Below are 72,089 nucleotides of genomic sequence, written 5' to 3' on the forward strand. Positions count from 1 at the left end.
ATAGGATCACTTTGCAAAACACTAGCTTAGGACACTTGATTAGGTACTTTCAGAAGTAGTCATACACATGTCCTCACCCACCACAAGTTTAGGACATAGTGCCAAACAAACAATGATACAGCCATTAGGACTTTGGGATTTTTGGAAATATGATGACATCCTTCTGCAGCTACACTTGCCTGAAGGACAAAATTGTAAAGTCTGCCAAGATCAGACTGAGTACTACATTGAGTAGTCAGTATTGTCATCAGATCCAATGAGTGAAACAACAAACACTCTTGGACACTCCAGAAATGGCTTTATCATTTTAGGTGCCACTCTCTCTGCATCTCACCTTAACAAAGTTACACCACTAACATTCCTGTTCTCACTAACCCAAAGAGTAATGAGAAACCCAGGTTATGTTATTTAGGACTATGCCTTTGTTGTTGTCTATCATGCTTTTGTTCTGTAATTCTGACTGTTCTTGCTTAGCCAAGATAGATAGTGTTAACCACTGCCCAGATGTTACAAACTTGAATGAACTGACAAATGAACTCTTGAACTCAACTGTGGACCATACAGTACATGTATGTTTGTGCTCCCAGGATCACACATCAGGTGCAATCCTAGGACCAAAGGGGGGATGTTGGGACTACATGTGGACCACAGTTTACCACATGTTTCAAGACTCCAAGAAACCTGAGCCCTGGGGGTTCGCACCCAAAGTGTGAAGCTCCACCCATGGATCCAGGTTATCAAAACTAGAGATTCCCCTCTTATCTCTCTTTTTTCTCCACGAGCTGCAGCAGGAGCAGCTCCTTGCTCTCTTTCACACCTCCAGAGCTGCTGGAGCAGCTCTCTGCTCTCTGGTGTGGCCTGCTCACAGCAGACACACACAGTCTTCTTTACGGCAGAAGACGCGAGAGCCTGCCTAAGACTCAGAAACTAAGTTTCCTTGTGCCAGCAGCTAACACACAAGTCTGCTGGCCAGTTTAACAAGTACAGGAGCCGCGAAATTGAGTTAGCTTGCTGCTAACTCTACACCAAGGAGTGACCTGGGCCCTCTGCACGACTGGAGTGCTGTCTGCCCAGCAACGCCTGCATCTTCAGCTTCAGAGCCAAAGCCTTCTCAGCCTGACTCACCCACGGATTCACCGGCTACAAAGCAGGACACCACAACGCATCTCTTCCTTCATGAACTGGTAACAACTGGGCATAGCCTAGCAACACAGTGAAGCATAGTACGGCTAAGCAAGAATGTTTAACTCAAACAATGTACTGTACGTGTATTGATTTGGTTAAGGTTATACATTGAACTGTTGTTGTGATGTCCTTGTTACCTATAGTCAGGTTACTGCATAGCCACACCGCTAGGTTAATGTTAGCATGCTTAACACATGTTACATCCAGTAACTAGGCCTTGCATGCAACTAACCCCATCTTAACCTGGCACCTTTAGCATACATCATTTGGCCTTGAATAGAGAACCACACAGTTAAGAGGTTAAAACCTAGTTTGGCAAACTTTGGTTCAGGCAGCACATGTGGTTCAAGACACCACATGGTCTGGCCTTTTATCTCTGTAGTTCCCTTTATCAGCTAAAGTGTCGGCATGCCATGTGCTCAGTCACCAGGTGACTGCAGCCATCTTGCTATTGTCTTCCCTACACACACACACACACACACACACACACACACACACACACACTCACACTTGTATATAGGTACACTTAGCTAGATTAGTATTGTGTGTTGCTTTTACCCTTTTGTTAAATAAATGCTTTTGGATATACCTGTTGTCTGTTTTAATGTTGCACAAGAATGAGTTTTGCCAACCTCTGCTCTGTAAAGAACTCCAAATCCTTCAACCTTTACTAGCTATTGATATGGTGATTTTGTTTATAGTTATTAAATTAATTATTAATCAAAGTCCCAAATTCATAGATTAGTACACTTTGAGACTGAATTGGCTATCTTTTTCCCTGAGTCCAGGGTGGTGCCCCGTTATTATTAATTCTTATTAATAATTTTATTGATTTTAATAATTAACAATTATCTTTGATAATCATTAATTATTGCTGATAGCCAAACTTGTAGCCAAGGCCCAACACTACAAACACTAGACCACATGGACAACATAGCATGTATTCAATATGTGTGAAAGCACAAATAATGTCACTTTTTATTGGAAATACTTTGTTTGTGTGAGGACGACAAAAACTGTTACTTTTGTAAGTATTATTGCAGCGTGCACAGCTACCACAACGGTAGTAACCATCTGGTAGGGAGCATAAAAGCTTCTGTTGTGTAGGTTGCGTAGACTTGTGATGTGCAAAATCAGCATGATCAAAACTTCCTATTTATAAAAGTTCTGTGAATGTTCTCACCTTTAGTTCTGGTCCATATGTTGACTGACACAACAGTTATTGAGAGAGCTGCTAAACCCACAGACACGATGATGAACCTCAACAAAACTGCAAAGTCTAAAATATTAAAAACATTTGTCACTGTTTAAACTCCTGCAGTTAAAAGATGAGAGAAATACAGTATATACAGCACTTGTGCCTTTTACAACATGAAAAATGTTGCATTTATCACTGCTTCATTACAATATTAGTACAATATAGTTCAATATTTGAACTGAACTGAGAACTCTGGTGCTAAGTGTATGTTGCTACAGGAAGCACCAAAAACACAAATCTACTTATGACATTTAGAAATATTTCTCTTCTATCTTTTTTGTACTTTAAACGTCAAAGACTGAGAGACAGAAAGAGAGAGAACAATGAGCAACAACAAGGTTTGAGACTCAGACATGTGTGTGAACACACTGACTGAGATGAACTGAATAAGAGAATATCTCCACCCACAGCCAAGACTCAGTCTGACATTCATACTTTACACTCAGAGATACAAGTTGTTAAATCACTACCTTGTTGTTTTGTTGATTTCATTGTTGGTGTTGATTTTGTTGTTGCGGCTCTGTTAGTGTCCTCACCTGAACATATGAAAAAAGAACAACAGTCAGAGAGATGAACTAGAACAAAAGAATGTTGTTTGTGTGTTGTATTTTCATGCAGATGCTGTTGAGTTTGGCTCTAATTATTTGCTTTTCTCCTTTATTCCTATTGGTGTTGATGTTTTGGGTTTTGTTTCTTTTCTTGCATCCTTAGCTGGACAAATTAAGTCTCAAAAACAAACAAACTGTGGCGAAAAAATACCACATAATAACCATCTACACACAAAAAAGAGAAACTAAATGAAGCAGATTTCTCACCTGAAGACTGAGGGCTGAAGGCAAACAGCTGCACTTTTCCAGTGTTTTTATCTGTCACGTTACACTTGAATAACTCAGAATACTTTGACATCTCAGCAAGATGGGAAGTTGTAAACGTCACAGTGACAAAGCAAGAAGACTGTGACTCCTTCATGTGCTGAGTGTTCACATCCCAATCATTACCCTCATACACCCACTTCACTGTCTGTCTACACTTTCCACGTGTCGACACAGAGCAGTTTAACGTCACCTTATCAATGTCCTTATGTTCAGTCACTGGTGAAGATGGAGATATTGTGAGAGAAAGACAACAAGAGTAAAATTAACTTCATCACTGTGATCATAATTATTGTAATGTTTCAGTATATTGTTCTAACAAGACAGTTTGAGCTGAAAACATTATGACGTAAATACTCACTGGTAACAACAGACAGATAAACCCGAGAGTCTTGACTTTGTTGTTGTCCTGATTTGAACTGTCTGCAGGTGTAACGACCAACATCCTCAACTGTGACCTTCTTTATAACCAGAGAACAGTTCGCTGTAACACTCAGTCTGTCTGATTTAGCTTTGGCATTTTCACCAATCTGCCCAAGTTTAATCAGTGCTACTGCTGCTGTGTTTCTTAAACCAGCAAAGAGCCAGATAGTACTGTTACATTTATCCTGATCAGTCATCACATTTTCACAAGACAAAGTGACTTCATCTCCATCTCTGACAGTGATGTAGAGGGAAGTTTGTCCAGTTACTGCTGTTGAGAATTTGAGAGAGAAATGTGATAAATGAACTGAAATAAGAATATGACTGTAGTGTGAATGTTAAGAACAAACAGCATATTTGACTGTCTCAGTAAAATGAAAGTAATTCGATAAAGTATCATTGGTAATAATGCAGTTTTTGTATCTTACCTGTAAACTGAAGCCCCAGTATCAGAAAAAAAGACATTTTAATCCATCTGAGTTCAACCATCGTGCTTCTCTGTCTTTCTCTCTGTCTTCTTCTCTCGCTCTTAGCTCTCAAAATGTCCTTATCACTGCTTCATACAGAGAAATACACTGTCTACTTCCTGTCATGAGTAAAGTGTTTCTTCCTCCTCATTGTGGTTTCAGTCTATTATTCTCACTTGTAAATGATCAACTTTTTGTAGGCGGAGCATATTATTATCATTATATAGGGGTTAGATATTGTAGACGTTAAGTGTGAATGTCTCCACCCACTCACCGCTAAGACCACTTCCTTTCCACTGCTGTATTTCAAACTACATCATGTTTATGATCATGATCTTATCATGTAAAGCTTTTAAAATGTGAAAACATGGCTGTAAGATGGTACAAATTTCACACTAACCTGCTGGGGAGCAGAGACATCTGCCTGGTTAAAAAGAAGAAGAGGAAGAAGTACTTTATTGATCCCCATGGGAATATTGATCCTCTGCATTTGACCCATCCTGTACACACACACTAGTAGCAGTGGGCAGCCGCAGTGTAGCGCCTGGGGACCAACTCCAGTTCTTTTACCAGTGGTTTGGTCAGGGAAACTGACAGGAGTATTAACACTAACATACATGTTGATGGTGGGAGGAAACTGGAGCACCCAGCAGAAACCCAAACAAACACAAGGACAACATGCAAACTCCACACATAAATAACAGTTTTATGCAACCGATAAAGCAAAGTAACTGATCATGAAGCATTCATTTTGATGATTGACAGCACACATGAAGAGACAGGTAAAGAGTCAAACTTTGACTCTTGATTCTCAACATGGTGCAACATGGTGCTACTGCAGCAGCTGAGAAAGAACAGATAAGATGATGTTTTAGTGGTCTGAGACCTGTTAGTTCCTCTTTGTATTTTTGAGGTCAGTTTTTCTTAGAGCTGAACAGGAAGTGACTTGGTGCGAATGTGAGTACAACAGCAGCAGAGGTCTGGAGGTTTTACCCTCAACACACCACAACCACACGAGTTTCACAGTAACAGACAGGTCAAACTTTATCAAGTCACCAGACAAAGAGACTATTTTCATCTCTGAAAATCATCACTAAGACCCCAGCAGTATGTTTCTGATGATAACTGGTGTGCTTGCTGGTTTGTGCTTGTCCCAGAAGTGTGTATGTGAATCAGTCGTCACTAATAACCTACTTAGTGGTTACTTATTTTGTTTCCAGTAGAAGAGCTCTGTGTAAGGCAGATGTCACTGAGCATGTGCAGGAACATGGTTCTGTTTACAGAGCTTCACTAGCTTGTTATGCTATATATATTTGACTTTATACTAAAGTTATTTACATGTCAAGAGGTTGTGATATTCTAGCAAAGCACTGCAAACAGAATCACATTCCCACACATGCTCAGTGACCTTACACACATAACAAACAGCAACAAGAAGAGTATGTGATGTATGTGTATGTGCTTAAATCTTTAACTCTAAAATAATGCACCAAACTAAAAATGTTAATTTTTACTAGATCTACAACCTCTTTGGATTTACAAACAGTTTTCACTCATTCAGCTCTTTAAAATATGAATCTCAAGGGTGACATCATTTATTCAATCCAAGTAAGGGATGTCACATGATCACATCCCACCTCTACTCAGTTTGCCTTCTGACAGTTATGTTGAGGGTCTCAGGCTGTGACAAATGAAGGGAAATACACAAGGTTGTACTGAAAAAATCAATCAGTTATATTTATTTTTAAGAAATTACAACAAAATATATTAATCAAATATATGAAATGTTCAGTCAGTAGATCAGTGATGTTGGTGAGTGGATGTGTGAATGTGTAGTCTTGTATGGTGTGAACTAAAGAGAAGTGCAACAAAACCAAACAAGCAAAAGAAAACATGAAGTGACAGAAGGAAGGAGTGAGGATGGCTGATCCTAAATACATCCTGGATGGACTGGTCAGGTGCACCTAGTTGCACTAATACAGTCTCACACAGCAGCCGCAGGGCAAAACCCAAACCTCAGGGCCATAGCAAAGCCAGAGGGCCGTCACAACACTGTTTTACTACAACAAGATAAACTGAACAGAGACATAAATTATAACACTCTAAACAATATCAGATAAATGCTTAAAGAGAAAAAAGCAAGAAGAAATAAAATAGCAGTGAGAATTAAGATTATAACTTTCACTCAACACGAGTACAACCATCAATAAGCTCAATAAAGAGCCTGATAGTGAGTTCATTAAGGATATCTGAACTTATTACATCCCTTTCTGGACAAAAAACCATTTACAGAAAAACAACATAGAAGAGAAAAAATGTTTAAGTCATATCCAACAGTGAATCATTAATATGCTGAAAAAAAATAACTGATTATTAGGATAAAATCTCTATAAAGTTTGGACAGTATAGACAAAATCCCCACAGAGATACAGTCTCTATTATGAAGTAAAGGGTAATTGGCTGAGATTCTGGGAATAAAAACTGATTTTCTCATCAGAAAGCTTTAACTAATCAGTTATAAATTAAATGTAATGACATGAACACTGTGGTCTGTTATTTTTTGGGTTAGTTGATGGTAGCGTAGAGGTTACTGGGATCAGTGGAGGCTCCAGCAGAAGAGGAGGAAGCTTTCACAGTGCTGTAGGTCACTGCATCACCTTCATCATCACCATCACCATGAACCTGGGAAACAAAAGGGAAACAGCATCACACATAAATTATACATAATGACATGAAAAAGCATAACAACATAACTCAACAGGAGCTGAGAGATCTGAAAGTCATCATTTTGCTTCTATTTAATAACTGAAATAAAATAAATATTCTTTTCTTTTCTCCTTCCCGACAAAACTTTTTCCTTCATTCAGCAACAACACCAGTGTAACCAAACATTCAGCTTACCCGGGCTTTACTGTTGGTCTTCTTGGTGAAGCTGATGGAGACGTAGGAAACACCATCTTCAGGATCAGCCTACACAGTGAAGACAACATGATGGCTGCTCAGTAACATGTGGATTTATACTGACTCTCTCTTCTAATCGTATTTTATTCTCTCTCAAAGAAGGAAATCAGGCTAAAAGTCATCATGTCATATTTTGGAGAACAAATACGTCCAAAATCAAGTATATACTGTTATAATGTCAGATGGCTATGTTTAATATAATTAAAGTTCCAGAACATGAGGTGAACATATGCAGAAATATTCCCTGAAAGTCAAAAGTCAGCCTGTAATGAATGCTCCATTTGCAGAGTCACTTCTACTTCCCCATCAAACTGACGTCACATCATTCACACATTTACACAAACAGCCGTCCGTTCCATAGTCTTTCTGATACTTTGGATCAGATTTCAGCTCAAACATGTACAGATGTATTTGAAAAGTTGACATTTCAACTAAAGAACAAGAAAAGACATGAAATCTGACCACTACTGTTTGTTTACATAGTCTGTGGAGCCGGACAAAGCTTCCTGAAGCTGACCAATCAGAACAGAGTGGGCTCATCAGGAGGGGGGTCTTAAAGAGACAGGAGCTAAAACAGCCTGTTTCAGACAGAGGCTGAACTGAGGGGCTGCATAAAGGACCAGAAGAAGATAAATAAGGAGTTTTTAACTGTAAATCATGCAAAGATATTCCAGTAGAGCCCCAGAATATATAAATATAGACCTGGAAATGTGCTGAATATGTCTCCTTTAAAACAACATACCATAAACACTGTTTTTCTCGGAAAAGTCATAACTATATAAACATTTAATAATTCAGTTTGTGAACTCACAATGTTTTCATCCATCTGTGTTTTCTTCCCTGAAAAGACAAAAGAATCGACTCTAGCTTCCACAGTGAAAATCCAGGTTAATCAAAATATCTTGTTTATGAAAGTTTCATCTGTCAGTGTTCTCACCTTTAGTTTTCTTCCATCTGATGATCACCAAAACAATTATTAAGAGTGATGCTAAACCCACAGCCACAATGATGAACTTTGCCAATCTGGAAAATATTAGAAACATTTTGACTGCATAGTTCAGTTCTGATCAAAATCCTAATCAAAAGAGAGAAAGAAAGATACAAGTTATTAAGTCTCTACCTTGTTGTTTTGTTGGAGTATCAGTGGTTTTAGGTGCTGTTTGGTTCATCTTTGCCTTTGTGCTCTGTCCCATTGTTGTTGTTGTTGATTTTGTTGTTGCAGCACTTTTAGTGTCCTCACCTGGATATATGAAAAAAGAACACGAGACAGACAGAGAGATGAACTGGAACAAAAGAACGTTGTTTGTGTGTTGTATTTTCATGCAGATGCTGTTACGTTTGCTTCAAATTATTTGCTTTTTTCCTTTATTCCTATTGGTGTTGATGTTTTGGGTTTTGTTTCTTTTCTTGCATCCTCAGCTGGACAAATTAAGTCTCAAAAACCAACAAACTGTGGTGAGAAAATACCACATAATTATCATCTACACACAAAAAGAGAAACTAAATGAGGCAGCTTTCTCACCTGAAGACTGAGGGCTGAAGGCAAACAGCTGCACTTTTCCAGTGTTTTTATCTGTCACGTTACACTTGAATAAAGTCTCAGCAAAACGGGGAGTTATGAAGTTCATAGTGGCAAAGCAAGAAGACTGTGACTCCTTCATGTGCTGAGTGTTCTCATCCCAATCATTACCCTCATACACCCACTTCACTGTCTGTCTACACCCTCTATATGTTGACACAGAGCAATTTAACATCACCTTATCAGTGTCCTTATGTTCAGTCACTGGTGAAGATGGAGATATTGTGAGAGAAAGACAACAAGAGTAGAATTAACTTCATCACTGTGATCATCATTATTGTAATGTTTCAGTATATTGTTCTAACAAGACAGTTTGAGCTGAAAACATTATGATGTAAATACTTACTGGTAACAACAGACAGATAAACATCAGAGTCTTGACCTTGTTGTTGTCCTGATTTGAACTGTCTGCAGGTGTAAAGACCAACATCCTCAACTGTGACCTTCTTTATAACCAGAGAACAGTTTGCTGTAACACTCAGTCTGTCTGATTTAGCTTTGGCTTTTTCACCAATCTGCCCAAGTTTAATCAGCTCTACTGCTGAAACACTGCTTCTTGAACCACTGAAGATCCAGGAAGTACTGTCACATTTATCCTGATCAGTCATCACATTTTCACAAGACAAAGTGACTTCAGCTCCATCTCTGACAGTGATGTAGAGGGAAGTTTGTCCAGTTACTGCTGTTGAGAATTTGAGAGAGAAATGTGATAAATGAACTGAAATAAGAATATGACTGTAGTGTGAATGTTAAAAACAAACAGCATATTTGACTGTCTCAGCAAAATGAAAGTAATTCAATAAAGTACAATAAGGTAATAATGCAGATTTTTATATCGCTCTATATTTTTATATCGCTTGTATCGCCCAGCGCTCACATCTGCAATATCTTATATGATCTTATAAATCTTTATAAATTCTTACATTATTATCAGCCAAGAGTAAATACATAAAGGATTATATATTGTAGGAGACTGAACTTCTCCACCCACCACCAAGACCACAACGCACTTCCTGTAATTCAGTTTATAATCATGACCTCATCATATAATGCTTTTAAAATGTAAAAACATTGTTTTCTCACATCCTGTGCACAGGACCAGTATTTGCATTCAAAGACAAATGATTTCCCTTTAATAATTAGCCAACAGCACCCCAATAGTGGTTAAGAACATACCACATAACTGCAATGTCCAATAAGTAAAAAGTAGTATAAAGGATGTTTTCAAACAGAATTAGGATTCTGTCATGACAGGATTCATGTTGATGTTTGACAGCACACATGAACAGACAGGTGAAGAGTCAAACTTTGACTCTTGATGCTCAACATGCTGATACTGCAGCAGCTGAGAAAGAACACTGATAAGATGATGTTTTAGTGGTCTGAGACCTGTTAGTTCCTCTTTGTATCTTTGAAGTAAATGTTCCTGAGAACTGAGGGGGAAGTGTTTTGTTGAGAATGTGAGTACAGCAGCAGCAGAGCTCTGGAGGTTTTAGCCTCTAATGATGGCGTGATAAACACCTCAACCACATGAGGCTCACAGTAACAGACAGGCCAAACTTTATCAAGACACCAGACAAAGAGACTACTTTCATCTCTGAAAATCACCACTGAGACCCCAGCAGTATGTTTCTGATGATAACTGGTGTGCTTGCTGGTCTGTGCTTGTCCCAGAAGTGTGTTTGTGAATCAGTCATCACTAATAACCTACTTAGTGGTTACTTATTTTGTCTCCAGTCTCCAGAGAGTAGTTCTCAAGGCAGACGCCACTGAGCATGTGCAGGAACGCAGTTTTGTTGACTGAGCTTCACTAGCTTGTCATGCTACATATCACAACCACATTCTCACACATGCTCAGTGGCCTTACACACAAAACAACAGCAACAAGAGGAGTGTGTGATGTATGTGTGTGTATTTGCTTTATCAAAACATCTTGTTTATGAAAGTTTCATCTGTCAGTGTTCTCACGTTTAGTTTTCTTCCATCTGATGATCATTAAAACAATTATTAAGAGTGATGCTAAACCCACAGCCACAATGATGAACTTTGCCCAATCTGTAAAATCTGAAAATATTAAAAACATTTTGACTGCATAGTTCAGTTCTGATCAAAATCCTGATGAAAAGAGAAAGAGATGAAAGTTAAGTCTCTACCTTGTTTTGTTGGAGTATCAGTGGTTGTTGGTGCTGTTTGGTTCATCTTTGCCTTTGTGCTTTTTCCCATTGTTGTTGTTGATTTTGTTGTTGCAGCTCTTTTAGTGTCCTCACCTGAACATATGAAAAAAGAACAAGAGACAGACAGAGAGATGAACTGGAACAAAAGAACATTGTTTGTGTGTTGTATTTTCATGCAGATGCTGTTGCGTTTGGTTCAAATTATTTGCTGTTTTCCTTTATTCCTATTAGTGTTGATGTTTTGGGTTTTGTTTCTTTTCTTGCATCCATTGATTAAATATCAAATACTAACAAACTGTAGTGAAAAAATACCACATAATTATCATCTACACACAAAAAAGAGAAACTAAATGAGGCAGATTTCTCACCTGAAGACTGAGGGCTGAAGGCAAACAGCTGCACTTTTCCAGTGTAAATATCTGTCATGCTACACTTGAATAACTCAGAATACTTTGACGTCTCAGCAAGATGGGAAGTTGTAAACATCACAGTGTCAAAGCAAGAAGACTGTGACTCCTTCATGCGCTGAGTGTTCACATCCCAATAATTACCCTCATACACCCACTTCACTGTCTGTCTACACTGTTCATATGTCGACACAGAGCAGTTTAACGTCACCTTATCAGTGTTCTTATGTTCAGTCACTGGTGAAGATGGAGATATTGTGAGAGAAAGACAACAAGAGTAAAATTAACTTCATCACTGTGATCATAATTATTGTAATGTTTCAGTATATTGTTCTAACAAGACAGTTTGAGCTGAAAACATTATGATGTAAATACTCACTGGTAACAACAGACAGATAAACCCGAGAGTCTTGACCTTGTTGTATTATTGATTTGTACTGTCTGCAGGTGTAAAAACCAACATCCTCAACTGTGACCTTCTTTATAACCAGAGAACAGTTCACTGTAACACTCAGTCTGTCTGATTTAGCTTTTGCATTTTTACCAATCTGCCCAAGTTCAATGGGCTTTACTTTGGCTCTCCTTGTATGACTAAAGATCCAGGTAGTACTGTCACATTTATCCTGATCAGTCATCACATTTTCACAAGACAAAGTGACTTCATCTCCATCTCTGACAGTGATGTAGAGGGAAGTTTGTCCAGTTACTGCTGTTGAGAATTTGAGAGAGAAATGTGATAAATGAACTGAAATAAGAATATGACTGTAGTGTGAATGTTAAAAACAAACAGCATATTTGACTGTCTCAGTAAAATGGTTATTCAATAAAGTACGATCGGTATTAATGCAGTTTTTGTATCTTACCTGTAAACTGAAGCCCCAGTATCAGAAATAAAGACATTTTAATCCATCTGAGATCAACCATCGTGCTTCTCTGTCTTTCTCTCTGTCTTCTTCTCTCACTCTTAGCTCTCAAAATGTCCTTACTAGTGCTTCATACAGAGAAATACACTGTCTACTTCCTGTCATGAGTAAAGTGTTTCTTCCTCCTCATTGTGGTTTCAGTCTATTATTCTCACTTGTAAATGACCAACCTATTGTAGGCGGAGCATATTAGCTTCTCTTCTGTTTCAATTTTAACATTTTTGTATTTTACGAGCAAGTTGGTGCTCACATCTGCAATATCTTATATAATCTTATAAATCTTTATAAGATCATATATTATACTCAGTCAAGAGTAAATACATAAAGGATTAGATATTGTAAGAGTTAAGGCTGAACTTTTCCACCCACCACCAAGACCACAACACACTTCCTGTATTTCAAAGTTTATAATCATGACCTCATCATATAATGCTTTTAAAATGTAAAGACATTGTTTTCTCACATCCTGTGCACAGGACCAGTATTTGCATTCAAAGACAAATGATTTCCCTTTAATAATTAGCCAACAGCACCCCAATAGTGGTTAAGAACATACCACATAACTGCAATGTCGATAAGTAAAAAGTAGTATAAAGGATGTTTTCAAACTGAATTAGGATTCTGTTGTGACAGGATTCATGTTGATGTTTGACAGCACACATGAACAGACAGGTGAAGAGTCAAACTTTGAGTCTTGATGCTCAACATTGTGCAACATGGTGATACTGCAGCAGCTGGGAAAGAACAGAAAAGATGATGTTTCAGTGGTCTGAAACCTGTTAGTCCCTCATTGTACCTTTGAGGTCAGTTTTTTCTGAGAACTGAACAGGAAGTGTTTTGGTGAGAATGTGAGTACAACAGCAGTAGAGCTCTGGAGGTTTTAGCCTCTAATGATGACGTGATAAACACCTCAACCACATGAGGCTCACAGTAACAGACAGGCCAAACTTTATCAAGGCACCAGACAAAGAGACTACTTTCATCTCTGAAAATCACCACTGAGACCCCAGCAGTACGTTTCTGATGATAACTGGTGTGCTTACTGGTCTGTGCTTGTCCCAGAAGTGTGTTTGTGAATCAGTCATCACTAATAACCTACTTAGTGGTTACTTATTTTGTCTCCAGTCTCCAGAGAGTAGTTCTCAAGGCAGAAGCCACTGAGCATGTGAAGGAACGCGGTTTTGTTGACTGAGCTTCACTAGCTTGTCATGCTACATATCATAACCACATTCTCACACATGCTCAGTGGCCTTACACACAAAACAACAGCAACAAGAAGAGTGTGTGATGTATGTGTGTGTATTTGCCTTTATCTTTCACTCTATAATAATACATCAAACACAAATGTTAATTTATAAAATAGTCTGAAAGAAGCATGAAACATAAATGGAATTTCAACTGTAAAACTGTACAATAGATCTACAACCCTTTTAGATTTACTACATTTTCTACTCATTTAGATGTTTAATATTTGACTCTCAAGGGTGACACCATTTATTCAGTCCAAGTAAGGGATGTCACATGATCACATCTCTGCTCAGTTTGCCTTTTGACACTTTTGTACCACATCATGGTAAACTGAACAGAGACATACATTATAACACTCATTAAACAACATTAGATACATGCTTAAAGAGAAAAAAAACAACCAGAAGAAATATAATAGCAGTGAAAATTAAGATTATAACTTTCACTCAACACTAGTACAACAATCACTGAGCTCAATAAAGAGCCTGATAGTGAGTTCATTAAGGATATCTTAATTTACTACATCCGTTTCTGGACAAAAAGTCCAGAACAACAGTCCAACAGTGAATCATTATTATACTGAAAAACTATACTGCTTTTTTTTTGTCTTTCCTTTCATGTGTCAAGCAGAGTCTGTTCTGCACACTGTGAATAACTGATTATTAGGATAAAATCTCTATGAGGTTTGGACAGTATAGACAAATTCCCCACAGGGATACAGTCTCTATTATGAAGTAAAGGGTAATTGGCTGAGATTCTGGGAATAAAAACTATTTTTTCTAATCAGAAAGCTTCAACTAATCAGTTATAAATGAAATGTAATGATATGAACACTGTGATCTGTTATTTGTGGGGTTTGTTGACAGTAGCGTAGAGGTTACTGGGATCAGTGGAGGCTCCAGCAGAAGAGGAGGAAGCTTTCACAATGCTGTAGGTCACTGCATCACCTTCATCATCACCATCACCACCAACCTGGGAAACAAAAGGGAAACAGCAACACACATAAATTACACATAATGACATGAAAAAGCATAACAACATAACTCAACAGGAGCTGAGAGATCTAAAAGTCATCATTTTGCTTCTTTTTAATAACTGAAATAAAATAAATATTCTTTTCTTTTCTTCCTGACAAAATTTTCCTTCATTCAGCAACAACACCAGTGTAACCAAACACTCAGCTTACCCGGGCTTTACTGTTGGTCTTCTTGGTGAAGCTGATGGAGACGTAGGAAACACCATCTTCAGGATCAGCCTACACAGTGAAGACAACATGATGGCTGCTCAGTAACATGTGGATTTATACTGACTCTCTCTTCTAATCTTATTTTATTCTCTCTCAAAGAAGGAAATTAGGCTCAAAAGTCATCATGTCATATTTTGCAGAACAAATACGTACAAAATCAAGTATATACTGTTATAATGTCAGACATCTATGTTAAACATAATCAAAGTTCCAAAACATGAGGTGAACATATGCAGAAATATTTCCTGTTATTCAAAAGTCAGCCTGTAATGAATGCTCCATTTGCAGAGTTACTTCTACTGCCCCATCAAAGTGACGTCACATCATTTGAAAAGCTATATTTGAAAACTGATTTTATGTCATGTGAGTGGGGAGAATAGGAGGTAACACACGTTACAGAAAACCTCTTTTCTTTTTTCTCAATTTTTCTCGACAGTTCCGAGTGGGGTTTTCTCAAAGCCATTTCATAAAGCTTATTAATCCATTCAGTAGGATACCCACGCTGGACAAATGTAGCTCTCATGTCATCAGCTTGTTTCTGTCTCTTCCTCATTGTGGCTTCAGTCTATTTTTCTCACTTGTAAGTTATCAACTTTTTGTAGGTGGAGCATATTAGCTTCTCTTCTCTTTAAATTGGAATGTTTTTGCATTTTATGAGCAAGTTGGTGCTCACATCTGTAGTATCTTATATAATCCTATAAATCTATAAAATATTATTATATTATAGGCAGACAATAGTAAATACATAAAGGATTAGATATTGTAGAAGTTGAGGGTGAATGTCTCCACTTACTCACCAACAAAACCACAGCACACTTCCTTTCCAACGCTGTACTTCAAAGTTTGTATTTATAAACCCTCATTTTTCTCCCCAATATTGGTTAATATTGGTTATGTCCATCTCTCTACTCTTTTGACACCCAAAAAAATGTTAGCAATAAATAAATCTTAAAAACGTACATTTTCTGGATCCCAGGTTGAGTCGAATTTGTAGGAGGAGCAATAATTTAACAAACTTTATCATAGTTAACTTTCTGACTTTCCTGCAGGAACCAGCCCAAAATTTAGGCTCACAGGAACAGACAAGCCACACTTTATCAAGGTACAAGATAAAGAGACGCTCATTTCAGTTGCGTTGAAAACAACTCAATCACTCCAAGATAATAAACAAGCTGTATTTAGGTACACAAAGTACACTGCTCTAAGGCACGGCAAACCCTATAACAGTTAAATGTTCCTTATAGAGTAACTACAGACATAATAAAAATCCTGCTTGAGCTGCCATCTAGTGGTTGCTCCTGTAGAAACTCTGTTTCTTTGCAGTACAGCACTTCACATGGTACTATTGTTCAATTATATATCATAGTTGGTGAAAAAGAGTCTTTCATAGTCTAGTGATTCACTCTCTGGTGCAGCAGGGAGATATGTAAGTCAGTTTATGGACTGTTTGTTATTTATGAGAGGGAGGGGGTGATGCAAAATGGGGGAGGCACGTTAAATAATTTTTTTAAGCACTGGGGAGGGACTTAAGGGGGGGATATACAACTTTAAATGTTGCATTTGTATTTATTTTAAATACATTTTTTACATACATACATATATGTTTTACTGCTGCATGGTGACGGGACTCAAAATATTTCTGAGTAAATAAACCATTTAAACCTGCCTATTCAGTTTGTGTTGGAATGTGAAGGGTTAAATGAAAGAGGCTCCTTTTGTCAGACTTTTGCGCCTCCATAGTTGCTGGGAAGAAAGTGCTGCTTTCAGCTCCGTGATTGGTGGTCCAGCTTTAATTTTAACAGAGGGCCGAGTAATTCAAATGAAAGTAAAATTGACCAATCATAACCATATCTTCCCTCCAAATGGGCGGGCTTTGTTGTTGCTACTTAATGACAAGTTACCATTACCATGCTGGTACATCTGTGGTTTGCCGAGCAGGCAGAGTCTGCACACCATCTGACAGTTATCGTAGCCGGAAAATATGCCAGATCCACCGCCAGTGGTAGGAGCGGCGTTTATTTACCACAACTACATGGCCCATAAAAACACAAACAAGTCAAGGAAGACTGATAAAAAAAGAGAACTGATGAATGTCATTCAGGCCAACATAAATTCATAATGTGAACCCCCCTCTCTCTGATAAATAACAAACAGTCCCTTAGTTTTCAGTTCAGTAAATTTATCAACACTTATATCAGTAACAGCAATGATCAGCGGTGCAACAGTCTCCATGAAAGTCCAAAGTTAACAAAGTTTTAAACTACAGAAACATGAAATAATCAGTGAGTGAAGTGATAAAACTGCATCACTACAAAGATCAAAAATACTAACAGCTCGCTGCTAGCAAACATCTGCCTCTACTTAAAGCTCAAACAATCAATGACAAACTGAACATCAGACTACAACAAGAAAACAACTACAAAGCACAAATATATTGTAACAACATGGAGAACGCACAAGCTGGATTTATTAGAGGCAGAGCTGATGTTTCATGTTCATCATCAAAATGTGACTTCAAGTGTGACCAGAAGTCATAAAACATTTGAACCTTTAAATTCACAAACGTCAAAAGAGCCACGTTTTTATATTTTACTTCAACCAACAAATTACATCAAGTCTACAAACTCTTGCATCACCACATTTTTTCACTACTGTAGAGTATTTGTATTTATATTCTTGAAAAGTATTGTTGGTAAAATATTTAAATGTTTGTTTGTTTTGAACTAATGGGAGCATGTAGAGATCGATCAGAAGAGGCCCGAGAATGGACCCTTGAGGAACACCACGTCATTTTTGTGTCTGATCAGATTTGTAGTTACCAGCTGACAGAACATATTCTCTATCTTACAAAAGGGATTTATATTTATGTCTGTGCAAGAACATTTATTCAGGAAAAGGTACAAGAAGCATAAAATTACTAAAATAGCAATATACAATATGAAGTGAGGCAGTTTAAAGGATAGATTCACATTTTTTCAAGTCTGTCTTTAAACAATAGTCAGGTGCTCATATATATATTGAAACAGGTTTTACTTGCTGTAATCAAAGATCCCTTTCTAACATGCTTCCAGTGTCAGAGATGGGAACAAAATCCTCATTCTGTACAAAAATATATTCTAAAGTTAATCTAAAGTTAATATGAGGCTTCAGCAGTCTCAGTTCATCAAATCAAGTGTGAATCTCTCAGTTACAGCCTTTTTATTTCCCTCTTTGTATTATTATACGTCTAGTGCAGCTCAGCAAGGAAACACAGAGAAATACTGCCCAGTAGTATAATATCAGTTATAATAAAGAGAAGACAGTTACTGACTCTATTAGAGCTCCCAGCTCAGTTAAGTCTATTCTAGACAATTTAAAACATATCTCACTCTCAGCAAACATGTTTAAAACAATCCAAAATGAAAGTTACTTAAAAAATTTGTTTTTCTGTATAAATGATGATAAAACTGAGACAAAGCTAACACACAAAAAGCAATCAGTAACAATTAAAAATATGGTCAAATATTTTTAAATGGATGAAAAGTTTGACAAAAACAAAATGATCTTTTTTATTGAAACTAATCATATAAAATCTGATGAAATGTTATGTTACTGCAGTGGACCCTGGTGAGTTGATGTTGGTGTGAAAGTTGTTGAGCAGTGGAGTCTCACAAAAGCAGAAGGTTCTTCAATGTTTTATAGAACACTGCACCTTCATCTCCATCTTCATCATTATGCACCTGTGAAAAACAACACAACACACCTGAGATTCTGAGATAAAATAGAACTAATAAACAACCTTTGTCTCAGTGTAATACAGTCAGCACTGCTTATCCTTCTCTTTACAGTTTAGTTCTGTTCAGAGGACGCAGCTCATGAGGGGTCCATAGCACAATAGAATACAAAGAAGAAGAAGACGGAAAAAAATGAATAAATATTTAAACAATATCTAAAAAAAAAAATAAACAAAAAACAAAAGGCATTCTACAATTATCAGACATTTACATTCAGGCTGGAACGCCAATGTTCCCACATTCAACCTGACAGAGCTCAGCTCAGGGTTGGTTAGAGCTTAATTATACCACAGTGTGGATGAATACTATTTTCTGATTGGCTGGCAGATGTGCATTAAAACTGTTTAATGTTGCGCAGCGCTGCGTCGCTGGTGGCCAGTTGGGACATTCCAATAGAAAACAAAACAATAAAACTGATTTTTTGCTGACGCTTACTCGAGTCACATTCAATTAGGACATGGTTGGGCTATAGGCCTGTAATTCTCCAAGCTGTTTCGTTTACCTGCTTTATCTTTAATGAAAGGTACTAGTATACCAGATAAAATAGAGTCAGGTAGAATACTATGGACTAATAACCCAGTAAAACAAATAGCAAGCAAAGGGTAGAGTTTTTGACTAGCAAGTTTAGCGGTTATATTATCCATACCGGACGGCTTATCTCTGAAGGCCTAAACGCACTGGAAGCAATAATGAACGCGCGTCAGATGAGGCGCGTCAATTGATGCTCCTATGGCGCACTGCAAGCATCAGATTTGGAATTCCAACACCACAGAACCAACACAAATTCGTCATTTTGTCCTTGTATCAACCACTAGTTGGATGTAATGAGTGAATGAAAAGGAGAAATGCAGAAGAGGAAAATGAAACTGAAACTAAGAGCGTCTGTGTCCACAGTAAATCATTCGTTGACTGTTTGATGGTTATTTATTTGTGCGTTAAAATGTGACTGCTGTGAAATAATCAGAATATAACGTTTTACTTCTCTCATTCAGAGGTTTTGTTCTCACTACCGCTCGCTCTCCTTGCTCGCTGTCTCTCTCTCTCTCGCTTGCTCGCCCGTGCTCAGCTGGCTTGCACTATTTCTCTCTTTTTCGGCTGCAGAGAAAACAGTTTTGGTCACTGGGTCCTCATTTGACGCTCCAAAAATTGAAACAAGGTCAGAGTAGGCGCATCAAGGCAGTTTGACGCGCGTCATTACGCTTCTAGTGCATTTCGGCCTTAGGTTTCATGACAGCATCTTGGACTTCTTGTGGGGTAACAATCACATCCTAATTATTATCTATGTTGTCTACTCTAATCAAATTGCTTTTAACACAGTTGAACAGATCATAGTAATGTTTCTGCCACAACTGAGAAATGATCTCTGAGCCATTTGCTCTGACAATATTCAATGGTAGTGATGTTTTACAGTTATTCATGATTCTGACTTCTTTCCAGAAATCATTAGGACTATTGTTTTGCAACTTTCTCAAGGTGCAAATTTGCACATTTCTCATATTCAAATATGGGTGCATATTTATTTCTACCTGACTCTACCCATGCTTTAACAGCCCTCTTAGCCTCAGCATGAAACTCTTTTACATAGTCATTTCAACCAGGCTTAGCATTGTACACATTAGACTTATGTTTATAAAAAGACCTGCTGGAGATGAGGAGAGACTCCACAATAGAATCATACATAGAATATAACTCGTTACTATTGTTGTGGGTTCTTGCAATTCATATCACAACACACAGTCGCATCTTTTGGTAGTTCAATACATCCCAGCAAGGCATCCAAAAAATGTTTTCTTTAAGATCCTCCTGTGTTAAGTTAGACTAGTCTAATTTCCCTGCACTTACATTGTTATCAACAGACAATAACAGGTATGTTGCCTAAATTTAACAACATAGAAAAGGGTGCTCGGTAGTGGCCAGATCATAATTTATCTCCATGGCATCTAGAGAGTCATGTGCATCAGTGCATATGCAGTGATCAAGCCATGAAGCAGTGTGCCAAGCTTCACTGATATACGTATAGCTATTATCAGGCATAAGAACCTTGCTAGGGAGGATCAAACCACCATCATAGCAAAACTGCATTAAGTGATTAGCAATTTAATTAGGAATTAACATCAGATACATCAGCATTCATATCTCCTGTTTAGCTAAGAATGTCTCTTGAACACACAGTATATCACAGATTTCGAAGAGCAACCACACAATGTGATTTTTTCTGCTTCGCTGTGGCCAACAAGCAGCCCTCGATCATGATACAACACTGAATATCATTTTGTCAGTTCAGTTTTAAAACTCACAGCATTAGCTGTATCAGTAAAAATCCAGGATCATCAAAACTTCTTGTTTATTAAAGTTCTTTGAATGTTTTCACCTTTAGTTCTGGTCCATATGTTGACTGACACAACAGTTATTGAGAGAGCTGCTAAACCCACAGACACGATGAGGAACCTCAACCGAACTTGAAAGTCTAAAACATTAGAAACATTTGTCAATGTTTAAACTCCTGTAATTAAAAGATGAGAGAAATACAGTATATACAGCACTTGTGCTTTTTACAACCTGAAAAATGTTGCATTGATCACTGCTTCATTACAATATTAATACAATATAGTTCAATATTTGAACTAAACTGTGAACTCTGGTGCTAAGTGCATGTTTCTAGAGATAGGAAGCACCAAAAATACAAATCTACACATGACATCTAGAAATATTCTCTTCTATCTTTTTTGTACTTTAAATGATGTCAAAGGCTGAGAGACAGAAAGAGAGAGAACAGGGTTTGAGACTCAGACATGTGTGTGTAATATATAATAATACAATAATAATTATTGTAATGTTTCAGTATATTGTTCTAACAAGACAGTTTGAGCTGAAAACATTATGATGTAAATACTCACTGGTAACAACAGACAGATAAACCAGAGAGTCTTGATATTGTTGTTTGTCTGATTTGAACTGTCTGCAGGTGTAACGACCAACATCCTCAACTGTGACCTTCTTTATAACCAGAGAACAGTTCACTGTAACACTCAGTCTGTCTGATTTAGCTTTGACATTTTCATCAATCTGTCCAAGTTCAATCAGCTCTACTGCTGCTGTGCTTTCTGAACCACTGAAGATCCAGTTAGTACTGTCACATTTATGCTGATCAGTCATCACATTTTCACAAGACAAAGTGACTTCATCTCCATCTCTGACAGTGATGTCGAGGGAAGTTTGTCCAGTTACTGCTGTTGAGAATTTGAGAGAGAAATGTGATAAATGAACTGAAATAAGAATATGACTGTAGTGTGAATGTTAAAAACAAACAGCATATTTGACTGTCTCAATAAAATGAAAGTAATTCAATGAAGTACAATTGGTAATAATGCAGATTATTGTATCTTACCTGTAAACTGAAGCCCCAGTATCAGAAATAAAGACATTTTAATCCATCTGAGTTCAACCATCGTGCTTCTCTGTCTTTCTCTCTGTCTTCTTCTCTCACTCTTAGCTCTCAAAATGTCCTCATTAGTGCTTCATACAGAGAAATACACTGTCTACTTCCTATCATGAGTGAAATGTCTCCTCCTCATTGTGGCTTCAGTCTGTTTTTCTCGCTTGCAAGTTATCAACTTTTTGTAGGCGGAGCATATTAGCTTCTCTTCTCTTTAAATTTGAATGTTTTTGCATTTTGTAGCAAGCTGGTGCTCACATCTGCAGTATCTTATATAATCTTAGAAATCTATAAAATATCTTATATTATAATAAATATAAGATATATATCTTATATTACAATAAATACATAAATGATTACATATTGTAGGAGTTAAGAGTGAATGTCTCCACCTACTCACCACCAAGACCACTTCCTTTCCACTGCTGTATTTCAAAGCTTGTATTTATAATCATGACCTCAACATGTGATGCTTTTAAAATGTGAAAACATTGTTCTCTCATGCCTTGTGTACAGTAGCAGTATTTGCATTTTAAGGCAAATGATTTCACTTTAACAAAAGACTTTTTTTGTCATATTTCTCCCCAGTGTTGGTTAATATTGGTAATGTTCACGTGTCTACTCTTTTGACACAAAAATATATGTTAGCAATGAATAAATCTTTAAAAACTTACATTTTCTGGATCCCAGGTTGAGTCGAGTTAGTGGGACGAGCAATAATTAAAGAGGACCTATTATGCTTAGTTCAGCTCTAAATCTTTATTGTTGGACTCAACTGGAGTAGCTCTGCATGATTCACAGTTCAAAAAACTCATTACTTATCTCATACTGGGCCTTTATGCAGCCCCTCCATGTACACAGTTTCTCTTTACGCTCCCTTTTAGCTCCTGTCTCTTTAAGGCCCCCCTCCCCATGAGCCCACTCTGTTCTGATTGGCCAGCTTTAGGTATCAGAGTTGTGTAACTTTACCATCAATGTAAACCAGACATTTCCTGTTTTACTACTTCAAATTAAAAGCTTTTAAATGACTACATAACGGGAGACTTTTATTGTGAATAATTTACAGGAAGTGAAACGTGTTCCTCACTGAATTAGTGGAGCTTCATTAGTGGTGCTAAACACCAACATATGGAGATATTTGGAGATATTTGTTCAGCGGATCAGTTAGACATAACCCAGGGAAGAATAGTAAAAGCAGAAACAGTCACAGTGAGATGTTTTATGAAGATCTGCAGACAACCAGCACACCTCCAACAAGTAAACTACTTATTTTACTTTGCTGTGCTGTGTAATGGACTCATAGCTTGGTGTAACTACTCCTGGAGCAGAACAGCGAATTTGCATGCTGTGCATGTAGCAGATGTCCATATAAATAAATCCGTCATGAAACTGCCGTCAGCTCGGGCTGAAAGTAGAAAAAAACCTTGGAAACTTAGCGTTCAGAGCAGTCTGAAGTCACTGCTTTTTGTGCACAGGGATTACTGCTACATATGTTTACCTCGTTGTTTGACACATCGGCCACTTTTAACATGAACATCCAATATTGTGACATTATATATATGTCTGAAAATAAGGAAAACATAATATGTCTCCTCTAAACAGACATTGTCACAGTTAGCTTTCTGACTTTGCTGCAAGAACCAGCCCAAAATTTAGGCTTGCAAGAACAGACAGGCCACACTTCATCAAGGTAAAAGACAAAGAGACACTCATTTCAGTTGTGTTGAAAACAACTCAATCACTCCAAGATAATGAACAAGCTGTATTTAGCTACACAGAGTGCACTGCTCTAAGACATGGTTAACCCAATGACAGTTAAAAGTTCCTTACAGAGTAACTACAGCCAGGATAATAATCCTGCTTGAGCTGCCATCTAGTGGTTGCTCCTGTAGAAATTCTGTCCCTTTGCAGTACCGCACTTTACATGATACTATTGTGCATTTATATGTCATAGTAGGTGAAAAGAGTCTTTCATACTCTAGTGATTGACTCTCTGATGCAGCTGGGAGATATGTAATTCAGTTTAGTTTTCAGTTTAGTAAGTTTATCGACACTTATATCAGCAATAGCAATGATCAGCAGTGCAGCAGTTTTCCATGAAAGTCCTAAATTAACAAGTTTTAAAACATATGGAATAATCAGCAAGTATTATATCTGCATCATTACTATTCTTCAGAATAAGATAAAAAAAATGCTGACAGCTCACTACTATCAAACATCTGCCTCCCCTTATAACCCAAACAATCAATGACAAACTGAATATCAGACTACAACAACTACAAGGCACAAATATATTGTAACAACATGGAGAACGCACAAGCTGGATTTATTAGAGGCAGAGCTGATGTTTCATGTTCATTATCAAAATGTGACTTCAGGTGTGACCAAAACTGATAAAACATTTGAACCTTTAAAGGTCACAAAGGTCAAAGCAGACATGTTTTTATATTTTTCTCCAACCTACAAATTATGTCAAGGCCACAAACTTTTGCATCACCACACTTGTTCACTATTGTAGAGTATTTGTATTTATATTCTTGAAATGTTTGCATGTTTTGAATTAGTCGGAGCATGTAGAGATCGATCAGAAGAGGCCCGAGAATTGACCCCTGAGGAACACCACATCATTTTTGTGTCTGCTCAGATTTGTAGTTACCAGATGACTGAACATATTCTCTATCTTACAAAAGGGATTTATATTTATGTCTGTGCAAGAAAGCTTATTTAGGAAAAGGTACCATAAACATAAAATTCTTACAACAGCAATGTACAGTATGAGGGGAGGCAGCTTAAAGGATAGGTTCACATTTTTTCAGGTCTGTCTTTAAACAACAGTCAGGTGCTCACATATATTGGAACAGGTTTTGCTAGCCTCTAACATGCTTCCAGTGTCAGAGATGGGAACAAACTCCTCATTCTGTAAAAAATGTATTCTTAAATTAATCTGAAGTTAATATGAGGCTTCAGCAGTCTCAGTTTTTCAAATCAAGTGGGAATCTCCCAAAGTTTCCGTCTTTGTGTTATCATCCGTCATCTGCAGCTCAGCAAGGAAACATAGAGAAATACTGGCCAGTAGTATAATATCAGTTATAATAAAGAGAAGACAGTTACTGACTCTATTAGAGCTCCCAGCTCAGTTAAGTCTATTCTACACAATTTAAAAGATGTCAAATTTTTTCAAACTCAAATTCACTTTATTGGTGTGCATGTCACAACAACAATATCGCCAAAGCATCAAGAGTCAAGGAAACAAAATAGCATTAACATAACATTAACATATATTAATTACATATAGTATATCTATATATCTATGTGTTGATATATAGATATATGTCACACAATCCAAAATGAAAATGACTTTTTCTGTACAACTAATGACAGAACAAAGAACTCCTGCACACTGTCTTCTGTAGTTGCAATTAGAGGAGATTTATTTAGAAAAACGTTTCTGTACACAGACTGTTCATCAGGTTATATCACAAGACAAAAGGAGAGACCATCTTAAAAAGGTTGGTTGACCCACATGGACCAATCAGGTCACACATCAGAATGACATCACTCATTTAATCAATCATCATACAAAATCACATCATTGCTCTCTATGCCGAAGGTATAAATGGACAAAGAAATGGGAAATGCACATTATACATAGCTTAAAATGCACACAGTCACGACAAAGAAAACCTACTATTCAAAAGATAAACATACACAGTATTTTCAATTTTTAATTAAAATCTGCTTAGAGCTTGAAAAAGCTGTCTCCTAGAATCTGTCCCTGGACAAGAAAGGTGAAGAGACAAAATTAGACAAAAAAATAATAGCAATATTATATTCATATATATATATATATATATATATATATAATATAAGTCATGATCACCCCTCTACACAGTAAGTTGACTTTTTCAATGCCACAAAACTTTAAGTTGAAATGTCATGTTTTGCATCATTGAAATGTACAGCTACAGGATAATCTCTATCATTCCTACGTTTAGCACTTTTATGTTCACTTATACGTTGTTTCAGCTTTCTGGTGGTTTTGCCTACATACACTAGACCACATGGACAATGTAGCATGTACACAACATGTGTGGAAGCATAATTACTGACACTTTTTATTCGTGTGAGGACGACAAAAACTGTTACTTTTTTAAGTATTATTGCAGTGTGCACAGCTACCACAACAGTAGTAACCATCTGGTTGGGAGCATAAAAGCTTCTGTTGTGTAGGTTGCGTAGACTTGTGATGTGCAAAATCAGCATGGACCAGTAGGTCTCTCAAGTTTTCCCCCCATTTGTACACAAAAAGTGGCAGATCTTTAAAAAATCGGGGCTAGTTCAGGGTCCAATTTTAAAATATGCCAGTGTTTTCTAAAAACTGATTTTATGGCATGTGAGTGGGGAGAATAGGAGGTAATACAAGTTACAACAGTTGCCAGCAGGGTTTTCTCAATGCCGTTTCATAAACCTTATTCATCCATTCAGTAGGATACCCACGCTGGACAAATCATCAGCTTGTTTCATAAAATCTTCAGTAGTATTGCATATTCTTCAGAGTCTAAAATATTGACTTTTGGGAAGACCTCTCTTGAGTGAGGTGGGATGAAAACTGCTTACTAACAAAAGAGTATTCTTGTGTGTTTCCTTACGCTATAAGGTAGTGGATACTGTGCCCTTGTTTTTTATGACCCACATATCCAAAAAAATGAACCTTTTCTGCACTGTAATCCATTGTCAATTTCAAGTTGCTATTAAAGATATTCAATAAGGTGAAAAAATTCATGCAATTTATTATTTCTCTTAAAAAACCAACAAACAGATTGGCATAATTAGGCAAACAAATAGACCCCATGCTCATCCCAGACACTTGTAAATACAAATCTCCATTAAAGTAAAAATAATTGTTCTTCATGACAAGAGTAGCTAAATCAATGATGAACTAATTAGGCAGAATGACGTATTGTCCCAGTTCTAAAGATGAATGTGTAAAGCTTCCAAAATATCGTCATGTTATACCGTACTGTGCAAAAGTTTTAGGCCCTAAAAGTAAAGTGAGAATGCTTACAAAAATATTGCTATAAATTGTTTTAATTTATCAATTAACTTCTTACAAAGTTGAGCAAACAGCAGAAACTTAAATGAAATCAATATTTGTTGTGAGCAGCTTTGCCTTTGAAACAGCAATAGTTCTCCTCGGTTCACTTTAACACAGTTTTTCATAGTAACTTGCAGGAAGGTTGTTGTAACCATCCTGGAGAAAGAATGTTCTTCTGTGGATTTATTATTTAAGCCCTCTCAGGTGCTTCTTCATGTAATCCCAGGTTGACTCCATGATGTTGAAATCAGGGCTCTGTGGGGGCCAAACCATACCATCTGTTGCAGGACTCATCATTCTTCTTGTTGCTGAAAATAGTTCTTTATGACTCTAGCTGTATGCTTGGGGTCATTGTTATGTCATGAATAAATTTGGGACCGATCAGACACCTCCCTGATGGTATTGCATGATGGATAAAAATCTAAACATCTAGGGTGCCTAAAACTTTTGCACAGTACTGTACATTCGTGTAAAGGCTGGCAATATCCAACATCACTAAGAGAGTATCATCAGATAAGTCAGTAAGACATGAAATGTTGTTAATATAATCAGTGGAATGTCTAATATATGCTGGTAAAGTGACAACATATGGCTTAATAAAGAAATCAATAAACTCTGACAGAGAGGCCAATAATGAATTAGTCTGAGCTACTAAATAATGATAAAACTGAAACAAACAAACATGTAAAAAGCAATAAGTAAGAATTAAACATTTTTTTAAAAGATGAAGAGTTTGACAAGTGCTGTAGTTTAAAAAAATGATCTTTTTTGTCTAAACTACTCTGTAAAATCTGATGAAATTTTATTTAACTGCGGTGGACTCTGGTGAGTTGATGTTGGTGTGAAAGTTGTTGATCAGTGGAGTCTGACAGAAGCAGAAGGTTCTCCAATGTTTTCATAGTCCACCGTACCTTCATCTTCATCTTCATCATTATGCACCTGTGAAAAACAACACAACACACCTGAGATTCTGAGATAAAATAGAACAAATAAACAACCTTTGTTTCAGACTAATACAGTCAACACTGTTTATTCTTATTGTATTTACAGAATCACAGTAAATAGTGAACTACCACAAACATAAACATTTGAATATTCAGTTTTAAAACTCACAGCATTGTCATCCATCTGTGTTTTGTTCCCTGAAAACACAAAAACAGAGTCGAATTTAGCTTCATCAGTAAAAATCCAGGATCATCAAAACTTCTTGATGATAAAAGTTCTGTGAATGTTCTCACCTTTAGATTCTGTCCATACGTTGACTGACACAACAGTTATTGAGAGAGCTGCTAAACCCACAGACACGATGAGGAACCTCAACAAAACTGCAAAGTCTAAAATATTAAAAACATTTGTCACTGTTTAAACTCCTGCAGTTAAAAGATGAGAGAAATACAGTATATACAGCACTTGTGCCTTTTACAACATGAAAAATGTTGCATTTATCACTGCTTCATTACAATATTAATACAATATAGTTCAATATTTGAACTGAACTGTGAACAGTGAGAGAGAACAGTGAGCAACAACAAGGTTTGAGACTCAGACATGTGTGTGAACACACTGACTGAGATGAACTGAATAAGAGAATATCTCCACCCACAGCCAAGACTCAGTCTGACATTCATACTTTACACTCAGAGATACAAGTTGTTAAATCACTACCTTGTTGTCTTGTTGATTTCATTGTTGATGTTGATGTTGTTGTTAATAATTTTGTTGTTGTTGTTGATTTTATTGGTGTTGATTTTGTTGTCGCAGCTCTTTTAGTGTCCTCACCTGAACATATGAGAAAAGAACAAGAGACAGAGAGATGAACTGGAACAAAAGAACATTGTTTGTGTGTTGTATTTTCATGCAGATGCTGTTGCGTTTGGCTCTAATTATTTGCTTTTCTCCTTTATTACTATTGTTGATGTTTTGGGTTTTGTTTCTTTTCTTGCATCCTCAGCTGGACAAATCTCAAATACTGACAAACAGTGGTGAGAAAATACCACATAATTATCATCTACACGCAAAAAAAAGAAACTAAATGAGGCAGATTTCTCACCTGAAGACTGAGGGCTGAAGGCAAACAGCTGCACTTTTCCAGTGTTAATATCTGTCACGTTACACTTGAATAACTCAGAATACTTTGACGTCTCAGCAAGATGGGAAGTTGTAAACGTCACATTGTCAAAGCAAGAAGACTGTGACTCCTTCATGTGCTGAATGTTCACATCCGAAACATTACCCTCATACACCCACTTCACTGTCTGTTCACACTGTTCATATGTCGACACAGAGCAATTTAACATCACCTCATCAGTGTCCTTATGTTCAGTCACTGGTGAAGATGGAGATATTGTGAGAGAAAGACAACAAGAGTAAAATGAACTTCATCACTGTAATCATAATTATTGTAATGTTTCAGTATATTGTTCTAACAAGACAGTATGAGCTGAAAACATTATGATGTAAATACTCACTGGTAACAACAGACAGATCAACCTGAGAGTCTTGACCATGTTGTTGTCCTGATTTGAACTGTCTGCAGGTGTAATGACCAACATCCTCAACTGTGACCTTCTTTATAACCAGAGAACAGTTCGCTGTAACACTCAGTCTGTCTGATTTAGCTTTGACATTTTCACCAATCTGCCCAAGTTTAATCAGCTCTACCCTTGCTGTCCTTGAATGACTGAAGAGCCAGGTAGTACTGTCACATTTATCCTGATCAGTCATCACATTTTCACAAGACAAAGTGACTTCATCTCCATCTCTGACAGTGATGTCGAGGGAAGTTTGTCCAGTTACTGCTGTTGAGAATTTGAGAAAGAAATGTGATAAATGAACTGAAATAAGAATATGACTGTAGTGTGAATGTTAAAAACAAACAGCATATTTGACTGTCTCAGTAAAATGAAACTTATTCAATAAAGTACAATAAGGTAATAATGCAGATTTTTGTATCTTACCTGTAAACTGAAGCCCCAGTATCAGAAATAAAGACATTTTAATCCATCTGAGTTCAACCATCATGCTTCTCTGTCTTTCTCTCTGTCTTCTTCTCTCGCTCTTAACTCTCAAAATGTCCTTATAAATGGTTCATACAGAGAAATACACTGCCTACTTCCTGTCATGAGTGACATGTCTCCTCCTCATTGTGGCTTCAGTCTATTTTTTCTCACTTGCAAGTTATCAACTTCTTGTAGGCGGAGCGTATTAGCTTCTCTTCTCTTTAAATTTGAATGTTTTTGCATTTTACGAGCAAGCTGGCGCTCACATCTGCAGTATCTTATATAATCTTATAAATTTTATAATGTCTTATATATAGTCAAGAGTAAATACATAAATGATTAGATATTGTAGAGGACTGAACTTCTCCACTCACCACCAATACCACAATGCACTTCCTGTATTTCAAAGTTTATACTCATGAACTCACCATGTGATGCTTTTCAAATGTAAAAACATGATTTTCTCATATCCTGTGCACAGGACCAGTATTTGCAGTCAACGACAAACGATTTCCTTCAAAAAATTATCCAACATTTTCTGTGGCGCCCCATATACCACATAACTGCAATGTCGATAAGTAAAAAGTAGTATAAAGGATGTTTTCAAACAGAATTAGGATTCTGTCGTGACAGGATTCATGTTGATGTTTGACAGCACACATGAACAGACAGGTGAAGAGTCAAACTTTGACTCTTGATGCTCAACATGGTGCAACTTGGTGATACTGCAGCAGCTGAGAAAGAACAGAAAAGATGATGTTTTAGTGGTCTGAGACCTGTTAGTCCCTCATTGTACCTTTGAGGTCAGTTTTTTCTGAGAACTGAACAGGAAGTGTTTTGGTGAGAATGTGGGTACAACAGCAGCAGAGCTCTGGAGGTTTTAGCCTCTAATGATGACGTGATAAACACCACAACCACAAGAGGCTCACAGTAACAGACAGGCCAAACTTTATCAAGGCACCAGACAAAGAGACTGCTTTCATCACTGAAAATCACCACTGAGACCCCAGCAGTACGTTTCTGATGATAACTGGTGTGCTTGCTGGTCTGTGCTTGTCCCAGAAGTGTGTATGTAAATCAGTCATCACTAATAACCTACTTAGTGGTTACTTATTTTGTATCCAGTCTCTGGAGAGTAGTTTTCAAGGCAGACGCCACTGAGCATGTGCAGGAACGTGGTTTTGTTGACTGAGCTTCACTAGCTTGTCATGCTACATATCACAACCACATTCTCACACATGCTCAGTGACCTTACACACAAAACAACAGCAACAAGAAGAGTGTGTGATGTATGTGTGTGTATTTGTCTTTATCTTTCACTCTATAATAATACATCAAACACAAATGTTAATTTCTAAAATAGTCTGAAAGAAGCATGAAACATAAATGGAAATTTAACTGTAAAACTGTACAATAGATCTACAACCCTTTTAGATTTATTACATTTTCTACTCATTTAGATGTTTAATATTTGACTCTCAAGGGTGACACCATTTATTCAGTCCAAGTAAGGGATGTCACATGATCACAAAAAAACAACCAGAAGAAATATAATAGCAGTGAAAATTAAGATTTTAACTTTCACTCAACACTAGTACAACAATCACTGAGCTCAATAAAGTGCCTGATAGTGAGTTCATTAAGGATATCTTAACTTACTACATCCCTTTCTGGACAAAAAGTCCAGAACAACAGTCCAACAGTTTTTTTGTCTTTCCCTTCATGTGTCAAGCACACTCAGTTCTGCTTAAATGTAATGATATGAACCCTGTGGTCTGTTATTTGTTGGGTTAGTTGATGGTAGCGTAGAGGTTACTGGGATCAGTGGAGGCTCCAGCAGAAGAGGAGGAAGCTTTCACAGTGCTGTGGGTCACTGCATCACCTTCATCATCACCATCACCACCAACCTGGGAAACAAAAGGGAAACAGCATCACACATAAATTACACATAATGACATGAAAAAGCATAACAACATAACTCAACAGGAGCTGAGAGATCTGAAAGTCATCATTTTGCTTCTATTTAATAACTAAAATAAAATAAATATTCTTTTCTTTTCTCCTTCCTGACAAAACTTTTTCCTTCATTCAGCAACAACACCAGTGTAACCAAACACTCAGCTTACCCGGGCTTTACTGTTGGTCTTCTTGGTGAAGCTGATGGAGACGTAGGAAACACCATCTTCAGGATCAGCCTACACAGTGAAGACAACATGATGGCTGCTCAGTAACATGTGGATTTATACTGACTCTCTCTTCTAATCTTATTTTATTCTCTCTCAAAGAAGGAAATCAGGCTAAAAGTCATCATGTCATAATTTGCAGAACAAATACGTACAAAATCAGGTATATACTGTTATAATGTCAGACGTCTATGTTTAACATAATTAAAGTTCCAGAACATGAGGTGAACGTATGCAGAAATATTCCCTGAAAGACAAAAGTCAGCCTGTAATGAATGCTCCATTTGCAGAGTTACTTCTACTTCCCCATCAAACTGACATCACATCATTCACACATTTACACAAACAACCGTTCATTCCGTAGTCTTTCAGATATTTCAGATCAGATTTCAGCTCAAACATGTACAGATGCATTTTAAAAGTTGACATTTCAACTAAAGAACAAGAAAAGATGTGAAATCTTTTATACTTCTTTTATCAAAGAATACTTTGACGTCTCAGCAAGATGGGAAGTTGTAAACGTCACAGTGACAACGCAAGAAGACTGTGACTCCTTTATGTGATGAGTGTTCACATCCCAATCATTACCCTCATACACCCACTTCACTGTCTGTCTACACTGTTCATATGTCGACACAGAGCAGTTTAATGTCACCTTATCAGTGTCCTTATGTTCAGTCATGTTTTGTCTCCAGTCTCCAGAGAGTAGTTCTCAAGGCAGACGTCACTGAGCATGTGCAGGAACGCGGTTTCGTTGACAGAGCTTCACTTGCTTGTCCAACCACAACCACATTCTCGCACATGCTCAGTGGCCTTACACACAAAACAACAGCAACAAGAAGAGTGTGTGATGTATGTGTATGTGCTTAAATCTTTAACTCTAAAATAATGCACCAAACTAAAAATGTTAATTTTTACTAGATCTACAACCTCTTTAGATTTACAAACAGTTTTAAGTCATTCAGCTCTTTAAAATATGAATCTCAAGGGTGACATCATTTATTCAATCCAAGTAAGGGATGTCACATGATCACATCCCACCTCTACTCAGTTTGCCTTCTGACAGTTATGTTGAGGGTCTCAGGCTTTGACAAATGAAGGGAGATACAAAATGACAGTTACTGAAAAATAACTTTTTATGTACAACTAATGACAGAACAAACTGTACTCCTGCACACTGTCTTCTGTAGTTGCAATTAGAGGAGATTTATTTAGAAAAACGTTTCTGTACACAGACCTTCATCAGGTTATATCACAGGACAAAAGGAGAAACCATCTTGAATATGTTGGTTGACCCACATGGACCAATCAGGTCACACAACAGAATGACATCACTCATTTAATCAATCATCATACAAAATCACATCATGGCTCTCTATGTCGAAGGTATAAATGGACAAAGAAATACAAAATGCACATTATACATAGTTTAAAATGCACACAGTCACGACAAAGAAAAGCTACCATTCAAAAGATAAACATACACAATATTTTCAATTTCTAATTCAAATCTGGTTGGAGCTTAAAAAAACTGTAACCTAGAATCTGTCCCTGGACAAGAAAGGTGAAGAGACAAAAAAAAATAATATTATATATATATATATATATATATATATAATATTATATAATATAAGTCATGATCTCCCCTCTACACAGTAGGCTGACTTCTTCAATGCCACAAAAACGTTAAGTTGAAATGTCATGTTTTGCATCATTGAACTGCACAGCTACAGGATAATCTCTGTCATTCCTACGTTTAGCACTTTTATGTTCACTTATACGTTGTTTCAGCTTTCTGGTGGTTTTGCCTACATACACTAGACCACATGGACAATGCAGCATGTACACAACATGTGTGGAAGCATAATTACTGACACTTTTTATTCGTGTGAGGACGACAAAAACTGTTAGTTTTATAAGTATTATTGCAGTGTGCACAGCTACCACAACGGTAGTAACCATCTGGTTGGGAGCATAAAAGCTTCTGTTGTGTAGGTTGCGTAGACTTGTGATGTGCAAAATCAGCATAGACCAGTAGGTCTCTCAAGTTTTCCCCCCATTTGTACACAAAAAGTGGCAGATCTTTAAGAAATCGGGGCTAGTTCAGGGTTCGATTTTAAAATATGCCAGTGTTTTCTAAAAACTGATTTTATGGCATGTGAGTGGGGAGAATAGGAGGTAATACAAGTTACAGAAAATCTCTTTTCTCTTTTTCTCACTTTTTCTCAACAGTTGCCAGCAGGGTTTTCTCAATGCCGTTTCATAAATCTTATTAATCCATTCAGTAGGATACCCACGCTGGACAAATCATCAGCTTGTTTCATAAAATCTTCGGTAGTATTGCATATTCTTCAGAGTCTAAAATATTGACTTTTGGAACGACCTCTCTTGAGTGAGGTGGGATGAAAACTGCTTGCTAACAAAAGAGTATTCTTGTCTGTTTCCTTACGCTATAAGGTAGTGGATACTGTGCACTTGTTTTTTATGACCCACATATCCAAAAATGAACCTTTTCTGCACTGTAAGTAACGTGAAAAAATTAATGCAATTCATGATTTCTCTTAAAAAACCAACAAACAGATTGGCATAATTAGGCAAACAAATAGACCCCATGCTCATCCCAGACACTTGTAAATACAAATCTCCATTAAAGTAAAAATAATTGTTCTTCATGACAAGAGTAGCTAAATCAATGATTAACTAATTAGGCAGAACGACGTATTTTCCCAGTTCTAAAGATAAAAGTGTAAAGCCTCCAAAATACCGTCGTGTGATATATTTGTGTAAAGGCTGGCAATATCCAACATCACTAAGAGAGTATCATCAGATAAGTCAGTAAGACATGAAATGTTGTTAATATAATCAGTGGAATGTCTAATATATGCTGGTAAAGTGACAACATATGGCTTAATAAAGAAATCAATAAACTCTGACAGAGAGGCCAATAATGAATTAGTCTGAGCTACTAAATAATGATAAAACTGAAACAAACAAGCATGTAAAAAGCAATAAGTAAGAATTAAACATTTTTTTAAAAGATGAAAAGTTTGACAAGTGCTGTAGTTTAAAAAAGAATCACTCACCTAAACCCATCACAACACAAAATGATCTTTTTTGTCTAAACTACTCTGTAAAATCTGATGAAATGTTATTTAACTGCGGTGGACTCTGGTGAGTTGATGTTGGTGTGAAAGTTGTTGATCAGTGGAGTCTGACAGAAGCAGAAGGTTCTCCAACGTTTTCATAGTTCACCGTACCTTCATCTTCATCTTCATCATTATGCACCTGTGAAAAACAACACAACATACCTGAGATAAAATAGAACAAATTAACAACCTTTGTTTCAGACTAATACTGTCAACACTGTTTATTCTTATTCTCTTTACATAATCACAGTAAATAGTGAACTACCACAAACATAAACATTTGAATATTCAGTTTTAAAACTCAGAGCATTGTCATCCATCTGTGTTTTGTTCCCTGAAAACACAAAAACAGAGTCGAGTTTAGCTTCATTAGTAGAAATCCACGATCATCAAAACTTCTTGTTTATAAAAGTTCTGTGAATGTTCTCACCTTTAGATTCTGGTCCATATGTTGACTGACACAACAGTTATTGAGAGAGCTGCTAAACCCACAGACACGATGATGAACCTCAACCGAACTGCAAAGTCTAAAACATTAAACATATTTTTCACTGTTTAAACTCCTGCAGTTAAAAGATGAGAGAAATACAGTATATACAGCACTTGTGCTTTTTTTTAACCGGAAATATGTTGCATTTATCACTGCTTCATTACAATATTAGTACAATATAGTTCAATATTTGAACTGATCTGTGAACTCTGGTGCTAAGTGTATGTTGTTACAGGAAGCATCAAAAATACAAATCTACTTATGACATTTAGAAATATTTCTCTTCTATCTTTTTTGTACTTTAAATGTCAAAGACTGAGAGACAGAAAGAGAGAGAACAGTGAACAACAACAAGGTTTGAGACTCAGACATGTGTGTGAACACACTGACTGAGATGAACTGAATAAGAGAATATCTCCACCCACAGCCAAGACTCAGTCTGACATTCATACTTTACACTCAGAGATACAAGTTGTTAAATCACTACCTTGTTGTCTTGTTGGAGGATCAGTTGTTGTAGGTGCTGTTTGGTTCATCGTTGCCTTTGTGCTTTTTCCCATTGTTGCTGTTGTTAATTTCATTGTTGGTGTTGATTTTGTTGTCGCAGCTCTTTTAGTGTCCTCACCTGAACATATGAGAAAAGAACAAGAGACAGACAGAGAGATGAACTGGAACAAAAGAACATTGTTTGTGTGTTGTATTTTCATGCAGATGCTGTTGCGTTTGGCTCAAATTGTTTCCTTTTCTCCTATTATTGGTGTTGATGTTTTGGGTTTTGTTTATTTTCTTACATCCTCAGCTGGACAAATTAAATCTCAAAAAACCAACAAACTGTGGTGAAAAGATACCACATAATTATCATCTACACACAAAAAAGAGAAACTAAATGAGGCAGATTTCTCACCTGAAGACTGAGGGCTGAAGGCAAACAGCTGCACTTTTCCAGTGTTTTTATCTGTCACGTTACACTTGAATAACTCAGAATACTTTGACGTCTCAGCAAGATGGGAAGTTGTAAACGTCACAGTGGCAAAGCAAGAAGACTGTGACTCCTTCATGTGCTGAGTGTTAACATCCCAATAATTACCCTCATACACCCACTTCACTGTCTGTCTACACTGTCCATATGTCGACACAGAGCAGTTTAACGTCACCTTATCATTGTCCTTATGTTCAGTCACTGGTGAAGATGGAGATATTGTGAGAGAAAGACAACAAGAGTAAAATTAACTTCATCACCGTGATCATAATTATTGTAATGTTTCAGTATATTGTTCTAACAAGACAGTTTGAGCTGAAAACATTATGATGTAAATACTCACTGGTAACAACAGACAGATAAACCCGAGAGTCTTGATATCGTTGTTGTCCTGATTTGAACTGTCTGCAGGTGTAACGACCAACATCCTCAACTGTGACCTTCTTTATAACCAGAGAACAGTTCACTGTAAAACTCAGTCTGTCTGATTTAGCTTTGGCTCTTTCACCAATCTGCCCGAATTCAATCAGCTCGACTGCTGCTGTGCTTCTTGAACCACTGAAGGTCCAGATAGTACTGTTACATTTATCCTGATCATTCATCACATTTTCACAAGACAAAGTGACTTCATCTCCATCTCTGACAGTGATGTCGAGGGAAGTTTGTCCAGTTACTGCTGTTGAGAATTTGAGAGAGAAATGTGATAAATGAACTGAAATAAGAATATGACTGTAGTGTGAATGTTAAAAACAAACAGCATATTTGACTGTCTCAGTAAAATGAAAGTTATTCAATAAAGTATCGTTGGTAATAATGCAGATTTTTATATCTTACCTGTAAACTGAAGCCACAGTATCAGAAATAAAGACATTTTAATCCATCTGAGTTCAACCATCGTGCTTCTCTGTCTTTCTCTCTGACTTCTTCTCTCGCTCTTAGCTCTCAAAATGTCCTTATTAGTGCTTCATACAGAGAAATACACTGTCTACTTCCTGTCATGAGTGACGTGTCTCCTCCTCATTGTGGCTTTAGTCTATTTTTCTCACTTGCAAGTTATCAACTTCCTGTAGACGGAGCGTATTAGCTTCTCTTCTCTTTAAATTTGAATGTTTTTGCATTTTAGGAGCAAACTGGCGTTCACATCTGCAATATCTCATATAATCTTATAAATTTTATAATGTCTTATATATAGTCAAGAGTAAATACATAAAGGATTAGATATTGTAGAAGACTGAACTTCTCCACTCACCACCAATACCACAATGCACTTCCTGTATTTCAAAGATCATACTAATGAACACACCATGTGATGCTTTTCAAATGTAAAAACATTGTTTTCTCACATCCTGTGCACAGGACCAGTATTTGCATTCAAAGACAAATGATTTCCCTTTAATAATTAGCCAACAGCACCCCAATAGTGGTTAAGAACATACCACATAACTGCAATGTCGATAAGTAAAAAGTAGTATAAAGGATGTTTTCAAACAGAATTAGGATTCTGTCATGACAGGATTCATGTTGATGTTTGACAGCCAGATGAACAGACAGGTGAAGAGTCAAACTTTGACTCTTGATGCTCAACATGGTGCAACATGGTGATACTGCAGCAGCTCGGAAAGAACAGAAAAGATGATGTTTTAGTGGTCTGAGACCTGTTAGTCCCTCTTTGTATCTTTGAAGAATGTTACTGAGAACTGAACAGGAAGTGTTTTGGTGAGAATGTGACAGCAGGAGAGCTCTGGAGGTTTTAGCCTCTAATGATGACGTGATAAACACCTCAACCACACGAGGCTCACAGTAACAGACAGGCCAAACTTTATCAAGGCACCAGACAAAGAGACTACTTTCATCTCTGAAAATCATCACTGAGACCCCAGCAGTATGTTTCTGATGATAACTGGTGTGCTTGCTGGTCTGTGCTTGTCCCAGAAGTGTGTATGTAAATCAGTCATCACTAATAACCTACTTAGTGGTTACTTATTTTGTCTCCAGTCTCCAGAGAGTAGTTTTCAAGGCAGACGCCACTGAGCATGTGCAGGAACATGGTTTTGTTGACTGAGCTTCACTAGCTTGTCATGCTACATATCATAACCACATTCTCACACATGCTCAGTGGCCTTACACACAAAACAACAGCAACAAGAAGAGTGTGTGATGTATGTGTGTGTATTTGTCTTTATCTTTCACTCTATAATAATACATCAAACACAAATGTTAATTTCTAAAATAGTCTGAAAGAAGCATGAAACATAAATGGAATTTCAACTGTAACACTGTACAATAGATCTACAACCCTTTTAGATTTATTACATTTTCTACTCATTTAGATGTTTAATATTTGACTCTCAAGGGTGACACCATTTATTCAGTCCAAGTAAGGGATGTCACATGATCACATCTCTGCTCAATTTGCCTTTTGACAATTTTGTACCACAACAAAGCAAACTGAACAGAGACATACATTATAACACTCATTAAACAACATTAGATAAATGCTTAAAGAGAAAAATAAACAATCAGAAGAAATATAATAGCAGTGAAAATTAAGATTTTAACTTTCACTCAACACTAGTACAACCATCACTGAGCTCAATAAAGTGCCTGATAGTGAGTTCATTAAGGATATCTGAACTTACTACATCCCTTTCTGGACAACAAGTCCAGAACAACAGTCCAACAGTGAATCATTATTATACTGAAAAAACCTAAAATGCTTTTTTTTTTTTGTCTTTCCCTTCATATGTCAAGCACAGTCAGTTCTGCTTAAATGTAATGATATGAACACTGTGGTCTGTTATTTGTTGGGTTTGTTGATGGTAGCGTAGTTTAATAACTAAAATAAAATAAATATTCTTTTCTTTTCTCCTTCTTGACAAAACTTTTTCCTTCATTCAGCAACAACACCAGTGTAACCAAACACTCAGCTTACCCGGGCTTTACTGTTGGTCTTCTAGGTGAAGCTGATGGAGACGTAGGAAACACCATCTTCAGGATCAGCCTACACAGTGAAGACAACATGATGGCTGCTCAGTAACATGTGGATTTATACTGACTCTCTCTTCTAATCTTATTTTATTCTCTCTCAAAGAAGGAAATCAGGCTAAAAGTCATCATGTCATAATTTGCGGAACAAATACGTACAAAATCAAGTATATACTGTTATAATGTCAGATGTCTATGTTAAACATAGTCAAAGTTCCAAAACATGAGGTGAACGTATGCAGAAATATTCCCTGAAAGTCAAAAGTCAGCCTGTAATGAATGCTCCATTTGCAGAGTTACTTCTACTTCCCCATCAAACTGACGTCACATCATTCACATATTCACACAAACAGCCGTCCGTTCCGTAGTCTTTCTGATATTTTGGATCAGATTTAAGCTCAAACATGTACAGATGTATCTGAAAAGTTGACATTTAAAGTAAAGAACAAGAAAAAGATGTGAAATCTGACCACTACTGTTTGTTTACATAGTCTGTGGAGCCAGACAAAGCTTCCTGAAGCTGACCAATCAGAACAGAGTGGGCTCATCAGGAGGCGGGTCTTAAAGAGACAGGAGCTAAAACGGCCTGTTTCAGACAGAGGCTGAACTGAGGGGCTGCATAAAGGAGCAGTAGAAGATAAATAAGGACTTTTTAACTGTAAATCATGCAAAGATATTCCAGTAGAGCCCCAGAATATAAATATAGACCTGGAAATGTACATGATATGTCTCCTTTAAAACAACATACCATAAACAGTGTTTTTCTCTGAAAAGTCATAACTGTATAAACATTTAATAATTCAGTTTGTGAACTCACAATGTTTTCATCCATCTGTGTTTTCTTCCCTGAAAAGACAAAAGAATCGAATTTAGCTTCCACAGTGAAAATCCAGGTTTATCAAAATGTCTTGTTTATGAAAGTTTCATCTGTCAGTGTTCTCACCTTTAGTTTTCTTCCATCTGATGATCACCAAAACAATTATTAAGAGTGATGCTAAACCCACAGCCACAATGATGAACTTTGCCCAATCTGGAAAATCTGAAAATATGAAAAACATTTTGACTGCATAGTTCAGTTCTGTTCAAAATCCTGATCAAAAGAGAGAGAGAGAGATACAAGTTATTAAGTCTCTACCTGATTGTTTTGTTGGTGTTGATTTTGTTGTTGCAGCTCTTTTACTGTCCTCACCTGAACATATGAAAAAAGAACAAGAGACAGAGAGATGAACTGGAACAAAAGAACATTGTTTGTGTGTTGTATTTTCATGCAGATGCTGTTACGTTTGCTTCAAATTATTTGCTTTTTTCCTTTATTCCTATTGGTGTTGATGTTTTGGGTTTAGTTTCTTTTCTTGCATCCTCAGCTGGACAAATTAAATCTCAAATACTAACAAACTGTGGTGAAAAAATACCACATAATTATCATCTACACACAAAAAAGAGAAACTAAATGAGGCAGATTTCTCACCTGAAGACTGAGGGCTGAAGGCAAACAGCTGCACTTTTCAAGTGTAAATATGTGTCACGCTACACTTGAATAACTCAGAATACTTTGACGTCTCAGCAAGATGGGAAGTTGTAAACGTCACATTGTCAAAGCAAGAAGACTGTGACTCCTTCATGTGCTGAGTGTTAACATCCAAATAATTACCCTCATACACCCACTTCACTGTCTGTCTACACTGTTCATATGTCGACACAGAGCAGTTTAACATCACTTTATCAGTGTCCTTATGTTCAGTCATGTTTTGTCTCCAGTCTCCAGAGAGTAGTTCTCAAGGCAGACGTCACTGAGCATGTGCAGGAACGCGGTTTCGTTGACAGAGCTTCACTTGCTTGTCCAACCACAACCACATTCTCGCACATGCTCAGTGGCCTTACACACAAAACAACAGCAACAAGAAGAGTGTGTGATGTATGTGTATTTGCTTTAATCTTTAACTCTAAAATAATGCACCAAACTAAAAATGTTAATTTTTACTAGATCTACAACCTCTTTAGATTTACAAACAGTTTTAAGTCATTCAGCTCTTTAAAATATGAATCTCAAGGGTGACATCATTTATTCAATCCAAGTAAGGGATGTCACATGATCACATCCCACCTCTACTCAGTTTGCCTTCTGACAGTTATGTTGAGGGTCTCAGGCTGTGACAAATGAAGGGAAATACACAAGGTTGCACTGAAAAAATCAATCAATTATATTTATTTTTAATATATATATATATATATATATATATATATATATATATATATATATATACACACACATACATATGTCACTTTCAGCAAACATGTTAAAAACAATCCAAAATGACAATTACTGAAAAATAACTTTTTCTGTACAACTAATGACAGAACAAAGAACTCCTGCACACTGTCTTCTGTACTTGCAATTAGAGGAGATTTATTTAGAAAAACGTCTCTGTACACAGACCTTCATCAGGTTATATCACAAGACAAAAGGAGAGACCATCTTAAAAAGGTTGGTTGACCCGTGTGGACCAATCAGGTCACACAACAGAATGACATCACTCATTTAATCAATCATCATACAAAATCACATCATGGCTCTCTATATCGAAGGTATAAATAGACAAAGAAATACAAAATGCACATTATACATAGTTTAAAATGCACACAGTCACGACAAAGAAAACCTATCATTCAAAAGATAAACATACACAGTATTTTCAATTTCTAATTCAAATCTGGTTGGAGCTTGAAAAAACTGTCACCTAGAATCTGTCCCTGGACAAGAAAGGTGAAGAGACAAAAAAATAATATTTTATATATATATATATATATATGTATGTATATATATATATATATATATAATATTATTATTTTATAAATAATATAATATAATATAAGTCATGTTCTCCCCTCTACACAGTAGGCTGACTTCTTCAATGCCACAAAAACGTTAAGTTGAAATGTCATGTTTTGCATCATTGAACTGTACAAATACAGGATAATATCTGTCATTCCTACATATAGCACTTTTATGTTCACTTATACATTGTTTCAGCTTTCTGGTGGTTTTGCCTACATACACTAGACCACATGGACAATGTAGCATGTACACAACGTGTGTGGAAGCATAATTACTGACACTTTTTATTCGTGTGAGGACGACAAAAACTGCTAGTTTTGTAAGTATTATTGCAGTGTGCACAGCTACCACAACAGTAGTAACCATCTGGTAGGGAACATAATAGCTTCTGTTGTGTAGGTTGCGTAGACTTGTGATGTGCAACATCAGCATGGACCAGTACGTCTCTCAAGTTTTCCCCCCATTTGTACACAAAAAGTGGCAGATCTTTAAAAGATTGGGGATAGTTCAGGGTTCGATTTTAAAGTATGCCAGTGTTTTCTAAAAACTGATTTTATGGCATGTGAGTGGGGAGAATAGGAGGTAATACAAGTTACAACACATCTCTTTTCTCTTTTTTTCACTTTTTCTCAACAGTTGCCAGCAGGGTTTTCTCAATGCCGTTTCATAAACCTTATTATCCATTCAGTAGGATACCCACGCTGGACAAATCATCAGCTTGTTTCATAAAATCTTCGGTAGTATTGCATATTCTTCAGAGTCTAAAATATTGACTTTTGGAACAACCTCTCTTGAGTGAGGTGGGATGATATCTGCTTGCTAACAAAAGAGTATTCTTGTCTGTTTCCTTACGCTATAAGGTAGTGGATACGGTGCCCTTGTTTTTTATGACCCACATATCCAAAAAAATGAACCTTTTCTGCACCGTAATCCATTGTCAATTTCAAGTTGCTATTAAAGATATTCAGTCAGGTGAAAAAATTCAAGCGATTCATGATTTCTCTTAAAAAAACCAACACACAGATTGGCATAATTAGGCAAACAAATAGACCCCATGCTCATCCCAGACACTTGTAAATACAAATCTCCATTAAAGTAAAAATAATTATTCTTCATGACAAGAGTAGCTAAATCAATGATAAACTAATTAGGCAGAACAACGTATTGTCCCAGTTCTGAAGATGAATGTGTAAAGCCTCCAAAATACCATCATATGTAAAGGCTGACAATATCCAACATCACTAAGAGAGTATCGTCAGATAAGTCAGTAAGACATGAAATGTTGTCAATAAAGTCAGTGGAATGTCTAATATATGCTGGTAAAGTGACAACATATGGCTTAATAAAGAAATCAATAAACTCTGACAGAGAGGCCAATAATGAATTAGTCTGAGCTACTAAATAATGATAAAACTGAAACAAACAAACATGTAAAAAGCAATAAGTAAGAATTAAACATTTTTTTTAAAAGATGAAAAGTTTGACAAGTGCTGTAGTTTAAAAAAGAATCACTCACCTAAACCCAACACAACACAAAATGATCTTTTTTGTCTAAACTACTCTGTAAAATCTGATGAAATGTTATTTAACTGCGGTGGACTCTGGTGAGTTGATGTTGCTGTGAAAGTTGTTGATCAGTGGAGTCTGACAGAAGCAGAAGGTTCTCCAACGTTTTCATAGTTCACCGTACCTTCATCTTCATCTTCATCATTATGCACCTGTGAAAAACAACACAACACACCTGAGATTCTGAGATAAAATAGAACAAATAAACAACTTTTGTTTCAGACTAACACTGTCAACACTGTTTATTCTTATTCTCTGTACAGAATCACAGTAAATAGTGAACTACCACAAACATAAACATTTGAATATTCAGTTTTAAAACTCACAGCATTGTCATCCATCTGTGTTTTGTTCCCTGAAAACACAAAAACAGAGTCGAGTTTAGCTTCATTAGTAGAAATCCACGATCATCAAAACTTCTTGTTTATAAAAGTTCTGTGAATGTTCTCACCTTTAGTTCTGGTCCATATGTTGACTGACACAACAGTTATTGAGAGAGCTGCTAAACCCACAGACACGATGATGAACCTCAACAAAACTGCAAAGTCTAAAACATTAAACATATTTTTCACTGTTTAAACTCCTGCAGTTAAAAGATGAGAGAAATACAGTATATACAGCACTTGTGCTTTTTTTTTAACCGGAAATATGTTGCATTAATCGCTGCTTCATTACAATATTAGTACAATATAGTTCAATATTTGAACTGATCTGTGAACTCTGGTGCTAAGTGTATGTTGTTACAGGAAGCATCAAAAATACAAATCTACAAATGACATTTAGAAATATTTCTCTTCTATCTGTTTTGTACTTTAAACATCAAAGGCTGAGAGACAGAAAGAGAGAGAACAGTGAGCAACAACAAGGTTTGAGACTCAGACATGTGTGTGAACACACTGACTGAGATTAACTGAATAAGAGAATATCTCCACCCACAGCCAAGACTCAGTCTGACATTCATACTTTACACTCAGAGATACAAGTTGTTAAATCACTACCTTGTTGTCTTGTTGATTTTATTGTTGTTGTTGATTTCCTTGTTGCAGCTCTGTTAGTGACCTCACCTGAACATATGAAAAAAGAACAACAGACAGAGAGATGAACTGGAACAAAAGAACGTTGTTTGTGTGTTGTATTTTCATGCAGATGCTGTTGCGTTTGGCTCAAATTATTTGCTTTTCTCCTTTATTCCTATTAGTGTTGATGTTTTGGGTTTTGTTTATTTTCTTACATCCTCAGCTGGACAAATTAAATCTCAAAAAACCAACAAACTGTGGTGAAAAAATACCACATAATTATCATCTACACACAAAAAAGAGAAACTAAATGAGGCAGATTTCTCACCTGAAGACTGAGGGCTGAAGGCAAACAGTTGCACTTTTCCAGTGTTAATATGTGTCACGCTACACTTGAATAACTCAGAATACTTTGACGTCTCAGCAAGATGGGAAGTTGTAAACGTCACAGTGACAAAGCAAGAAGACTGTGACTCCTTCATGTGCTGAGTGTTCACATCCCAATAATTACCCTCATACACCCACTTCACTGTCTGTCTACACTGTCCATATGTCGACACAGAGCAGTTTAACGTCACCTTATCATTGTCCTTATGTTCAGTCACTGGTGAAGATGGAGATATTGTGAGAGAAAGACAACAAGAGTAAAATTAACTTCATCACTGTAATCATAATTATTGTAAAGTTTCAGTATATTGTTCTAACAAGACAGTTTGAGCTGAAAACATTATGATGTAAATACTCACTGGTAACAACAGACAGATAAACATGAGCGTCTTGATATTGTTGTTTGTCTGATTTGAACTGTCTGCAGCTGTAACGACCAACATCCTCAACTGTGACCTTCTTTATAACCAGAGAACAATTCGCTGTAACACTCAGTCTGTCTGATTTAGTTTTGGCTCTTTTACTAATCTGCCCATATCTAATCAGCTCTACTGCTGCTGTGTTTCCTGAACCAACAAAGATCCAGGAAGTACTGTTACATTTATCCTGATCAGTCACCACATTTTCACAAAACAAAGTGACTTCATCTCCATCTCTGACAGTGATGTAGAGGGAAGTTTGTCCAGTTACTGCTGTTGAGAATTTGAGAGAGAAATGTGACAAATGAACTGAAATAAGAATATGACTGTAGTGTGAATGTTAAAAACAAACAGCATATTTGACTGTCTCAGTAAAATGAAAGTAATTCAATAAAGTACCGTTGGTAATAATGCAGATTTTTGTATCTTACCTGTAAACTGAAGCCCCAGTATCAGAAATAAAGACATTTTAATCCATCTGAGTTCAACCATCGTGCTTCTCTGTCTTCTTCTCTCGCTTTTAACTCTCAAAATGTCCTCATTAGTGGTTCATACAGAGAAATACACTGTATACTTCCTGTCATGAGTAAAGTGTCTCTTCCTCATTGTTGTGGCTTCAATTCATTTTTCTCACTTGTAAATGACCAAGTTTTTTGTAGGCGGAGCATATTATTATCATTATATAGGGGTTAGACATTGTAGGAGTTAACAGTGAATGTCTCAAACCACTCACCACTAAGACCACTTCCTTTCCACTGCTGTATTTCAAACTACATCATGTTTATGATCATGATCTCATCATGTAAAGCTTTCAAAATGTGAAAACATGGATGTAAGATGGTACAAAATTCACACTAACCTGCAGGGGAGAAGAGACATCTGCCTGGTTAAAAAGAAGAAGAGGAAGAAGTACTTTATTGATCCCCATGGGAATATTGATCCTCTGCATTTGACCCATCCTGTACACACACACTAGTAGCAGTGGGCAGCCGCAGTGTAGCGCCTGGGGACCAACTCCAGTTCTTTTACCAGTGGCTTGGTCAGGGAAACTGACAGGAGTATTAACACTAACATACATGTTGATGGTGGGAGGAAACTGGAGCACCCAGCAGTAACCCACACAAACACAGGGACAACATGCAAACTCTACACATAAATAACAGTTTTATGCAACCGATAAAGCAAAGTAACTGATTATGAAGCATTCATTTTGATGTTTGACAGCACACATGAACAGACAGGTGAAGAGTCAAACTTTGACTCTTGATGCTCAACATGGTGCAACATGGTGATACTGCAGCAGCTGGGAAAGAACAGATAAGATGATGTTTTAGTGGTCTGAGACCTGTTAGTTCCTCTTTGTATCTTTGAAGTAAGTGTTCCTGAGAACTGAGGGGGAAGTGTTTTGGTGAGAATGTGGCTACAACAGCAGCAGAGCTCTGGAGGTTTTAGCCTCTAATGATGACGTGATAAACACCACAACCACATGAAGCTCACAGTGACAGACAGGCCAAACTTTATCAAGTAACCAGACAAAGAGACTACTTTCATCTCTGAACATCATCACTGAGACCCCAGCAGTATGTTTCTGATGATAACTGGTGTGCTTGCTGGTTTGTGCTTGTCCCAGAAGTGTGTTTGTGAATCAGTCATCACTAATAACCTACTTAGTGGTTACTTATTTTGTTTCCAGTAGGAGAGCTCTGTGTAAGGCAGATGCCACTGAGCATGTGCAGGAACGCGGTTTTGTTTACAGAGCTTCACTAGCTTGTTGTGCTACATATATTTGACTTTATACTAAAGTTATTTATATGTCAAGACGTTGTGATATTCTAGCAAAGCACTGCAAACAGAATCACATTCCCACACATGCTCAGTGGCCTTACACACATAACAAACAGCAACAAGAAGAGTATGTGATGTATGTGTATGTGCTTTAATCTTTAACTCTAAAATAATGCACCAAAATAAAAGTATCAACTTTCACTAGATCTACAACCTCTTTGGATTTCTTACAGTTTTCACTCATTCAGCTCTTTAAAATATGAATCTCAAGGGTGACATCATTTATTCAATCCAAATAAGGGATGTCACATGATCACATCTCACCTCTACTCAGTTTGTCTTCTGACAGTTATGTTGAGGGTCTCAGGCTGTGACAAATGAAGGGAAATACACAAGGTTGCACTGAAAAAATCAATTATATTTATTTTTAAGAAATTGCAACAAAATATATTAATCAAATATATGAAATGTTCAGTCAGTAGATCAGTGATGTTGGTGAGTGGATGTGTGAATGTGTAGTCTTGTAGGGTGTGAACTAAAGAGAAGTGCAACAAAACCAAAAAAGCAAAAGAAAACATGAAGTGAAAGAAAGGAAGGAGTGAGGATGGCTGATCCTAAATACATCCTGGATGGACTGGTCAGGTGCACCCAGCACTAATACAGTCTCTGACACACAGCAGCCGCAGGGCAAAACACAAACCTCAGGGCCATGGCAAAGCCAGAGGGCCGTCACAACATTGTTTTACTACAACAAGATAAACTGAACAGAGACATAAATTCTAACACTCTAAACATTATCAGATACATGTTTAAAGAGAAAAAATAATAATAAGAAATAAAATAGCAGTGAGAATTAAGATTTTAACTTTCAACACTAGCACAAACATCAATGAGCTCAATAAAGTGCCTGATAGTGAGTTCATTAAGGATATCAGAACTTACTACATCCCTTTCTGGACAAAAAGCTATTTACAGAAATACAACATATAAGAGAAAAAATGTTTAAGTCATATCCGACAGTGAATCATTAATATACTGAAAAAAAATAACTGATTATTAGGTTAAAATCTCTATAAAGTTTGGACAGCATAGACAAAATCCCCACAGAGATACAGTCTCTATTATGAAGTAAAGGGTAATTGGCTGAGATTCTGGGAATAAAAACTATTTTTTCTAATCAGAAAGCTTCAACTAATCAGTTAAAAATTAAATGTAATGATATGAACATTGTGGTCTGTTATTTGTTGGGTTAGTTGATGGTAGCGTAGAGGTTACTGGGATCAGTGGAGGCTCCAGCAGAAGAGGAGGAAGCTTTCACAGTGCTGTAGGTCACTGCAACACCTTCATCATCACCATCACCACCAACCTGGGAAACAAAAGGGAAACAGCATCACATATAAATTACACATAATGACATGAAAAAGCATAACAACATAACTCAACAGGAGCTGAGAGATCTGAAAGTCATCATTTTGCTTCTATTTAATAACTGAAATAAAATAAATATTCTTTTCTTTTCTCCTTCCTGACAAAACTTTTTCCTTCATTCAGCAACAACACCAGAGTAACCAAACACTCAGCTTACCCGGGCTTTACTGTTGGTCTTCTTGGTGAAGCTGATGGAGACGTAGGAAACACCATCTTCAGGATCAGCCTACACAGTGAAGACAACATGATGGCTGCTCAGTAACATGTGGATTTATACTGACTCTCTCTTCTAATCTTATTTAATTCTCTCTCAAAGAAGGAAATTAGGCTAAAAGTCATCATGTGATATTTTGCGGAACAAATACGTACAAAATCAAGTATATACTGTTATAATGTCAGACGTCTATGTTTAATATAATCAAAGTTTCAAAGCATGAGGTGAATGTATGCAGAAATATTCCCTGAAAGTCAAAAGTCAGCCTGTAATGAATGCTCCATTTGCAGAGTTACTTCTACTTCCCCATCAAACTGACGTCACATCATTCACATATTCACACAAACAGCCGTCCGTTCCGTAGTCTTTCTGATACTTTGGATCAGATTTAAGCTCAAACATGTACAGATGTATTTGAAAAGTTGACATTTTAAGTAAAGAACAAGAAAAAGATTTGAAATCTGACCACTACTGTTTGTTTACGTAGTCTGTGGAGCCGGACAAAGCTTCCTGAATCTGACCAATCAGAACAGAGTGGGCTCATCAGGAGGCGGGTCTTAAAGAGACAGGACCTAAAACAGCCTGTTTCAGACAGAGGCTGAACTGAGGGGCTGCATAAAGGGCCAGTAGAAGATAAATAAGGAGTTTTTAACTGTAAATTATGCAAAGATATTCCAGTAGAGCCCCAGAATATAAATATAAACCTGGAAATGTGCTGAATATGTCTCCTTTAAAAGAATATACCATAAACACTGTTTTTCTCTGAAAAGTCATAACTGTATAAACATTTAATAATTCAGTTTGTGAACTCACAATGTTTTCATCCATCTGTGTTTTCTTCCCTGAAAAGACAAAAGAATCGACTTTAGCTTCCAAAGTGAAAATCCAGGTTTATCAAAATGTCTTGTTTATGAAAGTTTCATCTGTCAGTGTTCTCACCTTTAGTTTTCTTCCATCTGATGATCACCAAAACAATTATTAAGAGTGATGCTATACCCACAGCCACAATGATGAACTTTGCCCAATCTGGAAAATCTGAAAATATTAAAAACATTTTGACTGCATAGTTAAGTTCTGATCAAAATCCTGATCAAAAGAGAGAGAGAAAGATACAAGTTATTAAGTCTCTACCTGGTTGTTTAGTTTCAGTATCATTGGTTGTAGGTGCTGTTGAACATATGAAAAAAGAACAAGAGACAGACAGAGAGATGAACTGGAACAAAAGAACATTGTTTGTGTGTTGTATTTTCATGCAGATGCTGTTACGTTTGCTTCAAATTATTTGCTTTTTTCCTTTATTCCTATTAGTGTTGATGTTTTGGGTTTTGTTTCTTTTCTTGCATCCTCAGCTGGACAAATTAAATCTCAAAAGCAAACAAACTGTGGTGAAAAAATACCACATAATTATCATCTACACACAAAAAAGAGAAACTAAATGAGGCAGATTTCTCACCTGAAGACTGAGGGCTGAAGGCAAACAGCTGCACTTTTCCAGTGTTTTTATCTGTCACGTTACACTTGAATAACTCAGAATACTTTGACATCTCAGCAAGATGGGAAGTTGTAAACATCACAGTGGCAAAGCAAGAAGACTGTGACTCCTTCATGTGCTGAGTGTTCACATCCCAATAATTACCCTCATACACCCACTTCACTGTCTGTCTACACTGTTCATATGTCGACACAGAGCAGTTTAACGTCACCTTATCAGTATCCTTATGTTCAGTCACTGGTGAAGATGGAGATATTGTGAGAGAAAGACAACAAGAGTAAAATTAACTTCATCACTGTGATCATAATTATTGTAATGTTTCAGTATATTGTTCTAACAAGACAGTTTGAGCTGAAAACATTATGATGTAAATACTCACTGGTAACAACAGACAGATAAACCCGAGAGTCTTGATATCGTTGTTGTCCTGATTTGAACTGTCTGCAGGTGTAAAAACCAACATCCTCAACTGTGACCTTCTTTATAACCAGAGAACAGTTCACTGTAACAGTCAGTCTGCCTGATTTAGCTTTGGCATTTTCATCAATCTGTCCAAGTTTAATCAGCTCTACTGCTGCTGTGCTTCCTGGACCAACAAAGAGCCAGTTAGTACTGTCACATTTATGCTGATCAGTCATCACATTTTGACAAGACAAAGTGACTTCATCTCCATCTCTGACAGTGATGTAGAGGGGAGTTTGTCCAGTTACTGCTGTTGAGAATTTGAGAGAGAAATGTGATAAAAGAACTGAAATAAGAATATGACTGTAGTGTGAATGTTAAAAACAAACAGCATATTTGACTGTCTCAGCAAAATGAAAGTTATTCAATAAAGTATCGTTGGTAATAATGCAGATTTTCATATCTTACCTGTAAACTGAAGCCCCAGTATCAGAAATAAAGACATTTTAATCCATCTGAGTTCAACCATCGTGCTTCTCTGTCTTTCTCTCTGTCTTCTTCTCTCGCTCTTAACTCTCAAAATGTCCTTATTAGTGCTTCATACAGAGAAATACACTGTCTACTTCCTGTCATGAGTAAAGTGTCTCCTCCGCATTGTGGCTTCAGTCTATTTTTGTCACTTGTAAGTTATCAACCTCTTGTAGGCGGAGCATATTAGCTTCCCTTCTCATTGAATTTTAACATTTTTGCATTTTACGAGCAGACTGGCGTTCACATCTGCAGTATCTTATATAATCTTATAAATCTTTATAAGATCATATATTATAATCAGCCAAGAGTAAATACATAAAGGATTAGATATTGTAGGAGTTAAGGCTGAACTTCTCCACCCACCACCAAGACCACAACACACTTCCTGTATTTCAAAGACAAATGATTTCTCTTTAATAATTAGCCAACAGCACCCCAATAGTGGTTAAGAACATACCACATAACTGCAATGTCGATAAGTAAAAAGTAGTATGAAGTATGTTTTCGAACTGAATTAGGATTCTGTCGTGACAGGATTCATGTTGATGTTTGACAGCACACATGAACAGACAGGTGAAGAGTCAAATTTTGACTCTTGATGCTCAATATGGTGCAACTTGGTGATACTGCAGCAGCTGGGAAAGAACACAGATAAGATGATGTTTTAGTGGTCTGAGACCTGTTAGTTCCTCTTTATATCTATGAAGTAAATGTTCCTGAGAACTGAGGGGGAAGTGACTTGGTGAGAATGTGAGTACAACAGCAGCAGAGCTCTGGAGGTTTTAGCCTCAACACACCACAACCACACGAGGCTCACAGTAACAGACAGGCCAAACTTTATCAAAGCACCAGACAAAAAGACCACTTTCATCTCTGAACATCATCACTGAGACCCCAGCAGTACGTTTCTGATGATAACTGATGTGCTTGCTGGTTTGTGCTTGTCCCAGAAGTGTGTATGTGAATCAGTCGTCACTAATAACCTACTTAGTGGTTACTTATTTTGTCTCCAGTAGGAGAGCTCTGTGTAAGGCAGATGTCACTGAGCATGTGCAGGAACATGGTTCTGTTTACAGAGCTTCACTAGCTTGTTATGCTACATATATTTGACTTTATACTAAAGTTATTTACATGTCAAGAGGTTGTGATATTCTAGCAAAGCACTGCAAACAGAATCACATTCTCACACATGCTCAGTGGCCTTACACACATAACAAACAGCAACAAGAAAAGTGTGTGATGTATGTGTATGTGCTTAAATCTTTAACTCTAAAATAATGCACCAAACTAAAAATTAATTTTTACTAGATCTACAACCTCTTTGGATTTACAAACAGTTTTCAGTCATTCAGCTCTTTAAAATATGAATCTCAAGGGTGACATCATTTATTCAATCCAAGTAAGGGATGTCACATGATCACATCCCACCTCTACTCAGTTTGCCTTCTGACAGTTATGTTGAGGGTCTCAGGCTGTGACAAATGAAGAGAAATACACAAGGTTGCACTGAAAAAATCAATCAGTTATATTTATTTTTAAGAAATTACAATCAAATATATGAAATGTTCAGTCAGTAGATCAGTGATGTTGGTGAGTGGATGTGTGAATGTGTAGTCTTGTATGGTGTGAACTAAAGAGAAGTGCAACAAAACCAAACAAGCAAAAGAAAACATGAAGTGACAGAAGGAAGGAGCGAGGATGGCTGATCCTAAATACATCCTGGATGGACTGGTCAGGTGCACCTAGTTGCACCAATACAGTCTCTGACACACAGCAGCCGCAGGGCAAAACACAAACCTCAGGGCCATGGCAAAGCCAGAGGGCCGTCACAACACTGTTTTACTACAAGATAAACTGAAGAGAGACATAAATTATAACACTCTAAACATTATCAGATACATGTTTAAAGAGAAGAAATGATAATATCAGTTATAATAAAGAGAAGACAGTTACTGACTCTATTAGAGCTCCCAGCTCAGTTAAGTCTATTCTACACAATTTTAAACATAGTAATTTTTTTCTAATTCAGCTTCGCTTTATTGCAATGAATGTCACAGCAACAACATTGCCTAAATATTGCTTACTGTCTAAAATAGAAGTTACTTAAAAGTTTTCTGTATGAATGATGATAAAACTGAGACAAAGCTAACACACAAAAAGCAATCAGTAACAATTAAAAATATGGTTACATTTTTTTACATGGTTGTCTATTGTCTAATCTATTTAAAAAAATTTCCATGCCAAAGCATCAAAAGTCAGTAAAACAAAATAGCATTAACATTACATTGAGACTGACATATATTAATCATATATAGTATATCTATGTATCTATGCGTATGTATATGTGTGTGTGTGTGTGTGTGTGTGTGTGTGTGTGTGTGTATATATATATATATATATATATATATATATATATATATACATAAATTATAGAGACACTTTCAGCAAACATGTTAAAAACAATTCAAAATGACAATTACTGAAAAATGACTTTTTCTGTACAACTAATGACAGAACAAAGAACTCCTGCACACTGTCTTCTGTACTTGCAATTAGAGGAGATTTATTTAGAAAAACGTTTCTGTACACAGACCTTCATCAGGTTATATCACAAGACAAAAGGAGAGACCATCTTAAAAAGGTTGGTTGACCCACGTGGACCAATCAGGTCACACAACAGAATGACATCACTCATTTAATCAGTCAACATACAAAATCACATCATGGCTCTCTATGCCGAAGGTATAAATGGACAAAGAAATAGGAAATGCACATTATACATAGCTTAAAATGCACACAGTCACAACAAAGAAAACCTACCATTCAAAAGATAAACATACACAGTATTTTCAATTTCTAATTCAAATCTGGTTGGAGCTTGAAAAAACTGTCACCTAGAATCTGTCCCTGGACAAGAAAGGTGAAGAGACAGAATTAGAGAAAAAAAAAAAAAAAAAAAATATATATATATATATATATATATATATATATATTTATGAAGACACCAATAAGGAAATGAAGATAGATAGAATAGGTGGCATATCAAAAAACATAACATAACATCACATTAAGAAGTAGCTCATCATTCAAACCCTTGGGTGACAAGGTCTGTACAGTAAAGATCCAAAAAGCTTCACGTTCTTTTAACAAGTCATGATCTCCCCTCTACACAGTAGGCTGACTTTTTCAAAAACGTTAAGTTGAAATGTCATGTTTTGCATCATTGAAATGTACAGCTACAGGATAATCTCTGTCATTCCTACATATAGCACTTTCATGTTCACTTATACGTTGTTTCAGCTTTCTGGTGGTTTTGCCTACATACACTAGACCACATGGACAACATAGCATGTATTCAACATGTGTGAAAGCACAAATAATGACACTTTTTATGGGAAATACTTTGTTTGTATGAGGACGACAAAAACTGTTAGTTTTGTAAGTATTATTGCAGTGTGCACAGCTACCACAACAGTAGTAACCATCTGGTAGGGAACATAAAAGCTTCGTTGTGTAGGTTGCGTAGACTTGTGATGTGCAAAATCAGCATGGACCAGTAGGTCTCTCAAGTTTTCCCCCCATTTGTACACAAAAAGTGGCAGATCTTTAAAAAATCGGGGCTAGTTCAGGGTCCAATTTTAAAATATGCCTATGTTTTCTAAAAACTGATCTTATGGCATGTGAGTGGGGGGAATAGGAGGTAACACAAGTTACAACAAATCTCTTTTCTCTTTTTTCTCACTTTTTCTCAACAGTTGCCAGCAGGGTTTTCTCAATGCCGTTTCATAAGCCTTATTATCCATTCAGTAGGATACCCACGCTGGACAAATCATCAGCTTGTTTCATAAAATCTTCTGTAGTTTTGCATATTCTTCAGAGTCTAAAATATTGACTTTTGGAACGACCTCTCTTGAGTGAGGTGGGATGAAAACTGCTTGCTAACAAAAGAGTATTCTTGTCTGTTTCCTTACGCTATAAGGTAGTGGATACTGTGCACTTGTTTTTTATGACCCACATGTCAAAAAAATGAACCTTTTCTGCACTGTAATCCATTGTCAATTTCAACTTGCTAATAAAGATATTCAGTAAGGTGAAAAAATTCAAGCAATTCATGATTTCTCTTTAAAAAAAACCAACAAACAGATTGGCATAATTAGGCAAACAAATAGACCCCATGCTCATCCCAGACACTTGTAAATAGAAATCTCCATTAAAGTAAAAATAATTGTTTTTCTTGACAAGAGTAGCTAAATCAATGATGAACTAATTAGGCAGAACAACGTATTGTCCCAGTTCTGAAGATGAATGTGTAAAGCCTCCAAAATACTGTCATGTGATATATTCATGTAAAGGCTGGCAATATCCAACATCACTAAGAGAGTATCGTCAGATAAGTCAGAGAGACATGAAATGTTGTTAATATAATCAGTGGAATGTCTAATATATGCTGGTAAAGTGACAACATATGGCTTAATAAAGAAATCAATAAACTCTGACAAGCAATAAGTAAGGATTAAACATTTTTTAAAAAGATGAAAAGTTTGACAAGTGCTGTAGTTTAAAAAAGAATCACTCACCTAAACCCAACACAACACAAAATGATCTTTTTTGTCTAAACTACTCTGTAAAATCTGATGAAATGTTATTTAACTGCGGTGGACTCTGGTGAGTTGATGCTGGTGTGAAAGTTGTTGATCAGTGGAGTCTGACAGAAGCAGAAGGTTCTCCAACATTTTCATAGTTCACCGTACCTTCATCTTCATCTTCATCATTATGCACCTGTGAAAGACAACACAACACACCTGAGATTCTGAGATAAAATAGAACAAATAAACAACCTTTGTTTCAGACTAATACTGTCAACACTGTTTATTCTTATTCTCTTTACAGAATCACAGTAAATAGTGAACTACCACAAACATAAACATTTGAATATTCAGTTTTAAAACTCACAGCATTGTCATCCATCTGTGTTTTGTTCCCTGAAAACACAAAAACAGAGTCGAGTTTAGCTTCATCAGTAAAAATCCAGATTCATCAAAACTTCTTAATTATAAAAGTTCTGTGAATGTTCTCACCTTTAGTTCTGGTCCATATGTTGACTGACACAACAGTTATTGAGAGAGCTGCTAAACCCACAGACACGATGATGAACCTCAACCGAACTGCAAAGTCTAAAACATTAAAAACATTTTTCACTGTTCAAACTCCTGCAGTTAAAAGATGAGAGAAATACAGTATATACAGCACTTGTGCTTTTTATAATCTGAAAAATGTTGCATTAATCACTGCTTCATTACAATATTAGTACAATATAGTTCAATATTTGAACTGAACTGTGAACTTCAGTTTCAGTTCAAACATCAAAGGCTGACAGACAGAAAGAGAGAGAACAGTGAGCAACAACAAGGTTTGAGACTCAGACATGTGTGTGAACACACTGACTGAGATTAAGTGAATAAGAGAATATTTCCACCCACAGCCAAGACTCAGTCTGACATTCATACTTTACACTCAGAGATACAAGTTGTTAAATCACTACCTTGTTGTTTTGTTGGAGTATCATTGGTTGTTGGTGCTGTTTGGTTCATTGTTGTCTTTGTGCTTTTTCCCATTGTTGCTGTTGTTGATTTCCTTGTTGGTGTTGATTTTGTTGTTGCAGCTCTTTTAGTGTCCTCACCTGAACATATGAAAAAAGAGCAAGAGACAGTCAGAACGATAAACTGGAAGACAAAAGAAAGTTGTTTGTGTGTTGTATTTTCATGCAGATGCTGTTACGTTTGCTTCAAATTATTTGCTTTTTTGCTTTATTCCTATTAGTGTTGATGTTTTCGGTTTGGTCTCTTTTCTTGCATCCTCAGCTGGACAAATTAAATCTCAAAAACCAACAAACTGTGGTGAAAAAATACCACATAATTATCATCTACACACAAAAAAGAGAAACTAAATGAGGCAGATTTCTCACCTGAAGACTGAGGGCTGAAGGCAAACAGCTGCACTTTTCCAGTGTTTTTATCTGTCACGTTACACTTGAATAACTTAGAATACTTTGATGTCTCAGCAAGATGGGAAGCTGTAAACATCACAGTGGCAAAGCAAGAAGACTGTGACTCCTTCATGTGCTGAGTGTTCACATCCCAATCATGACCCTCATACACCCACTTCGAGGTCTGTTCACACTCTCTATATGTCGACACAGAGCAGTTTAACGTCACCTTATCAGTGTCCTTATGTTCAGTCACTGGTGAAGATGGAGATATTGTGAGAGAAAGACAACAAGAGTAAAATTAACTTCATCACTGTAATCATAATTATTGTAACGTTTCAGTATATTGTTCTAACAAGACAGTTTGAGCTGAAAACATTATGATGTAAATACTCACTGGTAACAACAGACAGAAAAACCCGAGAGTCTGGACCTTGTCGTTGTCCTGATTTGAACTGTCTGCAGGTGTAATCACCAACATCCTCAACTGTGACCTTCTTTATAACCAGAGAACAGTTCCCTGTAACACTCAGTCTGTCTGATTTAGCTTTGGCTCTTTTACCAATCTGCCCAAGGTAAATCAGCTGTACTGATGCTGTGTTTCCTGAACCAACAAAGAGCCAGTTAGTACTGTCACATTTATCCTGATCAGTCATCACATTTTCACAAGACAAAGTGACTTCATCTCCATCTCTGACAGTGATGTAGAGGGAAGTTTGTCCAGTTACTGCTGCTGGGAATTTGAGAGAGAAATGTGATAAATGAACTGAAATAAGAATATGACTGTAGTGTGAATGTTAAAAACAAACAGCATATTTGACTGTCTCAGTAAAATGAAAGTAATTCAATAAAGTACAATAAGGTAATAATGCAGATTTTTGTATCTTACCTGTAAACTGAAGCCCCAGTATCAGAAATAAAGACATTTTAATCCATCTGAGTTCAACCATCGTGCTTCTCTGTCTTTCTCTCTGTCTTCTTCTCTCACTCTTAGCTCTCAAAATGTCCTCATTAGTGCTTCATACAGAGAAATACACTGTCTACTTCCTATTGTTAGTAAAGTGTCTCTTCCTCATTGTGGCTTCAGTCTCTTTTTTTCACTTGTAAGTTATCAACTTCTTGTAGGCGGAGCATATTAGCTTCTCTTCTCATTGAATTTTAACATTTTTGCATTTGACGAACAAGCTAGTGTTCACATATCTTATATAATCTTATAAATCTTTATAAGATCATATATTATAATCAGCTGAGAGTAAATACATAAAGGATTAGATATTGTAGGAGGCTGAACTTCTCCACTCACCACCAAGACCACAACACACTTCCTGTAATTCAAAGTTTATAATCATGACCTCATCATATAATGCTTTTAAAATGTAAAGACATTGTTTTCTCACATCCTGTGCACAGGACCAGTATTTGCATTCAAAGACGAATGATTTCCCTTTAATAATTAGCCAACAGCACCCCAATAGTGGTTAAGAACATACCACATAACTGCAATGTCGATAAGTAAAAAGTAGTATAAAGTATGTTTTCAAACAGAATTAGGATTCTGTCGTGACAGGATTCATGTTGATGATTGACAGCACACATGGACAGACAGGTGAAGAGTCAAACTTTGACTCTTGATGCTCATGATGCAACATATTGCAGCAGCTGGGAAAGAACAGATAAGATGATGTTTTAGTGGTCTGAGACCTGTTAGTTCCTCTTTGTATCTTTGAAGTAAATATTCCTGAGAACTGAACAGGAAGTGTTTTGGTGAGAATGTGAGTACAACAGCAGCAGAGCTCTGGAGGTTTTAGCCTCTAATGATGACGTGATAATCACCACAACCACACGAGTTTCACAGTAACAAACAGGCCAAACTTTATCAAGGCACCAGTCAAAGAGACTATTTTCATCTCTGAACATCATCACTGAGACCCCAGCAGTATGTTTCTGATGATAACTGGTGTGCTTGCTGGTCTGTGCTTGTCCCAGAAGTGTGTATGTGAATCAGTCATCACTAATAACCTACTTACTTACTTTTACTTATTTTGTCTCCAGTCTCCAGAGAGTAGTTCTCAAGGCAGACGCCACTGAGCATGTCCAGGAACGCGGTTTCGTTGACTGAGCTTCACTAGCTTGTCATGCTACATATCATAACCACATTCTCACACATGCTCAGTGGCCTTACACACAAAACCACAGCAACAAGAAGAGTGTGTGATGTATGTGTGTGTATTTGTCTTTATCTTTCACTCTATAATAATACATCAAACACAAATGTTAATTTCTAAAATAGTCTGAAAGAAGCATGAAACATAAATGGAATTTCAACTGTAAAACTGTACAATAGATCTACAACCCTTTTAGATTTATTACATTTTCTACTCATTTAGATGTTTAATATTTGACTCTCAAGGGTGACACCATTTATTCAGTCCAAGTAAGGGATGTCACATGATCACATCTCTGCTCAGTTTGCCTTTTGACACTTTTGTACCACAACAAGGTAAACTGAACAGAGACATACATTATAACACTAAAAAATATCAGATACATACTTAAAGAGAAAGAAACAACCAGAGGAAATATAATAGCAGTGAAAATTAAGATTTTAACTTTCACTCAACACTAGTACAACAATCACTGAGCTCAATAAAGTGCCTGATCGTGAGTTCATTAAGGATATCTGAACTTACTACATCCCTTTCTGGACAAAAAGTCCAGAACAACAGTCCAACAGTGAATCATTATTATACTGAAAAAACTCAAAATGTTTTTTTTGTCTTTCCCTTCATGTGTCAAGCACACTCAGTTCTGCTTAAATGTAATGATATGAACACTGTGGTCTGTTATTTGTTGGGTTAGTTGATGGTAGCGTAGAGGTTACTGGGATCAGTGGAGGCTCCAGCAGAAGAGGAGGAATATTTCACATTGCTGTAGGTCACTGCATCACCTTCATCATCACCATCACCACCAACCTGGGAAACAAAAGGGAAACAGCATCACACATAAATTACACATAATGACATGAAAAAGCATAACAACATAACTCAACAGGAGCTGAGAGATCTGAAAGTCATCATTTTGCTTCTATTTAATAACTGAAATAAAATAAATATTCTTTTCTTTTCTCCTTCCTGACAAAACTTTTTCCTTCATTCAGTAACAACACCAGTGTAACCAAACACTCAGCTTACCCGGGTTTTACTGTTGGTCTTCTTGGTGAAGCTGATGGAGGCGTAGGAAACACCATCTTCAGGATCAGCCTACACAGTGAAGACAACATGATGGCTGCTCAGTAACATGTGGATTTATACTGACTCTCTCTTCTAATCTTATCTTATTCTCTCTCAAAGAAGGAAATTAGGCTCAAAAGTCATCATGTCATAATTTGCAGAACAAATACGTACAAAATCAAGTATATACTGTTATAATGTCAGATGTCTATGTTAAACATAATCAAAGTTCCAGAACATGAGGTGAACATATGCAGAAATATTTCCTGAAAGTCAAAAGTCAGCCTGTAATGAATGCTCCATTTGCAGAGTTGCTTCTACTTCCCCATCAAACTGACGTCACATCATTCACACATTTACACAAACAACCATTCATTCTGTAGTCTTTCTGATATTTCAGATCAGATTTCAGCTCAAACATGTACAGATGTATTTTAAAAGTTGACATTTCAACCAAAGATTTGAAATCTGACCACTACTGTTTGTTTACGTAGTCTGTGGAGCCAGACAAAGCTTCCTGAAGCTGACCAATCAGAACAGAGTGCGCTCATCAGGAGGCGGGTCTTAAAGAGACAGGAGCTAAAACAGCCTGTTTCAGACAGAGGCTGAACTGAGGGGCTGCATAAAGGACCAGTAGAAGATAAATAAGGAGTTTTTAAGTTTTTTACTGTCAATCATGCAAAGATATTCCAGTAGAGCCCCAGAATATAAATATAGACCTGGTTATGTGCTGAATATGTCTCATTTAAAACAACATACCATAAACACTGGTTTTCTCTGAAAAGTCATAACTGTATAAACATTTAATAATTCAGTTTGTGAACTCACAATGTTTTCATCCATCTGTGTTTTCTTCCCTGAAAAGACAAAAGAATCGACTTTAGCTTCCAAAGTGAAAATCCAGGTTTATCAAAATGTCTTGTTTATGAAAGTTTCATCTGTCAGTGTTCTCACCTTTAGTTTTCTTCCATCTGATGATCACCAAAACAATTATTAAGAGTGATGCTAAACCCACAGCCACAATGATGAACTTTGCCAATCTGGAAAATCTGCATTTTGACTGCATAGTTCAGTTCTGATCAAAATAGAGAAAGAGAGATACAAGTTATTAAGTCTCTACCTTGTTGTTTTGTTGGAGTATCATTGGTTTTAGGTGCTGTTTGGTTCATCTTTGCCTTTGTGCTCTGTCCCATTGTTGCTGTTGTTGATTTCATTGGTGTTGATTTTGTTTGTTGCAGCTCTTTTAGTGTCCTCACCTGAACATATGAAAAAAGAACAACAGACAGAACAATGAACTGGAACAAAAGAACATTGTTTGTGTGTTGTATTTTCATGCAGATGCTGTTGCGTTTGGTTCAAATCATTTGCTTTTTTCCTTTATTCCTATTGGTGTTGATGTTTTGGGTTTTGTGTCTTTTCTTGCATCCTCAGCTGGACAAATTAAATCTCAAAAACCAACAAACTGTGGTGATAAAATATCCCATAATTATCACCCACACACAAAAAAGAAAAACTAAATGAGGCAGATTTCTCACCTGAAGACTGAGGGCTGAAGGTAAACAGCTGCACTTTTCCAGTGTTTTTATGTCACGCTACACTTGGATAACTCAGAATACTTTGACATCTCAGCAAGATGGGAAGTTGTAAACATCACAGTGACAAAGCAAGAAGACTGTGACTCCTTCATGTGCTGAGTGTTCACATCCAAATAATTACCCTCATACACCCACTTCACTGTCTGTCTACACTGTTCATATGTCGACACAGAGCAGTTTAACGTCACCTTATCAGTGTCCTTATGGTCAGTCATGTTTTGTCTCCAGTCTCCAGAGAGTAGTTCTCAAGGTAGACGTCACTGAGCATGTGCAGGAATGTGGTTTCGTTGACAGAGCTTCACTTGCTTGTCCAACCACAACCACATTCTCGCACATGCTCAGTGGCCTTACACACAAAACAACAGCAACAAGAAGAGTGTGTAGTGTATGTGTATTTGCTTTAATCTTTAACTCTAAAATAATGCACCAAACTAAAAATGTTAATTTTTACTAGATCTACAACCTCTTTAGATTTACAGTTTTCAGTCATTCAGCTCTTTAAAATATGAATCTCAAGGGTGACATCATTTATTCAGTCCAAGTAAGGGATGTCACATGATCACATCTCACCTCGACTCAGTTTGTCTTCTGACAGTTATGTTGAGGGTCTCAGGCTGTGACAAATGAAGGGAAATACACAAGGTTGCACTGAAAAAATCAATCAATTGTATTTATTTTTAATATATATATATATATATATATATATGTATGTATGTATGTATGTACACACACATACATCTGTCACTTTCAGCAAACATGTTAAAAACAATCCAAAATGACAATTACTGAAAAATAACTTTTTCTGTACAACTAATAACAGAACAAAGAACTCCTGCACACTGTCTTCTGTACTTGCAATTAGAGGAGATTTATTTAGAAAAACGTCTCTGTACACAGACCTTCATCAGGTTATATCACAAGACAAAAGGAGAGACCATCTTAAAAAGGTTGGTTGACCCACATGTACCAATCAGGTCACACAACAGAATGACATCACTCATTTAATCAATCATCATACAAAATCACATTATGGCTCTCTATACCGAAGGTATAAATAGACAAAGAAATAGGAAATGCACATTATACATAGCTTAAAATGCACACAGTCACAACAAAGAAAACCTACCATTCAAAAGATAAACATACACAGTATTTTCAATTTCTAATTCAAATCTGGTTGGAGCTTGAAAAAACTGTCACCTAGAATCTGTCCCTGGACAAGAAAGGTGAAGAGACAAAAAAATAATATATATATATATATATGGACATATATATATATATATATATATATATATATATATATATATATATATATATATATATATATATATATATATATATATATAAGTCATGATCACCACTCTACACAGTAGGCTGACTTCTTCAATGCCACAAAAATGTTAAGTTGAAATGTCATGTTTTGCATCATTGACATGTACAACTACAGGATAACCTCTGTCATTCCTACGTTTAGCACTTTTATGTTCACTTATATGTTGTTTCAGCTTTCTGGTGGTTTTGCCTACATACACTAGACCACATGAACAATGCAGCATGTACACAACATGTGTGGAAGCATAATTACTGACACTTTTTATTCGTGTGAGGACGACAAAAACTGTTAGTTTTGTAAGTATTATTGCAGTGTGCACAGCTACCACAACAGTAGTAACCATCTGGTTGGGAGCATAAAAGCTTCTGTTGTGTAGGTTGTGTAGACTTGTGATGTGTAAACTCAGCATGGACCAGTAGGTCTCTCAAGTTTTCCCCCTATTTGTACACAAAAAGTGGCAGATCTTTAAAAGATTGGGGCTAGTTCAGGGTCCGATTTTAAAATATGCCAGTGTTTTCTAAAAACTGATTTTATGGCATGTGAGTGGGGAGAATAGGAGGTAATACAAGTTACAACAAATCTCTTTTCTATTTTTTTCACTTTTTCTCAACAGTTATGAGCAGGGTTTTCTCAATGCCGTTTTATAAACCTTATTATCCATTCAGTAGGATACCCACGCTGGACAAATCATCAGCTTGTTTCATAAAATCTTTGGTAGTATTGCATATTCTTCAGAGTCTAAAATATTGACTTTTGGAACGACCTCTCTTGAGTGAGGTGGGATGAAAACTGCTTGCTAACAAAAGAGTATTCTTGTCTGTTTCCTTACGCTATAAGGTAGTGGATACTGTGCACTTGTTTTTTATGACCCACATGTCAAAAAAATGAACCTTTTCTGCACTGTAATCCATTGTAAATTTCAAGTTGCTATTAAAGATATTCAGTAAAATGAAAAAATTCAAGCAATTCATGATTTCTCTTAAAAAAACCAACAAACAGATTGGCATAATTAGGCAAACAAATAGACCCCATGCTCATCCCAGACACTTGTAAATACAAATCTCCATTAAAGTAAAAATAATTGTTCTTCATGACAAGAGTAGCTAAATCAATGATAAACTAATTAGGCGGAACGACGTATTGTCCCAGTTCTGAAGATAAAAGTGTAAAGCCTCCAAAATACCGTCATGTGATATATTCGTGTAAAGGCTGGCAATATCCAACATCACTAAGAGAGTATCGTCAGATAAGTCAGTAAGACATGAAATGTTGTTAATATAATCAGTGGAATGTCTAATATATGCTGGTAAAGTGACAACATATGGCTTAATAAAGAAATCAACAAAGTCTGACAGAGAGGCCAATAATGAATTAGTCTGAGCTACTAAATAATGATAAAACGGAAACAAACAAACATGTAAAAAGCAATAAGTAAGAATTAAAAAATTTTTTAAAAGATGAAAAGTTTGACAAGTGCTGTAGTTTAAAAAAGAATCACTCACCTAAACCCATCACAACACAAAATGATCTTTTTTGTCTAAACTACTCTGTAAAATCTGATGAAATGTTATTTAACTGCGGTGGACTCTGGTGAGTTGATGTTGGTGTGAAAGTTGTTGATCAGTGGAGTCTGACAGAAGCAGAAGGTTCTCCAACGTTTTCATAGTCCACTGTATCTTCATCTCCATCTTCATCATTATGCACCTGTGAAAAACAACACAACACACCTGAGATTCTGAGATAAAATAGAACAAATAAACAACCTTTGTTTCAGACTAATACAGTCAACACTGTTTATTCTTATTGTATTTACAGAATCACAGTGAATAGTGAACTACCACAAACATAAACATTTGAATATACAGTTTTAAAACTCACAGCATTGTCATCCATCTGTGTTTTGTTCCCTGAAAACACAAAAACAGAGTCGAGTTTAGCTTCATCAGTAAAAATCCAGAATCATCGAAACTTCTTGATGATAAAAGTTCTGTGAATGTTCTCACCTTTAGATTCTGTCCATACGTTGACTGACACAACAGTTATTGAGAGAGCTGCTAAACCCACAGACACGATGAGGAACCTCAACAAAACTGCAAAGTCTAAAATATTAAAAACATTTGTCACTGTTTAAACTTCTGCAGTTAAAAGATGAGAGAAATACAGTATATACAGCACTTGTGCCTTTTACAACATGAAAAATGTTACATTTATCACTGCTTCATTACAATATTTATACAATATAGTTCAATATTTGAACTGAACTGTGAACTTTGGTGCTAACTGTATGTTGTTACAGGAAGCACCAAAAATACAAATCTACAAATTACATTTAGAAATATTTCTCTTCTATCTGTTTTGTACTTTAAACATCAAAGGCTGAGAGACAGAAAGAGAGAGAACAGTGAGCAACAACAAGGTTTGAGACTCAGACATGTGTGTGAACACACTGACTGAGATGAACTGAATAAGAGAATATCTCCACCCACAGCCAAGACTCAGTCTGACATTCATACTTTACACTCAGAGATACAAGTTGTTAAATCACTACCTTGTTGTCTTGTTGATTTCATTGTTGATGTTGTTGTTGATAATTTTGTTGTTGTTGTTGATTTTATTGGTGTTGATTTTGTTGTTGCAGCTCCTTTACTGTCCTCACCTGAACATATGAAAAAAGAACAACAGACAGAGAGATGAACTGGAACAAAAGAACGTTGTTTGTGTGTTGTATTTTCATGCAGATGCTGTTGAGTTTGGCTCTAATTATTTGCTGTTTTCCTTTATTCCTATTGGTGTTGATGTTTTGGGTTTTGTTTCTTTTCTTGCATCCTCAGCTGGACAAATTAAATCTCATAAATACCACATAATTATCATCTACACACAAAAAAGAGAAACTCAATGAGGCAGATTTCTCACCTGAAGACTGAGGGCTGAAGGCAAACAGCTGCACTTTTCCAGTGTTTTTATCTGTCACGTTACACTTGAATAACTCAGAATACTTTGACGTCTCAGCAAGACGGGAAGTTGTAAACGTCACATTGGCAAAGCAAGAAGACTGTGACTCCTTCATGTCCTGAGTGTTCACATCCGAAACATTACCCTCATACACCCACTTCACTGTCAGTCTACACTGTTCATATGTCGACACAGAGCAGCTTAACGTCACCTTATCAGTGTTCTGATGTTCGGTCACTGGTGAAGATGGAGATATTGTGAGAGAAAGACAACAAGAGTAAAATTAACTTCATCACTGTGATCATAATTATTGTAATGTTTCAGTATATTGTTCTAACAAGACAGTTTGAGCTGAAAACATTATGATGTAAATACTCACTGGTAACAACAGACAGATAAACATGAGAGTCTTGACCTTGTTGTTGTTCTGATTTGAACTGTCTGCAGGTGTAATGACCAACATCCTCAACTGTGACCTTCTTTATAACCAGAGAACAGTTCATTGTAACACTCAGTCTGTCTGATTTAGCTTCAGCATTTTCATCAATCTGCCCAAATTCAATCAGCTCTACCCTTGCTCTCCTTGAATGACTGAAGACCCAAGTAGTACTGTTACATTTATCCTGATCAGTCATCACATTTTCACAAGACAAAGTGACTTCATCTCCATCTCTGACAGTGATGTCGAGGGAAGTTTGTCCAGTTACTGCTCTTGAGAATTTGACAGGGAAATGTGATAAATGAACTGAAATAAGAATATGACTGTAGTGTGAATGTTAAAAACAAACAGCATATTTGACTGTCTCAGTAAAATGAAAGTAAGTCAATAAAGTATCGTTGGTAATAATGCAGATTTTTATATCTTACCTGTAAACTGAAGCCCCAGTGTCAGAAATAAAGACATTTTAATCCATCTGAGTTCAACCATCGTGCTTCTCTGTCTTTCTCTCTGACTTCTCTCGCTCTAAGCTCTCAAAATGTCCTCATTAGTGGTTCATACAGAGAAATACACTGTCTACTTCCTGTCATGAGTGAAATGTCTCCTCCTCATTGTGGCTTCAGTTTATTTTTCTCACTTGCAAGTTATCAACTTTTTGTAGGCGGAGCATATTAGCTTCTCTTCTCTTTAAATTTGAATGTTTTTGCATTATAATGTCTTATGTATAGTCAAGAGTAAATACATAAAGGATTAGATATTGTAGAGGACTGAACTTCTCCACTCACCACCAATACCACAACGCACTTCCTGTATTTCAAAGTTTATACTCATGAACTCACCATATAATGCTTTTCAAATGTAAAAACATGGTTTTCTCACATCCTGTGCACAGGACCAGTATTTGCATTCAAAGACAAATTATTTCCCTTCAAATTAGCCAACAGCACCCCAATAGCGGTTAAGAACATACCACATAAGTGCAATGTCGATAAGTAAAAAGTAGTATAAAGGATGTTTTCAAACAGAATTAGGATTCTGTCGTGACAGGATTCATGTTGATGTTTGACAGCACACATGAACAGACAGGTGAAGAGTCAAACTTTGACTCTTGATGCTCAACATGTTGCAACTTGGTGATACTGCAGCAGCTGGGAGAGAACAGAAAAGATGATGTTTTAGTGGTCTGAGACCTGTTAGTCCCTCATTGTACCTTTGAGGTCAGTTTTTTCTGAGAACTGAACAGGAAGTGTTTTGGTGAGAATGTGGGTACAACAGCAGCAGAGCTCTGGAGGTTTTAGCCTCTAATGATGACGTGATAAACACCACAACCACACGAGGCTCACAGTAACAGACAGGCCAAACTTTATCAAGGCACCAGACAAAGAGACTACTTTCATCTCTGAAAATCACCACTGAGACCCCAGCAGTACTTTTCTGATGATAACTGGTGTGCTTGCTGGTCTGTGCTTGTCCCAGAAGTGTGTATGTGAATCAGTCATCACTAATAACCTACTTAGTGGTTACTTATTTTGTCTCCAGTCTCCAGAGAGTAGTTCTCAAGGCAGACGCCACTGAGCATGTGCAGGAATGCGGTTTCGTTGACTGAGCTTCACTAGCTTGTCATGCTACATATCATAACCACATTCTCACACATGCTCAGTGGCCTTACACACAAAACAACAGCAACAAGAAGAGTGTGTGATGTATGTGTGTGTATTTGTCTTTATCTTTCACTCTATAATAATACATCAAACACAAATGTTAATTTCTAAAATAGTCTGAAAGAAGCATGAAACATAAATGGAAATTTAACTGTAAAACTGTACAATAGATCTACAACCCTTTTAGATTTATTACATTTTCTACTCATTTAGATGTTTAATATTTGACTCTCAAGGGTGACACCATTTATTCAGTCCAAGTAAGGGATGTCACATGATCACATCTCTGCTCAGTTTGCCTTTTGACACTTTTGTACCACAACAAAGCAAACTGAACAGAGACATACATTACAACACTCATTAAACAACATTATATACATGCTTAAAGATAAAAATAAACAATCAGAAGAAATATAATAGCAGTGAGAATTAAGATTATAACTTTCACTCAACACTAGTACAACCATCAATGAGCTCAATAAAGTGCCTGATAGTGAGTTCATTAAGGATATCAGAACTTACTACATCCCTTTCTGGACAAAAAGTCCAGAACAACAGTCCAACAGTGAATCATTATTATACTGAAAAAACTTCCCTTCATGTGTCAAGCACAGTCTGTTCTGCTTAAATGTAATGATATGAACACTGTGGTCTGTTATTTGTTGGGATAGTTGATGGTAGCGTAGAGGTTACTGGGTTCAGTGGAGGCTCCAGCAGAAGAGGAGGAAGCTTTCACAGTGCTGTAGGTCACTGCATCACCTTCATCATCACCATCACCACCAACCTGGGAAACAAAAGGGAAACAGCATCACACATAAATTACACATAATGACATGAAAAAGCATAACAACATAACTCAACAGGAGCTGAGAGATCTGAAAGTCATCATTTTGCTTCTATTTAATAACTGAAACAAAATAAATATTCTTTTCTTTTCTCCTTCCCGACAAAACTTTTTCCTTCATTCAGCAACAACACCAGTGTAAACCAAACACTCAGCTTACCCGGGCTTTACTGTTGGTCTTCTTGGTGAAGCTGATGGAGGCGTAGGAAACACCATCTTCAGGATCAGCCTACACAGTGAAGACAACATGATGGCTGCTCAGTAACATGTGGATTTATACTGACTCTCTCTTCTAATCTTATTTTATTCTCTCTCAAAGAAGGAAATCAGGCTAAAAGTCATCATGTCATAATTTGCAGAACAAATATGTACAAAATCAAGTATATAATGTCAATAACATGTATATGTTATAATGTCAGACATCTATGTTAAACATAATCAAAGTTCCAGAACATGAGGTGAACATATGCAGAAATATTCCCTGAAAGTCAAAAGTCAGTCTGTAATGAATGCTCCATTTGCAGAGTTACTTCTACTTCCCCATCAAACTGACGTCACATCATTCACACATTTACACAAACAACCGTTCATTCCGTAGTCTTTCAGATATTTCAGATCAGATTTCAGCTCAAACATGTACAGATGCATTTTAAAAGTTGACATTTCAACTAAAGAACAAGAAAAGATGTGAAATCTTTTATACTTCTTTTATCAAAGAATATTTTGACATCTCAGCAAGATGGGAAGTTGTAAACGTCACAGTGACAACGCAAGAAGACTGTGACTCCTTCATGTGATGAGTGTTCACATCCCAATAATTACCCTCATACACCCACTTCACTGTCTGTCTACACTGTCCATATGTCGACACAGAGCAGTTTAACATCACTTTATCAGTGTCCTTATGTTCAGTCATGTTTTGTCTCCAGTCTCCAGAGAGTAGTTCTCAAGGCAGACTGAGCATGTGCAGGAACGCGGTTTCGTTGACAGAGCTTCACTTGCTTGTCCAACCACAACCACATTCTCGCACATGCTCAGTGGCCTTACACACAAAACAACAGCAACAAGAAGAGTATGTGATGTATGTGTATTTGCTTTAATATTTAACTCTAAAATAATGCACCAAACTAAAAATGTTCATTTTTACTAGATTTACAACCTCTTTAGATTTACAAACAGTTTTCAGTCATTCAGCTCTTTAAAATATGAATCTCAAGGGTGACATCATTTATTCAATCCAAGTAAGGAATGTCACATGATCACATCCCACCTCTACTCAGTTTGCCTTCTGACAGTTATGTTGAGGGTCTCAGGCTGTGACAAATGAAGGGAAATACACAAGGTTGCACTGAAAAAATCAATCAATTATATTTATTTTTAAGAAAGTGACATGTGTGTGTGTGTATATATATATATATATATATATATATATATATATATATATATATATGAACACACGCATACATATGTCACTTTCAGCAAACATGTTAAAAACAATCCAAAATGACAATTACTGAAAAATAACTTTTTCTGTACAACTAATGACAGAACAAAGAACTCCTGCACACTGTCTTCTGTACTTGCAATTAGAGGAGATTTATTTAGAAAAACGTCTCTGTACACAGACCTTCATCAGGTTATATCACAAGACAAAAGGAGAGACCATCTTAAAAAGGTTGGTTGACCCGTGTGGACCAATCAGGTCACACAACAGAATGACATCACTCATTTAATCAATCATCATACAAAATCACATCATGGCTCTCTATACCGAAGGTATAAATAGACAAAGAAATACAAAATGCACATTATACATAGCTTAAAATGCACACAGTCACGACAAAGAAAACCTATCATTCAAAAGATAAACATACACAGTATTTTCAATTTCTAATTCAAATCTGGTTGGAGGTTGAAAAAACTGTCACCTAGAATCTGTCCCTGGACAAGAAAGGTGAAGAGACAAAAAAATAATATTATATATATATAATATTATTATTTTATAAATAATATAATATAATATAAGTCATGATCTCCCCTCTACACAGTAGGCTGACTTCTTCAATGCCACAGAAACATAAGTTGAAATGTCATGTTTTGCATCATTGAACTGTACAGCTACAGGATAATCTCTGTCATTCCTA

General features: G+C 36.6%; 1 protein-coding gene and 5 long non-coding RNA genes across 6 annotated transcripts; all 6 read right to left on the reverse strand.

Annotated features, from left to right (window-relative positions):
- Window positions 1-6,779: 6,779 nt before the first annotated feature.
- Window positions 6,780-8,180, reverse strand: LOC122965806. Its single transcript, XR_006398300.1, has 4 exons — window positions 8,104-8,180; window positions 7,978-8,006; window positions 7,107-7,175; window positions 6,780-6,887 (listed from the first exon to the last, which is right to left on the reverse strand). It is a non-coding gene; the product is annotated as an uncharacterized LOC122965806 (long non-coding RNA).
- Window positions 8,181-28,526: 20,346 nt separating this feature from the next.
- LOC122965659 lies at window positions 28,527-30,089 on the reverse strand. The gene is made up of 4 exons (XM_044329813.1): window positions 30,005-30,089; window positions 29,516-29,845; window positions 29,098-29,373; window positions 28,527-28,543 (listed from the first exon to the last, which is right to left on the reverse strand). The coding sequence occupies exons 1-4, from the start codon at window positions 30,066-30,068 to the stop codon at window positions 28,527-28,529; spliced, it is 687 nt and encodes a 228-aa protein (XP_044185748.1). The 5' UTR covers window positions 30,069-30,089.
- Window positions 30,090-39,801: 9,712 nt separating this feature from the next.
- On the reverse strand, window positions 39,802-40,863 carry LOC122999609. Its single transcript, XR_006407783.1, has 3 exons — window positions 40,773-40,863; window positions 40,647-40,675; window positions 39,802-39,845 (listed from the first exon to the last, which is right to left on the reverse strand). It is a non-coding gene; the product is annotated as an uncharacterized LOC122999609 (long non-coding RNA).
- Window positions 40,864-44,287: 3,424 nt separating this feature from the next.
- Window positions 44,288-44,768, reverse strand: LOC122999694. Its single transcript, XR_006407803.1, has 3 exons — window positions 44,683-44,768; window positions 44,558-44,586; window positions 44,288-44,383 (listed from the first exon to the last, which is right to left on the reverse strand). It is a non-coding gene; the product is annotated as an uncharacterized LOC122999694 (long non-coding RNA).
- A 4,311-nt stretch (window positions 44,769-49,079) lies between these two features.
- LOC122999528 lies at window positions 49,080-50,471 on the reverse strand. The gene is made up of 4 exons (XR_006407770.1): window positions 50,420-50,471; window positions 50,294-50,322; window positions 49,424-49,492; window positions 49,080-49,204 (listed from the first exon to the last, which is right to left on the reverse strand). It is a non-coding gene; the product is annotated as an uncharacterized LOC122999528 (long non-coding RNA).
- Window positions 50,472-61,086: 10,615 nt separating this feature from the next.
- On the reverse strand, window positions 61,087-62,152 carry LOC122999654. The gene is made up of 3 exons (XR_006407799.1): window positions 62,076-62,152; window positions 61,950-61,978; window positions 61,087-61,151 (listed from the first exon to the last, which is right to left on the reverse strand). It is a non-coding gene; the product is annotated as an uncharacterized LOC122999654 (long non-coding RNA).
- Window positions 62,153-72,089: the final 9,937 nt, after the last annotated feature.

Source organism: Thunnus albacares, chromosome 16 (genome assembly GCF_914725855.1).
Source record: "Thunnus albacares chromosome 16, fThuAlb1.1, whole genome shotgun sequence".
Classification (NCBI taxonomy): Eukaryota; Metazoa; Chordata; class Actinopteri; order Scombriformes; family Scombridae; genus Thunnus; species Thunnus albacares.

Bases quoted from the DNA above. Each gene is read 5' to 3' on its own strand.
- LOC122965659 (XM_044329813.1), bottom strand. From the start codon at position 30,068: ATGATGGTTGAACTCAGATGGATTAAAATGTCTTTATTTCTGATACTG. The intron at 29,846-30,004 runs GTAAGATACAAA...AATTCTCAACAG, and splicing joins ACTGGGGCTTCAGTTTACAG to CAGTAACTGGACAAACTTCC. The intron at 29,374-29,515 runs GTGAGTATTTAC...CATCTTCACCAG, and splicing joins TGATCTGTCTGTTGTTACCA to TGACTGAACATAAGGACACT.